The sequence below is a fragment of the Ornithorhynchus anatinus genome, chromosome 20, assembly GCF_004115215.2.
Source record: "Ornithorhynchus anatinus isolate Pmale09 chromosome 20, mOrnAna1.pri.v4, whole genome shotgun sequence".
Lineage (NCBI taxonomy): Eukaryota > Metazoa > Chordata > Mammalia > Monotremata > Ornithorhynchidae > Ornithorhynchus > Ornithorhynchus anatinus.
In genome coordinates, this window is record NC_041747.1 from 7,275,701 (window position 1) to 7,332,879 (window position 57,179).

At 47.8% G+C, this 57,179-nt stretch overlaps 2 protein-coding genes and 1 long non-coding RNA gene across 5 annotated transcripts; 2 read left to right on the forward strand and 1 right to left on the reverse strand.

Annotated features, from left to right (window-relative positions):
* Positions 1–2,773: 2,773 nt before the first annotated feature.
* ALG11 (ALG11 alpha-1,2-mannosyltransferase) lies at positions 2,774–10,963 on the reverse strand. Its single transcript, XM_039915011.1, has 4 exons — positions 10,905–10,963; positions 5,994–6,224; positions 4,101–5,041; positions 2,774–3,168 (listed from the first exon to the last, which is right to left on the reverse strand). Exons 1-4 carry the CDS (start codon positions 10,961–10,963, stop codon positions 2,897–2,899), a joined length of 1,503 nt encoding a protein of 500 aa, XP_039770945.1. The 3' UTR covers positions 2,774–2,896.
* Positions 10,964–11,298: 335 nt separating this feature from the next.
* ATP7B (ATPase copper transporting beta) lies at positions 11,299–55,252 on the forward strand. 3 transcript variants are annotated; one of them, XR_005661177.1, is made up of 25 exons: positions 11,299–11,474; positions 13,814–13,928; positions 27,142–28,372; positions 29,320–29,589; positions 31,315–31,478; positions 32,126–32,287; positions 33,558–33,634; positions 34,571–34,745; positions 35,613–35,846; positions 37,098–37,189; positions 38,308–38,435; positions 38,546–38,700; positions 40,209–40,343; positions 43,348–43,542; positions 44,097–44,279; positions 45,753–45,921; positions 46,236–46,382; positions 47,016–47,158; positions 48,070–48,273; positions 48,448–48,565; positions 49,112–49,214; positions 50,403–51,793; positions 53,567–53,662; positions 54,480–54,588; positions 55,213–55,252. XR_005661177.1 is itself a non-coding variant. In XM_029047915.2 (22 exons), exons 1-22 carry the CDS (start codon positions 11,416–11,418, stop codon positions 50,671–50,673), a joined length of 4,530 nt encoding a protein of 1,509 aa, XP_028903748.1. In that variant the 5' UTR covers positions 11,299–11,415; the 3' UTR covers positions 50,674–53,041. The 3 variants fall into 3 exon arrangements, 2 of the variants coding, with proteins under 2 accessions (XP_028903748.1, XP_039770862.1); XM_029047915.2 differs by lacking the exons at positions 53,567–53,662; positions 54,480–54,588; positions 55,213–55,252 and having other exon boundaries at positions 50,403–53,041; XM_039914928.1 differs by lacking the exons at positions 43,348–43,542; positions 53,567–53,662; positions 54,480–54,588; positions 55,213–55,252 and having other exon boundaries at positions 50,403–53,041.
* A 38-nt stretch (positions 55,253–55,290) lies between these two features.
* Positions 55,291–56,814, forward strand: LOC114805882. Its single transcript, XR_003753962.2, has 3 exons — positions 55,291–55,494; positions 56,197–56,321; positions 56,699–56,814. It is a non-coding gene; the product is annotated as an uncharacterized LOC114805882 (long non-coding RNA).
* The last annotated feature ends 365 nt before the right edge of the window (positions 56,815–57,179 follow it).

Here is a 57,179-nt window from a genome sequence, read left to right on the forward strand (position 1 = left end):
GAGATGGAGATATTCCCTGTGGGGATAAGCTGAAAAAATGAGTTTGAAAAAGTGGTTAATACAGTACCTGGCACATAGTAAGTGCTTAATAAATACCATTAATAAAAAAGGAAAGAAGTTGAGGTGGCCCATGATCCAAGTCCACAGTGGGAGGGAACGGGAGTGTGGCGAGAAGTGGGTAAAGCCGTGGGCATCACGGCAGAGAAAGGTCGGAGGAGAGTCGCTGGAGCCGGAAGTGACCGCCTAATAAGCTATGCATTCAAGTGCAGCAGGGCCACTTAATGAAGGAACAGGGAAGTAGCCAGGCCCCATTTGCTAATCCTTCTAGCCCACCTCGATCCCAGGTCCCCGTTCTCCTACTCCCACTCCCTCAGTGAACCCTCAAGTCACGCCAGCCGATCCCCAAAATCACCGTGTGTGTGCCACCCCATCTCCCACTCTGTGTTTCTGTTCTGTCCTGCTCCTCTGACGGTGAGACTGCTATTCCAGGACTTGTGCGATGGAAACTATAAGACGTTTGAAAAGTATATTTTGATCGTGTTCTGGAAAGTAACCAGGGACTAGACCTGAAATCAAGAATACTGTAGTAACCCAACTGGTTTAGAACAAGGTTCAAGGTATATTCAAATGGGCGTCTAATGTTTAACAACGGTTGGGAAGGCCCTTTCGTAAATAAATCTGTAACTGGCTCATAATATATTTTGATTTTTATTTTGATATTGGATCAGAAGAGTCTTTAGTAGCAGCTCTTATCAACATCTGTCATCATCAAGTTCATTAAGTATCCTCTGCACAGCACACTTTGAGAAAGTTACAGTAAGTATCACATTAGAGACTTAATTTTAGTCTTGGCATTCTGTACTGAGTACATTAAAAGGAAGTGTGATAATCAAATAGAGAAAGCGAGTTGATCTCCCTGCCGCCCTCATCTGCCACGGTCATCACTCATTCCAAAAACCTAAACCCAACTAACACCACTTCGCCTAAAGGGGTCAGGGTGAAGGGGCTTAAACCTAGCTTTTCAATCCCTTGCCCTATATCCTTTCAGCCTCTGGACTCTGAAATCGGTTTCCCAGAAAATCTGGGTCCTGGCCAGAGACAGGAGGGAATTATATAAAATCTACAGAAAGCATGGAGTCTGTTATGGTACTTGTTAAGCACTTACTATGTGCCAAGCACTGTCCTAACCACTGGGGTAGATTCAAGGTAGTCAGGTTGGACACAGTCCCTGCCCCTGGCTCACACTCTCAATCATTTTATAGATGAGGTAACTGAGGCCCAGAGAAGTGAATTGACTTGCCCAAGGTCCCACATCAGACATATGGCGGAACTGGCATTAGAAGCCATGACCTTCCGACTCCCAGGTCTGGGACTCTACCCACTAAGCCACACTGCTTCTGTCACTGGGTCCGTGTTCAGACCTTGGTGTCGGCAGGAACTGGCCTAATAGCTAGTCTTTGCTTGATTTTGTGAGTGGGTATCTGCACAGGTCCCGTCCGCTCTAGCTGAAGTTGGGACCCGATTCACAAAACATTACCTAAAATTTGCCTTGGTGGATTAACATAATTTAAACGCTGCCTGAATTGAATGCCGGTGTTTGAATAGCATCCATTAGATTGAGATTAAGTCCCCTTCGAAATGCTGCCACTTCCTTGACTGGACGTTTCGTCTAAGGCACGAACCCATACCAGGCGACTTCCCTTCCCAATAGCTGACGGTGTTGCTTCCCCGCACTGGCACACACAGACAGGCTGAGCCCAGTTACGCTGGCATGATGAATTATTTATTCTGTTTTTAAAGCCTAGCCCTACGCCCCGGGGCATACTTACACAATCAAGTGCACAGATATTCTGAAAAGACCGGCCTTCACGTCACAACATTATCTTTGGGATGTGCCCGTCTAAAATGATGGGTGGTTCTAGTGGTCCCAAGAGAGTAAGAAAGCTTTAACCCTGGAAGGGTGGGAGATGCCCGAGGCAGGGAGCCCTCTCGGAAAGCACCCTCCTTCTCTTTCCGGGAAACGTGGCACTCGGAAGGCTTGGAGGAGAACCGGGATATTTTAATTCCACTGAGGGTTCAGAGGAAAGGGAGTGGAGTAACCTTAGAAATTATAGTCCAAACAGATCCTGTTGTGGGCTAACAGACAGCTTCAAGTGCTCTCAGGAGCAGCTATAGAGTAGGATGTGGGGGGCTGCACATGAAAGTTGTTAGCTCATAACTTGACACCATGAGATGGCTTTTGGAGAAACAGGTTATTACAGGAATTTTGAGTGACACCAGCGCCTGCCTCATTATTATACAAACGTAACTGCTGCCAGTTTCATTATTTAGTTAGAGAATAAACCCTTCATGGAAGTTTGTTGTCACTTCAACAGTAAAGGTAGGATGGGACAGTCTCAAACACTGAATGGGATGTAGAATTTAAATACGAATGAATTTTCCAGAAATGAGCCTAAAGTCAATTATGCCTGGGCACTGGTCAAATAAGAGGCATCCAAACCCTTGCCCTCATTCTCTTAATAAATAAATAAATAAAAACTATGCTGATTTGTTCTTAGCACACCTGAACACTCGTCAGTCTCAAAATACGTACTCTTAGAGACTAGTGTCTGCCTCGGCTGCGGTTTTGCAGAGCAGCCGTAAAATTCCAAATCAAACACCAAGTTAGAAAACTGTGGCTTCCCATTCCAGGTGATTTGATAGAGAACACAATAGGTTTTCATGCAGTGATTCTTCCTTCTTCTAATCATCAAAATAAATACCCTTGCCAAGGTCCACAGAAAGAAAGGGTGACTTTATTATACCAAGGGAATCCCTGTCTAGAAAAAATATTTACAGGTGAAGGGATCTGACCACGATCTATAAAATACTATTAACTTACTGAGACCCATAGCATTCACTTAAATAACGGCTCCACGGATAAGAGGAATGTCACTTCGAATTCCTGATCCGAGAATCTGCTCACGGACTGGCGGGCATTTCTTCTGATCTGCAGCCTCTCTTCTGGAGACAGGGAAAGGATATGGGCGATTGTCTCGGCATAGCTCTCCTCGCTTTCCGCCAGAAATCCAGTGATGTTTCCTTCGTGAGGCACGACGATGTCCAGCTTTGGGCCGCCGGAATCGTGGGCCAGGATGACCGTTCCAGCCGCCATACATTCCACAACCCCTGGAGGGGAAAAGAACCCAGAGAGTCTTCAAGAAGGCATACTTAAATCCCCACACCGGCCCCCACATAGTCCCAGTAAATTCAACCCCCCCAAGATAAACACACATCCCAAAATGACATTTTGAAAACGTCGATCAGGTCATTTGCCCGATTAAAAGAGTACAGTTAAGGGCAAATAACGTGAGGAACCACTGGGAAACCAACTTCCCAGCGGAACGCTTTCTGGTTGGTAGCAGACGATTCAGTAGATTGTGAACTGGGTCAACCATGGGCCATCCTGCTGAAAGGATGTGCTCATTTAGTCTCGAATAGCCACAATGGTCCCTCTGTCGGGGAGGTGGGCGAGAAGGCGGCTGGGATGGGCCAAGATCCCTGGGCGGGAGTCAAGAGCGCAGTGTAGCTGCCTCAGTTGTCCCTGATGTCTTGGGATGGCCACTACCCCCTTTTGCCCATCTCCCGTGAGCAGAGGAGCGACCCAGGACAACTGTGGGTTGCCAAAGTAGCAGCCTGAAGCTCAGAAGTAGCTACAGAAGTTGACTTCTTCAACTGTGAATCAGTGCGGTCGGCTACGGTCGTGGGCCAGTGTAGGCTCCCCGTCCCCCTTCCGGTTCCCGGGATGGGGGTCGTTAGGCCCGTGCTCAGAGCAGTGGGGGCCACAAAGATAGACATCGGGTCGGCCGTCCTTAGGGAAATGGCTACCGAGACCAACCGGGTGCAGATAAATCACTGAGAGCAAGAGAGGCAACACTGAAACGAGTGAAATAAGTGCAGGAACGAGCTGCCTGCAAACGACGACGGGCATGAGAGTACAAAGTCTTTAGGCGAGTGAGGATGACCGAAATCTCAAATCCCATGGCAGACCAAAAGAACTGCTCCGGCCACCCGCCCAGCGACCCGGCCCCGAAAGGCCAGGGGAGGGGAGAGACACTCACCGATCCCAAAGTGCTCATTCCACATGGTGTGGAGCCCGATGGTTGCCTCCGCCAGGTAGCGCTTGAGCTCCTCGAATGGGATGTTGATTTTGAATTCCACGCTTTCCCCGACGCCCAGGTCTCGGCAGAGCTCCCGGAGGTGGCTGACCCGCTGCTCGTCCTCTTGGTTTCGGCACCCACCGATCAGGACCAGTTTAAGCGAAGGGAGCATCTTGGCCGCCTCCTTTCCCAGCAGTCTGGCGAAGGCTCGGATCTGTAGAGGGTGGTTCTTTTCCGGCCGGAACTGCCCGACGGAGACCAGCAGGTCCCCGGGGGCCGCCGCCGGCGGCTTCTTCTCGTGCAACGGGACGTCCAGGAAGGCCCGCACGTCGCAGGGCGGGTAGACGACGCTCGTGCGCGGGCCGGCCTTCCAGAGGGCCAGGATGTGGCTCAGCGTCCAGGAGGAGTTGACCATCACCACGTCCGCGCAGGAGCCCACCAGCCCATAGGCCAGGGCGAACGTGTAGTAGTAGAGGAGCTTGACTTTGCTGAGGACGGGGTTCTTGGTGATGAAGCTGGCGTTGTTGAAGGCGGCGGTCTGCTCCCTGACCACGGTCAGCATGTCCGTGCTGATGGTGGGGTAGTGGACGTAGCAGCCGACCCTGCAGCCGCCCAGGTACTTGAAGAGCGGGAGCGTGAAGGCGTAGCCCATGGAGTCGACGTATACGTCGGGGACGCAGGCCGCCAGGGCTTCCCAGCCCAGGAAGACGGACCCCAGGCTCTGGCCCAGCAGGGTGAAATGAGGGTACAGGGAGGCCTCCACCAGGTAACGCTTCCGCAGGAACACAAACTTCACCGGCAAGGCTAATCTCACGTTGAATCTCCTGAGGGCACCTTCCACCATCTGCTCTCCCGTTACGTCGTTATCCCCCGTATAAACTACGTAAAGGGCTTCCGGATACCTTGAGGGGATAGTGGGGAGAAATGGGTGATTTTTAAAAAATTTCACTGGTCTGCTTCAGAATCCTTTTTTTTCAAATGGTATTTGTTAAACCCTTACTACGTGCCAGGCACTGTTCTCAGCACTGGGGGAGATACAAGGTAATCAGGTGGGACACAGTCCATGTCCCACATGGAGCTCCTAATCTTCATCCCCATTTTACACAGGAGGTAACGGAGGCATAGAGAAGTGAAGTGACTTGCCCAGGGTCACACGCCGGCAGGGCGGCTAACGTCTACGCTGATGTGAAGGGCCTTTATTGAGTCGGATAATCCGCGGATCGGTTTGGCCCCAGAGCATCTTACGATAAGGGGTCGATAGATTCATTTTTAAGAAATCACAAAAGCGTTCATTTCACATTTAGAATTCCTTAGCCTGTAATAGAAATAAGTTACCAGAGGTGGGATATTAAAGGGATTTAAAGGGACAGTAAACATTTTGTGGGGAAGATTATTTTTCTTTAAACACCTGGCTGCCTATCTTGTACTTGGTGCCCTTAGGTGAGTAACGCGAGTCTTCGAAAAACCACTATCCACTGGCCAACCTTTCACTGGCGGTCTAGCTGGCCTAGAGGGAGGGGCTGACCTGGCTAGCAGGCTCCTTTCCACAAATTCACAGAGCAGTCACTTTGTTGAAGACATGCACCGTAATAGAGAAACTACTTTTTCTTACACGCATTAGCTTTTTCATATTCAACAGGACACCAGGAAGTGAAGGAAAACCCTATGCAAGGCAGACAACTATTCTAAGGGAGGGGAGAGAGAGAGAACAAACACCAATGAACCCAGGGTTGAGATGGAAATTCTAAGATGTGAGCAGGGGTCCCATGGTGAGCTGGGTTCAGAATGGGAATTTCAGAAAAACAGAACCAAGCATCAAAGAGAAGCTTTATCACTAGAAAGATGCATACCTACTTTTTCTGCAGGGCTCTTAAGGCACACCATAAGACTCTCTCCCCTCCACCGCCGGCATTGCAGTATGGATGAAAGAAGGCAACCACCGTCTGACTTTTCCCATTCTTTCCTGCAGCGAACGCTTTTTTCTTTTTTTGCAGCCACAGTCTGATTCCTAACAGGACAATGACCAAGCAGACACACAAAGCTCCACTTACAATCAGTCCTGGGAAAAGTAATGAACACAAAAATCTGAAACGGAAGAAGAGCAAGAGGTAAAATTTTAATGGTTTGCTTTTTTAAAATATGGTGAGGGAAAACAAAACAGCAAGTCATTTCCCCCCCTCACCCCCAAATGCAGAGTGCGAGCTCCTGGGTAGAGAGGAGATTGAAAGCCAGAGCTCCTGGGCTGTTTCTCAGTTCTTCATTCATTCAATAGTATTTATTGAGCCCTTACTATGTGCACGGCACCGTACTAAGCGCTTGGAATGTACAATTCGGCAACAGATAGAGACAATCCCTGCCCAATAATGGGTTCACAGTCTAAACGGGGATTATAGATTCCCTGTTCTAAGCGCTTGGCACACAGTAAGCGCTTAACAAATACCACAGTTATTATTCTTAAATTGAGGATGAAGACTGTGAGCCCCACGTGGGACAAGTTCTTCCTTTCAAGCATTTAGTACATGCAGGAAACGTCCAAAAGATACCACTGATGGATTCTTTCTGCTCTGCGACCTTGTGCCAGGCATCTCCACGCCTACCTCCAGGGCAGGAGAAACTGTCCTTTCAAGTGTCACTTGCTGGTTTGGTACTTCCCAAAGGCTTAGTACAGTACACTTTTGCACCCAGTTGGCGTTCAATAAATGTTAAATGGCGATTCTTTCCCCTTCACCGTCTTTGCCCCACCGCCCCTCCCGTTGCCCACTCAGGGCACGGTACTCGCTGGAGCCTCAAAGCGGCAGGCGCTGCCTCTTGCAGTGTTCCCAGCGGAGGCTCGGAGTTCAGGTAAAGGTGAAGAGGCATTTGGTCCTTTTTCATTAGGGAGAGATGAGGACATTCAGACGGAAGGAAACTGACCTGAACCTCGGGAAGGAAAATCGATCATTTAGTGTATCTGGCAAATCGTGAGCAGTAAGTGTTACCAGGAAAGATATCAGACGCAACCCTGGCGACCAAAGCTACAGTCACTGAGAAAGGAAGGCAGTGGAGAAAAGGCCCAAAAAGAATTTGGGCTGAATTGTAAGCTAAAAGCTTAACTAAACCAAATGAAACAGTGCTTGGCACATAGTAAGCGCTTAACAAATACCAACATTATTTTTAAAACAACAACAAAAAAAGCTGTCCCGGGTTTGGAGTGGAGAAATAAATGTTTATAGAGGCAGAGGCAGCCCAGTGGGAAGAGTCCGGCGATTGGAGGGAGACGGGGGAAGGTGACACAACCCCACAAAAAAAGGGGCTGAAAGGGAATGGACTGGGATTCGAGGAGCCTCCTCATCTCGGGAAGAAGCGCGGGTCTTTCCGGGAGCCAATCGCTCAAAGTACTAAGTGCTTGGGAAGCTTTAAAAATAAAAGTTTGTATTGTATTAGTTAAGCAGGTGTTCTTCCTTTCAAGCATTTAGTACAGTACTCCAGGTGCTGTAGTAAGGGCTGAGCGAACAATAATCATCTTCATCATGACTATTATGGTATTTGTTAAGTGTTTATTATGTGTCAAGCACTGTTCTAAGCACTGGGGTAGATTCGAGGTTATCGGTTGCCTCAAGTGAGGCTCACCGTCTTAATGCCCACTTTACAGATGGAGTAATTGAGGCACAGAGAAGTGACGTGACTTGACCAAGGTCACACAGCACACAGGTGGCGGCGGCGGCATTAGAACCCATGTCCTCCAACTCCCAAGCCCGTGCTCTCGCCACTAGGCCATGTAGATAATGATAATAATAATGGCATTTGTTAGGCGCTTGCTATGTGCAAAGCACTGTTCTAAGTGCTGGAGGGGATACAAACCTATCAGGTGGTCCCACATGGGGCTGACAGTCTTACTCCCCATTTTACAGATGAGGTCACTGAGGCTCAGAGAAGTGAGGTGCCTTGCCCAAAGTCACACAGCTGACAAGCGGCGGAGCCGAGATTAGAACCCATGACTTCCGACTCCCAAACCTATACTCTTGCCACTAGGCCCTGTAGATGATAATAATTCATTCAATAGTATTTATTGAGCGCTTACTATGTGCAGAGCACTGTACTAAGCGCTTGGAATGTACAAATCGGAAACAGAAATGATGACATTTACTAATAATGTTGGTATTTGTTAAGCACTTACTATGTGCAGAGCACTGTTCTAAGCACTGGGGTAGATACAGGGTAATCAGGTTGTCCCACGTGAGGCTCACAGTTAATCCCCATTTTACAGATGAGGTAACCGAGGCACAGAGAAGTGAAGTGGCTTGCCTACACACAGCTGACAAGTGGCAGAGCCAGGATTCGAACCCATGACCTCTGACTCCCAAGCCCGGACTCTTTCCACTGAGCCACGCTGCTTCGCATTCATTAGGCGCTTACTATGTGCGAGGCACTGTCCTAAGAGTTGGGGAGGGATGGACAGAAGCCGATCAGGTTGTCCCACATGGGGCTGACAAGTATCACTCCCCATTTTCCAGAGGAGGGAACTGAGGCCCAGAGAGGTGACTCGCCCAAGGTCACACAGCAGACAAGTGGCAGAGCGGGGATTAGAACCCACGATCCCCGACTCCCCAGGCCACATTGTTTCCACCGCGTGATGCCCAAGTCGGGTGCAGTCTTAATCCCCATTTTCAGTGTGGCTCAGTGGAAAGAGCCTGGGCTGGGGAGTCCGAGGTCACGGGTTTGAATCCTGACTCTGCCACTTGTCTGCTGTGTGACTGTGGGCAAGTCACTTCACTTCTCTGGGCCTCAGTTCCCTCATCTGTCAGATGGGGATGAAGTCCGTGAGCCCTACGTGGGACACCCTAATTAGCTTGTACTACCCCAGCGCTTAGAATAGTGCTTTGCACATAGTAAGCGCTTAACAAATGCCATCGTTATTATTCTTCTCTGGGCCTCAGTTCCCTCATCTGTCAGATGGGGATGAAGTCCGTGAGCCCTACGTGGGACACCCTAATTAGCTTGTACTACCCCAGTGCTTAGAATAGTGCTTTGCACATAGTAAGCGCTTAACAAATACCATCATCATTATTATTATTCTCTGGGCCTCAGTGACCTCACCTGTAAAATGGGGATGAAGTCTGTGAGCCCTACGTGGGACACCCTAATTAGCTTGTACTACCCCAGCGCTTAGAATAGTGCTTTGCACATAGTAAGCGCTTAACAAATGCCATCGTTATTATTCTTCTCTGGGCCTCAGTTCCCTCATCTGTAAAATGGGGATGAAGTCTGTGAGCCCTACGTGGGACAGCCTGATGACCCTGTATCACCCCCAGCGCTTAGAACAGTGCTTGGCACATGGTAAGCACTTAACAAATGCCTTCGTTATCGTTCTCTGGGCCTCAGTGACCTCATCTATCAAATGGGGATGAAGACGGGGAGCCTCAAGTGGGACAACCTGCTGACCCTGTCTCTCCCCCCAGTGCTTAACAAATACCAACATTATTATTCTCTGTGCCTCAGTGACCTCATCTGTCAAATGGGGATGAAGACGGGGAGCGTCCTGTGGGACAACCTGATGACCCTGTCTCTCCCCCAGCGCTTAACAAATACCAACATTATTATTCTCTGTGCCTCAGTGACCTCATCTGTCAAATGGGGATGAAGACGGGGAGCCGCAAGTGGGACAACCTGATGACCCTGTCTCTCCCCCTGCGCTTAACAAATACCAACATTATTATTCTCTGTGCCTCAGTGACCTCATCTGTCAAATGGGGATGAAGACGGGGAGCGTCCTGTGGGACAACCTGATGACCCTGTCTCTCCCCCAGCGCTTAGAGCAGTGCTCTGCACATAGGAAGCGCTTCACAAACACCAACGTTATGCTTATTTAGAGAAGCAGCGTGGCGCAGTGGAAAGAGCACGGGCTTTGGAATCAGGGCTCATGAGTTCGAATCCCAGCTCTGCCACTTGTCAGTTGTGTGACTGTGGGCAAGTCACTTAACTTCTCTGTGCCTCAGTTCCCTCATCTGTAAAATGGGGATTAAGACTGTGAGTCCCACGTGGGACAACCTGATTCCCCTATGTCTACCCCAGCGCTTGGAACAGTGCTCGGCACATAGTAAGCGCTTAACAAATACCAACATTATTATTATTATTATTTTCCCGATGAGGAAGGAGAGGCCCGGAGAAGTCAGCGTGGTTCAGTGGCAAGAGTCCGGGCTTGGGACTCAGGGGGTCGTGGGTTCTAATCCCGACTCCGCCCCCTGCCTGCTGTGTGACCTTGGGCAAATCACTTCACTTCTCCGGGCCTCAGTCCCCTCATCTGTCAAATGGGGATGAAGACTGTGAGCCCCACGTGGGACAACCTGATTCCCCTGTGTCTCCCCCAGCGCTTAGAACAGTGCTCGGCACAGAGTAAGCGCTTAACAAATACCAACTCTGTGTGTGTGTGTGTGTGTGTGTCTGTGACTTCACGTCTCTGGGCCTCGGTTCCCTCCTCTGGAAAAATGGGGAGTTAAAAAAACAAACCGTGAGCCCCGCGGGGGCCGACCTGATGACCCCGTATCCGCCCCAGCGCGGAGAACAGTGCTCGGCCCAGAGGAGGCGCTTAACAAATACCATCATTACGCAGTCAAGTGACGCGGCCAAGGTCACCCGGCAGAGAAGGGGCGGAATTAGAACTCAGGTCCTGCGGACTCGGAGGTGGCACGGCCGGGGGGGGGGGCAGCCGCGCTGGCAGAGTCGGCGTCCGGCCCGGGGGCCCGAGGGGGGTCCGCGGTCCCACCCATCCCGCGCCCGTCTCCTCACCGCACCAGCTGGGGCTGGGCCGGGCCCGGGACGTCCGCATCGGCCGCCGCCGCCGCCATTTTGCCCTCCCTTCCCCCTCCCTCCGCCCAGCCCTTCCTCCCCATTGGCCGGCGGCGTCCGAACCGACCAATGAGCGCTCGCCGAAGGGGCCCGGGGGGCGGGGCCTCGCCGGCCTCGCGCCTGTGGGCGGGGCCTCGCCGGCCTCGCGCCCGTGGGCGGGGCCCGCCCGGGTGTTCGCGAGGCGGGCGCCCTGATTGGTCGGCCGGCCGGCCGGCGCTGCGCCCTGATTGGCCGGCGCTCCCCCGGCTCTAGCACGGCGCGGCATGGTTCGGCTCGGCTCGGCTCGGCTCGGCCCGGCCCGAGGGCCGCCGCTGCAAACCGCTGCGTTTTCCAGGGCCAGAGTCCATTCCCGCCGCCGCCGCCGCCTCCCCTTCCCCCTTCCCCTCAGTGACACCCGCGAGGCGGCGGCGGCGGCGGCGGCGGCTCTTGGGTCCGGAGAGGCAGGAAAGCCATGTCCGGGGCTCGTTCGGACCTTTATTCCCTAGTCCCCGCGGGGCCCCCGGGCACCAGGTGAGTGTCTGCCCCGCTCCCGCGCCCTGCCGAGCCCCAGGGCTGCGGGGCCTCGACACCCCCCCGCCCCACCTCCTCCCCCAAACTCACCCGGCCCAACTCCTCCCAAAGACCTGGATTTGGGCTGCTCGGAGAACCCAAGTCCTCCCCAGAGCAGAGCTGGATTTTTTGGCTTCTCAGAGAGCCCACCTCCTCCCCCCAAATACACCCGGATTTTGGTTTCTCAGAGAACCAGTCCTCCCCAAAACAGAGCTGGATTTTTTGGCTTTTCAGAGAACCCAAGTTCTCCCAAAGATAGAGCTGGATTTTTGCTGCTCAGAGAACCCAAGTCCTCCCCAAAACAGAGCTGGATTTTGGTTTCTCAGAGAACTCAAGTCCTCCCCAAAACATAGCTGGATTTTGGCTTCTCAGAGAGCCCACCTCCTCCCCCAAATACACCCGGATTTGGGTTTCTCAGAGAACCCAAGTCCTCCCCAGAACAGAGCTGGGCTTTGGCTTCTCAGAGAACCTAAGTCTTCCCCCAAACAGAGCTGGATTTTTGCTTCTCAGAGAGCCCACCTCCTCCCCAAAATAGACCCGGATTTTGGCTTCTCAGAGAGCCCACCTCCTCCCCAAAATACACCTGGATTTTGGTTTCTCAGAGAACTCAAGTCCTCCCTAAAACAGAGCTGGATTTTGGCTTCTCAGAAAACCCAAGTCCTCCTAAAGATAGAGCTGGATTTTGGTTTCTCAGAGAACCCAAGGCCTCCCCAAAACAGAGCTGGATTTTGGCTTCTCAGAGAGCCCACCTCCCCCCCAAAATAGACCTGGATTTTGGCTTCTCAGAGAGCCCACCTCCTCCCCCAAATGCACCTGGATTCTGGTTTCTAAGAGAACTCAAGTCCTCCCCAAAACAGAGCTGGATTTTGGCTCCTCGGGGAGCCCACCGCCTCCCAAAAACAGACCCGGATTTTTGCTTCTCAGAGAACCCAAGTCCTCCCAAAGAGAGAGCTGGATTTTTGCTTTTCAGAGAACCCAAGTCCTCCCAAAGATAGAGCTGGATTTTTGTTTCTCAGAGAACCCAAGTCCTTCCCAAACAGAGCTGGATTTTGGCTTCTCAGAGAGCCCACCTCCTCCCATAACAGACCTGGATTTTTTCTCCTCAGAGAGGCCACCTCCTCCCAAAAACAGAGCCGGATTTTGGCTTCTTAAAGAACCTAAGTCCTCCCAAAAACAGACTGGATTTTTGCTCCTCAGAGAGCCCACCTCCTCCCCAAAACAGAGCTGGATTTTTGCTCCTCGGGGAGCCCACCGCCTCCCAAAAACAGACCTGGATTTTTGCTTCTCAGAGAACCCAAGTCCTCCCAAAGAGAGAGCTGGATTTTTGCTCCTCAGAGAGCCCACCTCCTCCCCAAAACAGACCTGGATTTTTGCTCCTCAGAGAGCCCACCTCCTCCCCAAAACAGACCTGGATTTTTTCCCCCTCAAAGAGCCAACCTCCTCACCAAAATCAGGCCTGGATCTCAGCTCCTCTTGAGAGCCCACCTCCACAAAACACAGCTGAATTTTTGCTCCTCAGAGAGCCCACCGCCTTCCAAAAACAGACCCAGATTTTTGCTCCTCAGAGAGGCCACTTCCTCCCCAAAACAGAGCTGGGTCTCTGCTCCTCAGAGTACCCAAGTCCTCCTAAAACCAGACTGGATTTTTGCTTCTCAGAGAGCCCCTCCCACCCCCCCAATCCTGCCTTCTCCCAGTAAAAGCTGAATCCCAGAGGGAAAAAGCAGGAATTCTTTAAAAGACTAACCTGCCTTCACCTCCCTTCTCCTTTTGTTGGCCAGAGCACCTTCCCAGTTTCTCCTTCTGTGCCCAAACAAAAAAGGGTCTAAATAATATATTTATATTAAGGTCTGTCTCCCCCTCTAGACTACAAAGTAGTGTGGGCAGGGAATGGGTCTGTTTATTGTTATATTGTACTCTCCCAAGCGATTAGATCAGTAATTTGCACACAGTGAGTACTCAGTAAATACGATTGAATTAAAAAAAAAAGTCGCGTTTCTGAAATCCTCATCCAAATCCTTGGTTTAAGTGTTTGGCTTCCCTTGTTTAAAAGGGAGAGAGGATTTGGGAATACTGAACGTGGTATTATTTAGGAGATTAATGGCCTCTGTGAAAGTTCTTCCCACACTTTTTGTGAGACTTTGAGCCCCATGAGAGACAAGGACTGTGTTCATGTCAGCAGACATCTTGTATCTGTACTGTGTTTAAAATACTACTACTATTTTTGCTATTCCCTGTGATTTTTAAAAGCCATAATTTAGGCCACTACAGGATCAACTGGGTGACCTTTGTGCCATTTCCAGTCTCTTTAGGGAGGAAACCTTGTCCCGCACAGGAATGCCTGGAAAAGAAAATAAACAGTTTGTCATCCAAGGAAGGAAAGGTGACCGATTCCAGGGCCATTCCCAACAGGGGAAAGTAAGTTTCATTGACTCTATTTTTCTTATCTTTCCACCTACTCAAATGGCAGGCTGAGGATCTGGGCCGGGCAGATCCAGAGGGGCTCCGTCAGGTCCTGTGTTTTGAGGGCCCTCTACTCTTTTCCTGTACCCCCTCCACATCCAGAGAAACCCCTCTCCCAAGATCAAATCCTTCCCCACAACTGATACAGTGGGTCTTCAATCCTTGGCTTCCATTGCTGAATCCCCGAGTGCAACCTCTCCCACTGAAAAGTGCTGTGAGCTTGTATCCCTAGTTCCAGCCCCGACCCTATCAGTACTCTGACCTCAAACCTGGCTGCATTCATTCATTCAGTTGTATGTATTGAGCGCTTACTGTGTGCAGAGCACTGTATAAAGCACTTGGGAGAGTACAATACAATATACAGACACATTCCCTGCCCACAACAAACTTACAGTATAAGGGGGCCAGGGGAGAGAGACTTTAATATAAATAAATGACAGATATGGACTTAAGTGCGGTGGGGCTGGAAGTGGGGAAGAATAAAGGGAGCAAGTCAGGGCGATGGAGAAGAGGAGCTCTAGATTGTAAGCTCCCTTTAGGCTCTAAGCTGGTTGTGGACTGGGAATGTATCTGCTTTATTGTTGTACTCTCCCAAGTACTTAGTACTGTGCTCTGAACATAGTAAGCGCTCAGTAAATTCAACTGAATGGTAGTCCCAGGCTCAACAGAAACAGGATCCGACCCTGTGCGATTTCTGTGGCCGGACAGTCCCTGGGTCGGAGAAACGTCTCAGGCCGCCCTTGGGTTTTGTGGCGGTAGACGGTGATGCCGCTTCTCAGGTGTATGTTAGAGTTACTGATACTGGGGTAAGAACTGGGGTTACAGAACAATGCATTTCTTCATTTTGTTAAATCCTAGGCCACATTTCTCTCAATGTCATTTAAGTGCTTACTATGTGCCAGGCACTGCATTAAGCACTAGGGTAGATACAAGATTCCGTGTCCCACATAGGTCTCATAGTCCTAATTCCCCAATTTAAAGATGAGGGAACTGAGGCCTGGAGAAGTGAATTAATAATAATTGTGATTTGTGTTAAGCGCTTACTGTGTGCCAAGCACTCTTCTAAGCACTGGGGTAGACACAAGGTAATCAGGTCGGACAGTTGCCCAAGGTTACACAGCAGACAAGTGGCGGAGCTGGCATTAGAACCCGGGTCCTTCTGATTTCCCACCCCATGCTGTATTCATTAGGTCACACTGCTCCCGACTCACAGTTAACACCCCTCTATCCCCATAAGGGAGCTGGAGCTGCCATTCATTTTCTCCTCTATTCCTCCCTCCATCCCCTCTAGCTCTTCTCCCCGGAGACAACACTTGGCCCCTGTCTCGCCTCTCTTCCCTTCTCCTCTCTGCATCTCTCGCTGGGTTCAGCTGAATTTTCCCCCACCTGGATTGTCAGGTGACTCGTTCAGTATTATGGAAGCTCCACATACGTCAACGTGCCCCGGGCCCTGGACCCTCTTAGGGACGGGGCCCTGGATCCGGCCTTCCTGGTTCAAAGCCCCGGGTTGGCCCACAGCGACAGCCAGGGCCCACATTTGGGTTGGCAAAGGGAAGGCTCGGCCCACGGGGAAATCTACTGCACCCATCAAGAATTTCTACCCATTAACCCCCACCCCCACCCTCCCACAGAAGTGCCATGGAGCACTCTTTACCATCTGCCGCGGAAAAGGCTGAATCCAGAAAAGGTGGAATGAGGAAGTGACCCCTCGCTTAAAAAATGCGTGGGCTCTTGTTGACATTTACTTCTGCAAGTGATTTCTCACCGTGGGAAACTCCTGGCCCAACGATCCCAGTCAGGCTTACAGCCTCATCGTGCAGTCAAGGTGTGGTAAAGTGTGGTAAGGTGTCATGGTCCGATAAAGGCTCCAGGAAACATTTTGATGACTTTGACAGTGGTCGAGATCCCGGAAAAGTTAACTGGCAGGGATTGTGTCTACCAATTCTTTTGTACTCTCCCACCTGCCTAGTACAGTGCTCTGCATCTAGTAAATGCTCAATACCTTGGATTCATCCATCGACTGAACTCTCTGCCTTGGGAGAAGGGAGGGGATGTTCACTTCAGGAAAACTCAGGAGACAGAAAAGATTGTCTTGTATCTTCCTCGATGCAGTAAGCATTTAATGAATGCCATAAATAAATAAAGGAGAAGGAGAAGATGTAGGGCGAGCTGGGGAAAAGTAGGTAGAGTAGCAATGACATTTGACCTTGAGCTCCTCTAGGCTTTAATTTGCTCAGGAGGTATCAAAAGGTTGTTTGTCCTCTTATCTATTGTTATATAGTCACTGATTTTCTTCCTATGTGGGTGGTATTAGTACCTTGTTGGTATCCCTTAGCAACGAGATATTCAGATTTTTGAATTCCGCATCTGACACACAGATCTTTTCCTTTACAGCTAGAGAGTAGACATCAAAGAGAGTGTGTGCCAAAGTACGTCCCATATCAATTCTTCTGCTTAAGCAAATATGAACTGTTGCAAGATACAGTCCTAAAAAGGGGCCTCAATCCCTGATTTTTGGTCAGACTCATGTTCTGTCCAAGTTAATTGAGAAAATGTACACAGAACGAAGGTCAGTGAGATAAATTGGGGGACGAAGGGGAGATTTACTTTTTATCAAAATGTAACCAATGTTGCAAATAGCGATTGTAGCCTGTCCTTCTCGAGATGAGAAAAGGGTGGATTTATGATCTCATAGTTTAGTATAATTACATTTAATTAAATTTACATCCATTTAATTACAAATAAATCAACCTTTAATGGCAAGACATATACATATTTTTAATCCCCAAATCCACTCTGAATTTTCTCCAAGTATTTCATATTTCACTTTAGCCATTCCCTCTGTCATTTTTTGACTTTCTTAAATAGTAATGAATGAGGCAACCTTCACCACACCTTTCCCATTTCTATATTCATCTCTGATCAGGCTGACTCTGAGAAGCTCACAACTGCTTCTCTAAGTGGGGGCCTTTTGAATAGCCTGGAGCAGTCAGAAGCAGATTGAAGGACCCGTTTGAACTCAGGATAGGAGCTAGGAGCTGGAGGGTTTTTTTTAAAGGTATTTTTCAGTGCTTACTATGTATCAATCACTGTACTAAGCGCCGAGGTAGAAACAAATGGGTTGGACACAGTCCATGTGCCACATGGGATTCAAAGTCATTCATTCATTCATTCAGTAGTATTTATTGAGAGTCTTAGTTCCCTTATCTGTAAAATGGGGATTGAGGCACAGAGAGGCGAAGCGACTTGCCCAGGATCACACAGCAGACAAGTGGCAGAGCTGGGATTAGAACCCAGGTCCTCCTGATTCCCAGGCATGTGTTCTATCCACCACACCTCCCTTCTTCTCCCACTTCCCACCCCCTTCTAAATCCTGCTCTGTTGTGTTTCCCAAACTCAGAATGAAAAACTGACATGTTTGATTGGTAGCACACTGGGAATCCCAGTGGGAAAATATACATATTTTATATATACATGTATAGCATATTATATACATGTATGTACATATATAGCATATGTATATATAAATAAAAAGATACTGCATCAACAGATATGCTGTACTTTAACTTTAGCAGGGGAATAATTCATCTGCACTAGTACACATTTATCTTTGATGGTTATTTAATATAAATTATAAATAAGTAAAGATGGCTTTATTTTACAAAGGAAGCTGCAAGCAAACTCACATTCATATGACTCTCATGTGGGCCCTTATTGTGTTAGCTGTGACTCTTGTTCCCCTTATGGGCTCCACTTTGTAGATAATGCTAATAAAAAAATATATTTGCTAAAGTGCTTATTATGTGTCAGAGCAATCAGCCACCATCAGGTCAGCCATAGCCCCTGCTGTCCCACTGTCTTAGCAGGAAGGAGAAACAGGTACTGAATCCTCATTTTGCAGGTGAGGAAATTTAGGCACAGAGAAATTCAGTGACTTGCCCAAGGTCACTCAGTAGACAAGTGGCAGAGCTGGGATTAGAGTCCCGGTCCTCTGACTGCCAGGCCCGGGGTTTTTCCCCACTTCCTCCCTTCTGTGACCTTGTCACGCTCAAAGCTGCTTCATCTCACTATTCATCTGGGGCTTAATAATAATAATTATAGTATTTGTTAAGCACTTACTATGTGCAGGGCACTGTTCTAAGTGCTGGTGTAGATACAGGGTAATCAGATTGTCCCAAGTGGGGCTCACATTTTTTAATCCCCATTTTTACAGATGAGGTAACTCAGTCCCAGGGAAATTAAGTGACTTGCCCCATCTCTTCCAAACTATGGAATCTATTTCCTCTAGTAGTCTTCACCACTGCCCTGTTCCATTCGCTTAGAGAGCAGAGAGGTGACTAAATTACTTTCAAATGTTATGCGAGAGACTCCCACACCTGTTATCGGTCAATTAGTGGTATTTATTGAACGATTGCTGTACTAAATGCTTGGGAGAATACAGTATAACAGAGTGGTAGACACATTCCCTGCCCACAAGGTGTTCCCAGTGTACAGGGGGAGATGAACATTAATTTAAATAAATGATTAGGGATATGTTCATAAGTGCTGTGTGACTGAAGTCAGGTGCCTCAAGGATACAGATCCAGATGTTTAGGTGAGGCAAAAGGGAGAAGGAGTTGGGGAAACGGGGGCTTAATCGGGGAAGGCCTCTGGGAGGAGATGTGACCTTAGTAAGGCTTTGAAGGTGAGAGTGGTGGTCTGGCATCTGTGGAGGGGGAGGGAGTTGCAGGTCCAACGGAGGACATAGGCAAAGGGTCAGCGACTAAATAGATAAGATCGAGATACAGTGAGCAAGCTGGTGCTAGAGGAGCATAGCATGCGGGCTGGGCTGTAGTTGGAGATCAGCGAGGTGAACTGGGAGGGGGTGAGCTGATTTGAGGGATTTTTGCCTTCTGTTCCCCTGGTGCATGGTCTTTGAGGAGACTGAGGGCATCTCTAAATGAGAAGGGAGGGCCAACCTCTCCCGGCTTCAGCACGCATTCCTCGGGGGATGGAGCAGGCTGCTGGCAAGGATGTGGAAAACCTTCAACGTGGTCTCCGCCCTTGAGGATGGTCCTTTTGTCCCTAGTGGCTCCCAGAAACACGAGCCACCCATCTGTCTGGGGCCCCCGGCTTCTCAGGTTGCTGCAGGATTGTTTAGGACCCCCCCAAGGGATTTTTTTAATTTCTTTCCCCAAGCCAAAAGGAAGCAGAGAGGCTAGAGGTTGGGCAAGAAGTAAATCAGACTAGCAGCAGTGGGTAAAAATGCAAATGAACACGCCACATCTGGGATGGAAGATAATCCTGTGGAAGCCTCCCCTGATTAGTCTCATTTCCCCACCCCCTTTCTCCCCGACTACATCATCCCAGCTCTGCCACCTGTCTGCTGTGTGAACTTGGGCAAGTCACTTCACTTCTCTGGGCCTCAGTTACCTCATCTGAAAAATGAGGATTGAGACTGTGAGCCCCACGTGGGACAGGGACTGTGTCCAACCCAATCTGCTTATATCCACCCCAGCGCTTAATACAGTGCCTGGCACATAGTTAAGCGCTTAACAAATACCATAATAATAAGAATTATTATCTATGCACTGAGGGGCAGGAAAGTTGTGACTTGCCCGTGGTTCCACAGCAAGCAAGTGTCAGAGCCAAGATTAGAACCCAGGTTTCCTGAGGGAAGGAGAGGAGGGAGATCCTTTCTGGAGAGCCAGGAGTGCTCTTTTTACTTCAGTTGACTGGACATGTAATAGGAACCCCCCAAAAAGTTCTGGTATTTTGGGATAGAACCAGGGCAGACCACCAGTCATCTATGCACCCAGTGTCAGGGATGCGTGTTGGGAGGGTTCAGTTCCCTCCATGGGGACAGTGGGGGTCGGGGGGGGACCCTCACAGATCTGAGCCAGATTCCCAGCTTGCTTATAAGACTCGGGAATTTTCAGTCAGGGTCCCAAAGACCCAAAATGGTGGCTTTCTGGCCTCTTGGCTTGGTGAAGTCTGGTCCTACCTAGTCCCTGCTCCCTGCCCCCAACTCTCAAGATGAAAAGTGAACCTCCGTGCTCCCCTCCCCTCTGATACCTTAGCAGAACAGTAAGGACCAGAAGCTCCACTTCCCTGGTACAGGAAGCCGCCCGGAATTCAGTAATGCCATGTATCGCTGCTTGGCCGTCAGCTCCCTGAGGGCAGGGGTTGTGTCTGGGACAATCCATTAATCAGTGGTATTTATGGAGCTTTTACTCTGTGCAGAGCACTGTAGGAAGAGCTGGGAAAAGTACAATACGTTAGAGTCGGTAGACACGATTCTATCATTCGTATCTGTTGAGCACTTACTGTGTGCAGAGCACTGTACTAAGCCGTCTTCAGCTCCCTTCTGCGTTACCCTGACTTGCTGTCTTATTCACCACACCGCTCCCAGCCCCACAGCACTGAAGAACATCTCTGTAATTTATTTATATTAATATCTGTCTCCCCCTCTGGACCGTAAGCTAGTTGTGGGGAGGGCATTTATCTGTTATTCTCTCCCAAGCACTTAGTACAGTGTTCTGCACACAGTAAGTGCTCAATAAGTACCATTTGATTTGATCGGTACATACCAGAAAGCTGATGGCATTAGAGATCCAGTGGTCATGCACCCTTTTTTCCCCTCAGGAAGCACAGGGATGGTGTCGGGTTCTAGTGAAAGCCCTCTAGACGGTGAGCTCGTTGTGGGCAGGGGTTGTCACTGTTTATCATTGTATCGGTACAGCGCTTAATAAATGTGATTGAATGAATTGAATGAAAGATTGAACAGTAGAACAGGGTGCTTAAAATTTGACTTTCTTAAACCTTCTTAGAAATGCAAGTCATGATGCTTAGGAAATCGCCCAGGGGCGGGTGATCAAACCAGTGCAGTTAATCCAGAGAGAGCTCATAATTTAGCCAGAAAAGGAAGTGAGTGATTTGTCCTGTTACTGGGCTGGATTTCCAGGAGTTGCAAATATGTACATGACCAGGGAGGAGATCATGGTCGCCTGGGGGTGGGGTACAGAGGTATGTGAATTATATGCTGAGCTCTTGTACACACAGTCAAGTCTCACAAGGCTGGGGAAGACTGCTGCTTTTGAGGACCATGCGCAAAGATTAGTACAGAATGCGGTGTGATGAGCGGAAGGCGTGCCAATCCGTGGGAAGAGTTTACAGAGTGCAAGTGTGTGGAGACAAATGCAAATATATACAGCCTGCCTGAGCTATAAGGCACACCGTAAACACTGGGGACTTAACTCTGGTCTGGCAGCGTGGCGTGATTGGAGAGGAAGGATTTGTCAGGCTGCTCTAGATAAATTAGGAGGCAGCAAGATTTATACTTGCTGGTGTAAAGAGAGACCTTTGTAGACATTTTCATCAAACAAATACCTCTTGTGTCTGGAGAAGAGGAGTTTATGTTCAGGGGGGCGGGTAGCTGGAAATCAGCTATGGAGAAAGCTGAGGCCGAGATGGTTGCCCGTGATCGGGTATCCGTGGCAACCTCAAATGACCCAGGTGTCACCCTGGTCTCGATTCACCGGAGACCGTCTCTGAGCAGTGGGTCGCCACCACCAGACCCCTCTCAGGCCTCCAAGTCATCGTCTCCCGGGAACACAGACCGCTTCCCGCCGAATGCTGGGAACGGAGCCCCGGGAATCAAGTGCCAACAGGTGAGGGGGCCGGAAGCGGAATTCCAAACCCAGGGGCTGCTGGAAAAGGATCTTCCCTTTGGCATTTAGGGGTTAGAGGGTCAGCCATTTGGGTGGGCTAAAGTCACAGAAGGGGCCTTTCATTCATTCTGTCGTATTTATTGAGCTTGAAACAGAGATGGGGGGAAGAGAACACCCGGAGATCGTTGGCGATTCCCTCTGGAGCAATGCGTGCTGCTCACCGTTGGAGACTTCTAACATATTTTAGAGTTTTGCAGGGTGTATTCTGTTAGCAGTCCAAACTAGGATTGTATTCATTACTATCTTATTGCTTGTAATAACTGTTGAGGGGCAGAGACTCGGAAGCCAAGTTTGTGAGGAGGACTCCCTAAGTTATGTCATAAGAGAAGTTTACCATTCTTGAATACGTTTGCTTTTGGGTCAGTGTCAAGGAAGCAAATTTATTTACCGGGAAAGACCCTAGGTATTTTGTCCTGGGCTGCCAGGATATAATTAGACACCACTACCTTTCTTAAGAAATCAAATTAAAAATCCTTGTTAGCACAAATCAGGGAGGAAACCTTGCCTTTTCATCTCAAAAAGTCATCCGGCCACGTTTAAGGACGGCAAATGTATTGGTGTTTTTTTCCAAGTTGCTGTTCTTTTGGTCAGTCATTCTCAGCATGGCGGTTTTTACTTGTTTTGTTGGTGGAGGAGAAATAATCCTGTTGTTTCCCTGGCTGTTGGGGGGAAAAATGATCACTTGAATAGCTAAGCTGGACCTGAGAGAAATTCTTGAAATTCAAGTAGCATGGGTTGTTTTTGTCTCTGGGTTTTGCATACATCCAAGTTATAGATTGGCAGAGAGTAAAACCCCATAGCCAACGGATATCTGAGTGGCTCCGAATCAAAACGAGAAGCCTTTAACTTGGACTGGAGAATTGGCGCTATCTCCCTGCTCCCTGGAGCAGGTTTGAAAACCCCACTTCAGCTCCCGGCATTTTTAGTTTCAGGCATCTATACAACAGAGAACAGAGACTTTTCGAGAGAAAGAGAGTGAGAGAATATGTTGCCCCCTGTGTGTTTCACTCAACAATTCTGAGAGAAAATAGCTTCCTGCTTACAACCTGGAGTTGCTTAAAAATAGACAACCGGCACCTCTTTTTTTATGCTATTTGTTAAGCGCTTACTGTGTGTTAAGCACTCTTCCTAGTGCTGGGGTTGATACACATTTATCAGGTTGGACACATACCCTGACCCACATGGGGCTCACAGCGTCACACTCTGAGGGACAAGAGTGTTTTGGTTTTTCATTTTTTTTTTACTCCTATTAGATGTGATGGGAGATAGGTGATTTAGTAGGGGATTTTTTCCTTCAGAGAGGTGACTTTGGGAAGGAACATTTTTGGGAAATCCATTTTTTTTCTAATAGAACTATTATCTATGTGAAGTTTCCAAGTGGTGTATGCTGACAGATTGCTAAAAGAAAAATCTGGTTGTATTTTTAAAAAAAGTGATATAAATAATGGTATTTTGTAAGCGCAGGGGTCAGGATAATCAGATCAGATGCAGTCTCTGTCCACACAGTCTCTGTCCCACATGGACAGAGGGAGGGAGATTATCCCCATTCTAGAGATAAAGAAATGGAAGCCCAGAGAAGTCAAGCAACTGGCCCAAGGTCACACAGCATGCAGATGACCAAGTCAGGACCAGAACCCTGGTCATCTAGTAGAATTGAAGTGACCAGTCCATCATTAGGGAGGTTGGATCCATGCAAATACCCGATTCGAGGTAGTAAAAACCGCAACAGAAATTCAAATTGAGTTGTGTCCTGATGCCCCAGTACTCACTAGGGAGCTTGGGAATGTGATGGTACAATGAGGATTTTTCTGTGAGGCAATTTAACTCCTCAAAGGGTTAGTCCAGGGCTCTGCACAGAGCAAACACTCACGAAATCCTGTTGATTGATTCCAGGGCCTTGTTGCACCACTTCATACACTGGAATATTGTAGAACTGCCTAGTGCTCTGGAATATCTGATCTTTCCCACAGAGAAGAATCAATCAATCCGTCAATCAATCAGTGGTATTTATTGACCATCTACTGTGTGCAGAGTACTGTACTAAGTGCTTGGGAGAGTACAGTACAACAGAGTTTTCAGAGCTTTGGGGTTTTTTTTAATGCATTTGTTAAGCGCCCACTACTGCCAGCCACTGTACTAAGCCCTGGGTAGATACAAATGAATCAGTCTTAATCCCCATTTTACAGATGAGGTCACTGAGACGCAGGGAAGTGAAATGACTTGCCCAAGGTCACACAACAAGTGGCACAGAGCTGGGATTAGAACCCAGGTCCTTCTGACTCCCAGGCCCGGCTCTATCCACTAGGCTTCTTGAAGTCGGTAGACAAGTTCCCTGCTCTGAGTGTTCACAGTTTATTCAAAGTCAGTTTATGCCCAAAGTCCCCCTTCTACTTATATAACTTTGTAGGACTGGTGTGATTTGGAGGGTCCCTGAAATCACTTCAGAGCAAATAATGGGGAACAGAATGAATGGAAAAGGAAATGGCCTTAACTCGCATTAGGAAGGGGGCAGGTAAGGCATGGAAAATAGAGAACTTCCTGACTGCAGGGATCCTGAGACACTTGAGGATGTGAAATAATAATGATAATTATTAATAATAATGATGGTATTCTTTAAGCATTTACTATGTGTCGAGCCCTGTACTGAGTGCCAGGGTAGTTAGAAGAGAATCAGGTCAGGCACAATTCCCTTTCCCGCGTGAGGCAACAGTCTAAGGGAAGGGAGAAAGGGTATTTAACTCCCGTTTTTCATGGGGAAAAGAGAGCCAAGCACAGAGAAGTGCCCGGCTCGCCCAAGGTCAGAGCAGGCAAGTGACGGAGCTGGGATTAGAACACAGGACTCCCGAGTCCCAGCCTTGTGCCCTCTCCGCTACCTCATACTGCTGGGAGAGGGTTCGAAGAAGAGACGGCAGTCTGTCTGGGGTAGCTTCATCCAGGCCTGCCATCAGACAGGATAAACAGAGATCGTCGGCACCATCCATCCAAGGGATATCAGCTTCTCGTTTTTAAGAAGCCAGTAAGGGGGTGTTATGTTGTTTCATTGGGTTCTGGAAACAGCATTTAAATTGAATGGATTAATAGCAGAGTGAAGTTCTTTACCGTAAGGTCACAGTTTAAACTTTAGGGAGCTAACAGCGATATTGGACACCAACTCAAGCCCAGATTTTTCAACTGTATGAGGTTTCCTGTTGGATCTGGAAAACAGAGTCCCAGGTATCTAGTCCTGCTGATTTAACTGATGACTCTTTGTTGGACTATGCAGATTATTCCTAGGAATTGACTATTGGTTGCAAGGCTGACAGAGATCAGCTCTTCTTGGAAGAATCTGTTCTCTCGGCGGGGACTTTAATGGATTCTATCAGAGAGGTGAACCTGGCAACATCTTCGAACCAGGAAGAGCTGCTCCGGATTGATATATTTTTGGATGAGATATTGGTTACGGTAAACTGAAGCCGAATGACGACAGTTTTTTGAAACGTTCAGGAGTGAGGGTAGTCGTTTTATAAGAAAGTCGTTCTTATAGTATGTCAAGATTGTCATGTTGCAAAGTATTATCTATTAAGTCGGAGGCCTTCGTCACCAGTTAGCACGTTTGTGGATCAATTCCTGTGTGGCATTTGTAAGAAAAGGATAGGAAATTGAGTCTGTGCAGACCAGATCATTTTTACATCTGTGTTTGTGTATTTTACATTTGATACTTGCCAAACACTTGACCGTTAATATTTTGAGGTAAAAAACCCACTCCTGAAAGGTTGTGGTGATCATCCCCCCATTTTACGGATGAGGAAAATGAGGAATAAAGACCCACCGAGACTTTGCAGAACGACATGGCCGGGGGGAGCAGAGATAGGACTGGAATTCAAGAGTTCCTTGAGTGACAGTTCTTCTCTAGGTAACAGTCAATCAATTAGTGTTTGAGTGTATACTTTGTGTAGAGCACTGTACTAAGCACTTGGCAGGTTGCGGGAGGGACTGCAGTAGAGCTAGAAAACAGGATGCCTGCCCTCCAAGATCTTACAGTCTACTTGTATATGGCCCTTCCCAAATTGACAGTGGAGCTTTTTAATATTGTGTCCGATGTTTTCAGAGATCTGTGTCTTGGGCCACTTGCCCTAGAAACCTGCCCCATCTGAAAAGAGATCTGTGTACATTGTTTCCCTGCAAGGAAACTACCCAGACAGGGCAGAGACATAGAACAGACCAAGGATTATAATCCAGTCTTCCCTTTCTCAGCATAATTCATCCTGTTTGTTTGAGAAGGGCAAGATTTGATGGCTGCCCTTACTTCCTGTTGTCCTTCTCCAAGGTGACCCAGATGGGGAAGTTCCACCTTTTTGGACTTCTGCCCACCATTCATTCATTCAGTTGTATTTATTGAGCGCTTACTGTGTGCAGAGCACTATACTAGTACCATTCAACTGACCTAAAGCCCCTTGCCTTGAGACAGGGTGAAGACACAGAACCCCTTCATCCACGGCCTTGTGCAGGTCAGCGCACAAAGTAGGTACTTAGTGAACAACGATGAGGGCAGAGGCAGTGGCGTGTACTGCTCTGGCTTCTGCTGAATTAGAGGAGGAGGAAAAGTCCTCTGATAAATCATTGGTGTTTATAGAGTACTTATCGTGTGCAGAGCACTGTGCTAAGCGCTTGGAAGAATACAATATAACCAAAGCGGTAGGCACTTTTGTTGCCTGCAGTGAGTTCCCAGTATTAGAGGACTATAAAGTCTCCAGCTACAGCATCCGGCGCAGTGGGATGAGCTTCCCGGATCTGGGAAAGGAGTTTCCAGGCAGTCAGATACTCATTTGTTTTTACCCGTAGCTCCCTAACTCTCTGAATGTCATGGGACTACCTGAGGTGATTTTAGTGAGCAAAATAAAGTATGTTGCGGTGTTCGGGCTTTTTTGGTTGCTTTTCTAATGGTATTCATAGAGCGCTTGCTATGTACCAGGCACTGTACTAAGCACTCGGGTAGATATAAGATAATGAGGTTGGACACCCATCCCCGCCCCCCCATAGGGCTCACTGTCCTAATCCCCATTTTACAGATTCATTCATTCAGTCATATTTATTGAGCACTTACTATGTGCTGAACACTCTACTAAGTGCTTGGAAAGTACAATTCGGCAACAGAGACAACCCCTACCCAGCAACGGATGTTTTCTGTTCCCTTTGCAGTGTGAAATGAGATCATATAACTATACCTCTCTGTGGTGATTATTCTATTAGTCAAAGTATTTATGTCCATCTCCTCCTGTAGCATAAGCTCCATGAGGGTGAAACCTGTCACCTTTTGCTTCTGCACATCTTAAGCGTCTAGTACAGTTGACTATACCCAGTGGGCACTCAGTAAATACTACTTGTGCACCGGGCAGCCAAGAATCTCCAGAAGTACTCGGTATTGCTGTTAGAGAACTCTAAAGATTCAGGTGCCTTAATGTCATTTCTTTCCTTTGTAGGCCCTGCCTAAAGTTTCCTTCCCGGCTCGTGTACCAAAGCAGAGTTTTGCCTTTGATAACGTTGGCTATGAAGAGAGTCTGGATGAATTGCTCCCTCGGGCAAGCACCGGGGTGATCAACATTTTAGGGATGACCTGCCAGTCGTGCGTTGAGGCAATTGAGGGCAAGATTTCGACCCTGAAAGGCGTCATGAGCATAAGAGTCTCCCTCGAGAAGGGCAATGCGGTTGTTGAGTACGAACAGTCGACGGTCAGCCTAGAAGAAATTTGCCTAGAGATCGGGGGCATGGGTTTTGAGGCCAACACGACCAAAGAAAAGGCTGCCTCGGCTTCCAGGAGATCGGCCCATGCCAGTGAAGCACTGGTCAAGCTCCGTGTGGAGGGCATGACTTGCCAATCTTGTGTCAACAGCATCGAAGGGAAGATCGGAAAACTCCAGGGCGTCCTGAGGATCAGAGTGTCCCTCGCCAGCCGGGAAGCCGTCATCGCTTACCAGCCATACCTGATTCAGCCGGAGTATCTCAGGGACTCCATAGATGACATGGGGTTTGAAGCCGCCATTAAGAGCAAGATGGCCCCGTTAGCCATCGACTCGATCGACCTGAGCCGCTTACAGAGTCCCGGCCTGAAGAAAACCCCAGCGTCAGCCAGCCTCAACTCTGGGGATGCACCGGTATCGGCAGGCGAGACAGGGACGGTGGCCACCGTGAGCCTGGGAGTCGAAGGGATGCACTGCAAGTCCTGCGTCTTCAACATAGAAGGAAATATAGCAGACCTCCCAGGAGTGCACAGTATCCGAGTGTCCCTGGAGGACCAGAGCGCGCGGGTTGAGTATGACCCGACGTCTGTCTCCCCGGTGTCCTTACGGCGGGCCATCGAGGCCCTGCCTCCTGGGAACTTCAGGGTCTCCCTCCCTAACGGAGTGGGAGAAGGCGGGACGGAGCGCTCGGCTTGCAGGGGGACAGCGGGGCTCCGTTTGCCTCGCTGCCCCCCAGGATCCCGAGTGCGGGCGTCAACCAGGAGCACCGCCGTGATCAACATAGAAGGGATGACCTGTGGCTCCTGCGTGCAGGCCATAGAGACCTCGCTAGCCCAGAGAGAAGGGGTGCATAATGTCTCCGTCTCTTTAGCCAAAGGCTCCGGCACCATTGACTACAATCCCGGGACGACGAGCCCGGAAGAACTCCGAGAGGCTATAGAAGATATGGGGTTCGAGGCATCCGTCGTCACAGGTAGGTGTTTGATCGAACGGATGGAAGCCTATGGTGTCCGCTCTCAATAATGAGGATATTTGTTAAGCGCTTATTATGGGTCGAGCACGATACTAAACGTGTTGCTTGATGATGAGGTCGGCCGCCGTCTCTGGGCTCACGGTCTAACAGGGAGGGAGAACAGGTGTCGAATACCCATTTTACAGAAGAGGGAACTGAGTCACAGAGAAGTTAAATGGCTCACCCAAGGTCACACAGTGGGTGAGGGGCGGACCCGGGATCAGAACCCAGGTCTCCTGACTCCCAGACCCGTGTACGTGCCACTAGGACACACGGCTTCTGAAATCCCATCTCTTCCAAGAGGCTCTCCCTGATCATTCTGTCATTGAACAGGTATATAAAGGGCATACAAATACTTGGGAACACCTAAATACAACAGAGCCTCTCAAATACATTAAGATTTTAAAAACATAGAGGACCATGGACTTCTTGATTAAACATGAGCTTGGGAGTCAGAGGACCTGAGTTCTTATCCCAGTTCCACCACTTGTCTGCTGTGTGACCTTGGGAATGTCACTTCACTCCTCTGTGCAACAGCTACCTCATCTGTAAAATGGGGATTAAGACCGCGAGCCCCATGTGGGATATGGACTGTGTCCAAACTGATTGGCTCATATCCACTCCAGCGCTTAGTACTGTGCCTGGCACATAGTAAGCACTTAATGGATTTCGTAAAAAAAAAAAAATGTGTGGGGGGCGGAGAGGAAGTCACAATCTCTCCCAGGGTCTCTAATAAACCTTAAGTTCAAGACAGAACCCCTGTAAAGGATACAAAATGCAAGATCCCAATCTTGCTACCCGACCAGGGTAGATGATGATAATATCGTCAGCTTCTGTCCGGACTGAGCAGACAGGACGGAGCCTGTGATTTCTCCGTTAGGAATGGTAACCCTGGTGTTTCGTCATAGGATCTATTGCCAGCAGCCACGTTGGAACACTTGGTGCGAAGGATCCAGCGACCCCGCCTGGGGCGGAGTCACGTCCCCTGCGGAAGGAAGCAACCCGTGCCCGGAGGCAGTGTGAAGGCACCAGCCGGGAGAGCTCTGTGACGAAATCTCAGTCGGGCTCACCGCCACCTCCCCGAACCCCGGCCTCTGAGAAGTGTTTCTTACGGATCACGGGCATGACTTGTGCCTCCTGTGTGTCCAATATAGAACGGAATCTGCAAAAGGAAGACGGTGAGGGATTCAAAGCGACGAATGAGGCTTTCGATCCATTCTGTATCCTGCCTCCACCCCCCCGCCACCCACCCCGGCACTCTTGTGACCAAGGGGATCACGGCTAATTGTAATCCAATAATAGCCCTGGGCAGGGGGAAGGTTGTATGTCACCCTGCCCAGCTACTTGGTAGAAGCTTTCGTTGAGTTCATTATAAATGCTTGTCAGTCAAACAAGGGAATTTATTGACCACCTACTATGTGCAGAGCACTCTACTACTCTACTCTACTACTCGCCTGAGAAAGTACAACACGGTTAGTAGATGTGATCCCTGCCCACAAGAAGCTTACAGTCTACAAGTGAGAAGCAGCGTGGCTCAGTGGAAAGAGCACGGGCTTTGGAGTCAGGGCTCATGAGTTCGAATCCCAGCTCTGCCACTTGTCGGCTGTGTGACTGTGGGCAAGTCACTTAACTTCTCTGTGCCTCAGTTCCCTCATCTGTAAAATGGGGATTAAGACTGTGAGCCCCACGTGGGACAACCTGATTCCCCTATGTCTACCCCAGCGCTTAGAACAGTGCTCGGCACATAGTAAGCGCTTAACAAATACCAACATTATTACAAGTGAGCAGCATGGCCTTTCTTGAGCAATTGATTCTCTGGGTGTACTTCCTCTCTTGGCTGGCTAACGTGTTGTTTTTTGTGTATACCTGGCCTGACAAAAAGAGCCCGGGGATCAGGAGACCCAGACTCTAGTCACAGCTCTGCCACCGATATGCTCTCTGATCTTGGGCATATCACTTCACTTTTCTGTGCCTCCGTTTCCACATCTGTAAAATGGGGATGATACCAGCTGTCCCTCTTAACCGTGAGCCTTGTGAGGTACAAAATGATGTCCGATCGGATTGCCTCATTTCTACCCCAATACTGAGCCAGGTGCTTGCCACATAAGAAGCACTTATTAAATCTCAAGAAAAATGGGAAGAGCACATACGTGCCTGTGATTCAGGAAACTTGGGTTCCAATCCTGGCTACACCACTTACCTGCTTTTCAACCTTGGGCAAGTCACTGTCACATAACATCTCTGTTTCTTAGTTTTCTCAAGTGTAAATATGGGGATAAGATAGTTGTTCTCTCTCCCCCATAAGATTGAGAGACCCCTGTGGAACAGGCAGTCTCCAATCTATCTTGAGCCTATTTGGTTGCTTAGTATGGTTCTTGGCGTACAGTTACCCTTAACAGATGCCATTAACACTATTATTATCATCATTATTATTGAATCTGGGAAAAATAAAATTCTGTAACTTGCTAAGGGAATGCTACAGAAGCAAGCTTCACCTATCTGCCCGGATTAAGGCTTCTCTTCTGTTGCCCATCCCGTGACTTCCTTTTCTCTGCACCTCGTCTGTCTTCTGCCCTGCAATTGTTTCTTTCCTTCCAGATCACTCTGCTCTTCAGAATTTCCTACTCTTTGGTCTCCTGACCCCTTTCTTCCTCCTGCCTTAATCCTGCTCTTTGGATCCTCAAAGGTATTTGGTATTTGTGGGAAGCAATAGCAGCAAGTGTGTGCAAAAATACCCTTCTGCTGTTGGTGCATGTGCATAGTTCTCATCAAGGTCAGTAGGCGCTCTGTGGGGCAACCCATCAAACCCAGGGTCCCTCTGTGGGATTTAAAAATGTTATTTACCTTGTCAATGAAGAGGGCATGTCCCTTTTGTCCTCATAGCTCCATCTCTGTGGTTGTAGGTGTGCTTTCAGTCTTGGTGGCACTAATGGCAGGAAAGGCCGAGGTTAAGTATAATCCAAAAAGCATCGAGCCACTGGAGATAGCTCAACTGATCCAGAATTTGGGCTTTGAAGCTACAGTCATGGAAGATTACACCAGCTCCGATGGCAATATAGAGCTCATTGTGAGTACCACCCTTTAGAACCCGGTTTGGTTGAGAAGCTGTGCTCTTGTTCCCTGACTGAAATGGACAGCCAGGATAGATGGCACCATATTGAATAAGTGTATTTTTTATTTGGGAAGTTGCTAGTGGAGACCTGGGCATTTTGAAGTAGGATGAACACTCATGACCATATCATCCAAGGAACTGGACTCGAAACCCGTTCTCCCTCCTCCTTAGATGTGTCCTAGTGGATAGAGTCCAGGCCTGGAAGTCAGAAGGACCTGGGTTCTAATTCCGACTCTGCCATTTGTCTGCCATGTGACCTGGGGCAAATCACTTCACTTATCTGGGCTTCAGTTACCTCATCTGTAAATTGGGGATTAAGACTGAGAGCCCCATGGGGGTCATAGACCATGTTCAACCTGATTAGCTTATATCTACATCAGCGCTTAGTACAGTGCTTGGTATATAGTAAGCATTTAACAAGTACCATAAAAAACAAACAAACCATGAAGCAGAGAGTGAAGAAAGCCCACCAATGGTCTCCAAGCTAGTCCCACAGTTGAGATCAAGAACCAGGTTGGTGTAAAAACCTGGCTCGGTTCAGGGTGAGCTCCGCCACCTGCACCACATCATAACGATTTACTCTTTGCCGTTCTGTCCTACAGGTGACAGGGATGACCTGTGCTTCGTGCGTTCACAACATTGAATCCAAGCTGACCAAAACGAATGGCATCTTCTATGCCTCTGTGGCCCTCGCCACCAGCAAGGCTCACATCAAGTTCGATCCTGAAATTGTTGGTCCTCGAGATATTATAAAAATTATTGAGGTAAGTTGGTTTTCAAAAGAGTACGCGACTGAATTCAACTTTGTCCAGTGAATGTTCTCCCTTCTGCCATGAGCCCTGAACAGCACACAGTAAGCAATGAACAAGTAATATTACTCTTATTACAATCACTACAAGGACTGGGTCCAGTCTGGTTATCTTGAGCCTGCCCCTGTTTTTAGTACAGTGCTTCACGCGTAGTAAGCACTTAACAAATATGACAATTATTATTATGAATGCAAAGAAAAGGATGCAGCCTAACAACAGATCGGTCCCTTTTACAGAATGGAACAAGACATATCGGGTCTTAGTATGTCTAACTCATCTTTTCACTTGACTCTAATGGACATCGATTTGGGTTAACACAGCAAAAGTAGAATTCCCTTGTCGTGTCACCTCATACTAGATATATTTCTTTTAAAGTGTTAGTAGCCTAGGGAAGTAGTGCAGATGCATCACAGTAGGTGCTCAATCAATATGATTGCCAAAGAGATTGAGGTACAGTGAGCAAGTTGGCATTAGAGGAGCCAAGTCTGTGGGCTGTGGTAGGAAATCAGTGAGGTGAGGTAGGCAGGAGCCAGCTGGATGAGGGCTTTAAAGCCAATGGTGAGGAGTTTCTGTTTGTTGAGGAGGTAGACAGGTAACTACTGGAGGTTCTCGAGGAGTGGGGAAATATGGACTGAAGTGAAATTGTTGAAGGTCTTCGGTTGAAATCTCAGTGGCCGTGTGACCCATCAGGGTCTAGCTAAGAGCAGTAATTTAGATTTACCGGCTATGGAGATGAAGTGATTACCTTGCTAGTTCTTTCTGCCTCAGTGACCAGAGAGGATTGTCACAGCTTTAGGGATGCCCTGACCATGGCTGATGAATTTCATAAGCCCAAATATATAGGGAACATTAAACAAATAATTCTGGAATATATCCCCTCTAGACGGTAAGCTCGTTGTGGGCGGGGAGCCTATCTGCCAACTCCGTTGTATCGTGCCCTCCCAAGCGCTTAATACAGTGCTTTGCACGTAGTTAGCACTCAGTAAATGGAACTGATAATGATATGTCTGTGTATGAGCCCATGATCATTGAATGTGTCTGCGTGTGTTTTGGTTTTTTTGGTAAGAGAGGAAGGTAAAAGAACATTGGAAAGAAGAAGAGAAACTAAATTTAGATTACTTTTTGAATTTTGGAGTGCCTCACATAGCAAGATGGAGAAAAAGCTTTCTCCCAACTGATTTGCTAACCTGGTAAATGTGCTTTTTTTTTTTTTTTAAATAACAAGGGGATTGGCTTCCATGCTTCCCTGGCCCAGAGAGACCCAAGTGCTCATCATTTAGATCACAAGATGGAAATAAGGCAGTAAGTAAAGTAACGGTTCTCTACCCAGGCAGTGGCCAAATTTATCGTCAGAATTCATTAGTGGGATTTGCCCAACTGTTGTTGCTCTTTGTTTCCCCTTCCAGCGGTGTCAGTGACTCTCTTAATGTTAATGCTCTTGGGGTTCAGAGGAGAAGGATCGAAGGACCAGCTCCTTTTCTTTAGATCAATCAATTCTGTTTATTGAGCGTTCGGGTCTAGCAGCTTGTTTGAAGGGAGTTGGGAAATGTGCGGTCAGTTAATCTGGTTAGTAGAGAGGGAGGAGCTCATCAATTCAGCAGTGTTGTTAGGAATAATAATGATAGTAGTATTTCTTAAGCATTAATTATGTATCGAGCGCTGTACTAAGCACTGGGGTAGATACAAGACACTCAGGTGGGACACAGTCACTGCCTCTCATTGGTCTCACAGTCTAAGAAGGAGGGAGAACAGGTGTTGAATTTTACAGATGAGGAAACTGAGCCACAGAGAAGTTAAATGACTTGCCCAGGTCACACAGCAGGCAAGTGACAGAGTTGGGATTAGAATCCAGGACCTTTGACTACCAGGTTCGTGCTCTCTGCACTAGAACACACTGCCTTCCAGCCCAAAGTGGCGTGTGATCCTGGCATAACACCCAGAGATGTGGTGGCCTGTTGGAAAGATTCTGGATCTGGAAGCCGGGCGGCCAGCTCTGCCACTGACGTACTGTGTGACCGTGAACGAATCACGTAACCTCTCTGTGCCTCAGGTTCATCTGTGCAATGGGGACAAGCTACCCGTTCTCTTTGTCACTTAGACTGTGAGCCTTGGGTGGAACAGGATCTGTGTTGAGCAGCAGTTAGTGCAGTGCTTAATCCCCAATAGGGACATAGTAATACCATAGTTATATTATTGTTACTATTATTATTATTATTATCTGCTTCTGTTGTTATGTAGGTGGAAGAAATCTTTCTTGTGCAGCCTGGTGTTTGGAATCCCTGTGTTATGCTTAATGATATATATGCTAATACCCAGCAACCAGCCTCATGAGTCAATGGTGTTGGAATACAACATCATTCCGGGACTGTCCATTTTAAATCTTGTCTTCTTTATCCTGTGTACTTTTGTCCAGGTATGTATGAGGGAGAAATGCAGCACTCTTCTCTTTGCTCACTGCCAGGGGAGTTTAATTTGGGCCCTGACAGTGTACAGTGTTCAATACAGTGCTATGCCCACAGTAAGTGCTCAGTATATACGATTAATTGATCGACTGGGTTGATTCTGCAACGCTGGAGAGTATGCCTATTTATAAAGAGTCCCAGAGATGAAATTTTAACTAATCTCCCCCTAAACTGTAAGCTCCTTGGGACTTGCCCAAGCCATTAATCAGTCAATCGCCGGTATTCATTGAGCTCTTATTGTGTGCACAGCAGTGTGCTAAGCACTTGGAGGAGTACAGTACCACAGGGTTGGTAGTCACAATCCCCGCCCTTGAGCCTTTCCACTAGGCTGTGCTTTCTACCCGCTGTCTCAGTTTACATTTTGGCAAATTTGCACTGTCACCACCATGCAAAACTAAGACTCCATTTACCCGCTGAAGCCACCCTCCAGTTATTTCGAAAACAATGGAGTCGGACCCTCTACATGTGTGTGCTTAACCAGAAGGTCAAACAATAGACAGGGAGTGTGTCTATAACTGTTGTACTCTCGCCGGCACTTTATACACTTAATTGCATCCATTGAGCGCTCAGTAAATGCCCCGATAGATGGTTGCCTGTTTCAAAGTTTCATGACTGTTACTGAAAAGAAATCAATGCCTTTTGAATTTTGGAGTTAAGGTATATGCAATTATTTGAAAGCCTAGTCAGTCAGTATCTTGTGGGAGGTAACTGTTGCCCAAAAATGTTACTGTAAGAGCTTTGCCTCCTGCCAATTGGCAGTCCTAATGGATCGACTCCCCTTGCTCTCCCCCCCATCCCCCACATTCTTCTCTTGACAGTTCCTTGGCGGATGGTATTTCTACGTCCAAGCCTACAAGTCTCTGAAACACAAAACCGCCAACATGGATGTGCTGATCGTGTTGGCCACCAGCATTGCCTACGTTTACTCTCTTGTGATCTTGGTGGTGGCCATTGTTGAAAAAGCGGAGCAGAGTCCAGTGACCTTCTTTGACACTCCCCCAATGCTCTTTGTCTTTATTGCCCTGGGGAGATGGCTGGAACACGTGGCGAAGGTAACCTGCCTTCTTGGGATGGGCCTTAAGCTGTAACTGTAATTCCTGTAATGACTTGGCTTGGAATTGAAAAATTGGTGTTTCGTTATGAGTTAATCCTGCCAGATCTCCTTCTTGGGAGGGGTGGAGGAAGGCACTGCAGGGTCAGGGGGGGGAATCCGAACTATAATCACGTGAGAAGCAGAATGGCGTAGCGGATAGAGCATGGGCCTGGGAACCATAAGGTCTTGGGTTCTATTCCCGGCTTTGCTACTTGCCTGCTGTGTAACTTTGGGCACGTCTTAACTTCTCTGGGCCTGTTGCCTCTTCTGTAAAATGGGGATTAAGATTGTGAGTCCCATGTGGGACAGGGACCGTATCTAACCTGATTAAGTCATCTCTACCCCAGCACTTAGAACAGTGCTTGACACATAATAAAAGCTTAAAAAATACCATCATTTTTATTATTATTAAAGGAGAAAGGCTAAACTAGGTCAGACTAGTGATCCTCCCAGCCTCTGACAAAGTTGTGCCTTTGAAAAGGACACTAAACGATACTTGGAAGAATGGGGCGGGGGCTAGTCGTCCATCTCGGTGGCCATTCTCATGACACCATCCCTTGCCTATGACCTCGCCCTGCACCTGTTATCGTGAAGTGCATCTTGCTCCCAGAAGGCATTTTTCCCATAAGATGCATTGGATTTTCAATAACTTGCCACTTGAGAAATATTAAGCCAACCTTGCAAATTAGTACACGCCCGGGACTGGAAGAAATAAGACTGAACCTTCAAGGAAACCAGCTGTGGGCCAGAAAAATTTTGAGTCTGCTAGATGACTGAAGGAAGGCTGTCGAATGGTTAGCGGAAACAGCAGTGCAGGTTTGGGGAGTGCCACTTTCCCAAAGAGCAGTCAAAGGACTGGGGAGTTTTAGGGAGGAGTGGAAGGTGGCGCCTAGGGTGGAAGTTATCAAAACTTCACCCCATTTTAACACAAAAATAGAAAATTCCATCCTCGTTTCTTTCCTCCACCAGTCCAGGGTGCTAGTGTTTACTGCCAGAAAGCACTTCAGTGCTAAGACAGCAGTTAGTGTGGAAAGGGCTGATGAGAAATGTTTGGGGTTTGGATTTCCTTGCAAGGCAGGAACAAACAGCGGTCATCACTCTGCGAATAGAAGACTGTCATTGCCTCCCCATGTCTCTCAGAACTCTAGAGCCTTTAGCTGGGGTTCAAAGAGTTGCACTTGTCTGTTATCTTTTTTCTCATCCATCTCAGAGTAAAACATCAGAAGCTCTCGCCAAACTCATGTCTCTCCAAGCTACAGAAGCTACCGTGGTGACATTCGGTGCTGACAACTTAATCATCAGGTGAGTATTTTTTTATTAGAGACTTTTTGCACGGGCTGGAATTTAGATGTCCTGGAACATTGTGACTGGCAGGAAAGTAAAGTTATTCCTTTGAAAAAAGTGGGCCAGATTATCTTACCCCCACACATATCCAGCTTTTTCCCGGGGATGTCACGGTTCACAGTGCTGGAGCGTTTGCCTCAGACTCTGGGTGAGATCGGAGATTCTCTGGTTGCACCTGGGTTTCGGACCGCTGGGAGTTTCTGTAGGAAATCACGTGAGCTCCTCTTCCCGGTTTTCCAAAGGCAGTGGCAAAGGTGGGCACCTCTGGGTGGAAAAGGTGATTTCGGGATAGCAGTATATAGGGGTAGTGAGGGTTAAACCCTGGAACAGATAGCTGAGGGAAATGACCAGATCACCTCCACTGACCGTTCATAATGATGCCCCCAGAAAGACTTGTGTATGGCATGATTGGATACAGGACAGTCCTGCACTGGGACAAGAGGATGTGGATTATGTTCCTGTCTATATATATCTTGATTTCCCCTTGACCCCATGTTAGTCGCATAGGTAGGCTAGGGTAGGGAATTGGAGGTGGGGTCCAACACCATTCACCCAAAATCACACCGATATGTGAAACAATCTCCACCGATGAAGACGTTCCCACCCTTTCCATCCTTCAAATAGATTAAGCTATTGTTGAGCTAAGCGGGGTGTGCAACACAAGCAGGTTTTGACTGCCAAAGTATTTTGTTGGCTTGACTAAATTGTGATTTTGGTGAAGGAGGAGAAGAATGTGTAAACAGTGGGTCTTAATGGAAAGAGCACAAGTCCGAGAGCACCTGTGTTCGAATCCCAGCTCCGACACTTGCCTGCCGTGTGTGCTTTTAATTTCTCTGGGCTTTGGTTTCCTCATCTGTAAAATGGGGATGAAATTCCTCTTCTACCTCCTACTTAGACTCTGAGCCCCTCCTGTGATTATCTCCTGTCAACCTCAGTGCTTTGTCCAGGGTGTGGCTCTTAGTTAGAATTTAACAAATACTGTTGCTATGATTGTTATTATTATTACTGTTATTAATATTAAAAAGGAAGGGGAGCTGAGGGCCTGCGCCACCACATTTGTGACTCTGGTGTTTCAGGGAGGAGCAGGTGCCCATGGAGCTGGTTCAGCGGGGAGACGTAATCAAGGTGGTCCCCGGGGGGAAGTTCCCCGTGGATGGGAAAGTCCTGGAAGGCCACACTATGGTGGACGAGTCCCTCATCACAGGTGAGCTAGCGCCGAACTCCATGGCTAGCGCCATCACACCATTTGTCGGAAGATGAGATGCTCACGGTGACCCAGAGATGATGTCTCTTCCCCTTCTCCCCTCCCTCTAGGCGAGGCTATGCCAGTCACTAAAAAACCAGGGAGCACAGTGATTGCCGGTTCCATAAATGCCCATGGATCCGTGCTGATCAATGCCACGCACGTTGGGTCTGACACCACCCTGGCCCAAATTGTGAAATTGGTAGAAGAAGCTCAGATGTCAAAGGTAAAGAATCTGTCCGTGGTATTTATTGAGCATCTGCTGCATATTGGGCGCTGTACCGAGCACTTGGGAGAGTACAAGAGAGTTGGTAGGCACGATCCCTGCCCAGAAGGAGCGTCTAGTGTAGAGGGGGAGAGGGACATTAATAAAAAAAAAAAAATTAGAGATACGAACCTAAGTGCTGTGGGGCTGAGAATGGGGTGACTATCAAGTGAGTAAAGGGTACAGATTCAGTGGGATAAGTGAACAGAGAGAGGTTGTGGGAAAAAGGGGTCAACGGTGAGATAGAAGAGATTGAAGCACAGTGAGCAAGCTGGCACTACAGGAGTGAAACACGTGGGCTGGCCCGTAGTAGGAAATCAGCGAGGTAGAGTATAGGGGCGAGCTGATTGAATGCTTTAAAGCCAATGGTAAGGAGCTTCTATCTGATGCGGAGTTGTGGATGGGCAACCCCTGGAGGTTTTTGAGGACTGGAGATATGTGGACTGAACTTATTTTTAGGAAAATGATCCGGGCAGCAGGGTGAACTGCAAATTTGTGAAGCATTCCATATTTTTTATGTGTATATATCTATAATTTTATTTATTTTATATTGATGTTATTTATGGCTGTTTACTTGTTTTGAAGTCTCTCTCCCCCCTTCTAGACTGTGAGTCCGTTGTGGGTAGGGATTGTCTCGCTTTGTTGCTGAATTATATTTTCCAAGCGCTTAGTACAGTGCTCTGCACACAGTAACGCTCAATAAATATGATTGAATGGATGAATGACTGTTGAGGGAGGGACAGGAGGCAGGGAGGTCAGCAAGGAGGCTGATGCAGTCATCAGGGCAGGACAGGATAAATGCTTGGGTCAGCACAGTACAGTTTGGATGGAGGGCCAAGGGCAGATTTTTAGTAGTGTTGCGAAGGTAGGTTTTGGTGACAGATTGAATATGTGGTCGAACGAGAGAAATGAGTTGAGGATAATGGTGAAGTTACAGGCTTGTGAGATAGAGAGGGTGATGGTACTGTCTTTAGTGATGAGGAAGGCAGGGAGAGGACAGGGTTCGGGTGGGAAGATGAGTTCGGTTTTGGACATGTGTAGTCAGAAGATATTCAGGTAAAGATGTCCTGAAGACTGGTGGAAATGCAAGACAGCAGAGAAGAAGAGAAGTCGGGGTTAGAGAGGGAAATTCACCAATCATCTGCGTAGAGTTGGTAGTTGAAGCCATGGGAGCAAATGAATTCTCCAAGGGAGTAGGTGTAGATGGAAAATAAATAGAAGCAGTTCCAATGTCAAAAGTAAGGAATCCAAAGAATTTTGCAAATGCCCTGCTTTAACTCCATGGTGTTTTCACTAAGACGTAGAATTAAGATCTGCAAAGATATTTTACAGGTTAATAAGCAACATTTACACTGAGTATAATGTATTTATACTGAGGAGGAAAATTAAGGTTTTGTATGGAGACACTTGGGTTTGGGGCTTCTTGGTCTAAAATTCTCAATATGGGATGTTTTTGTTTTTTTTACTAGGCTCCCATTCAACAACTAGCTGACAGATTTAGTGGCTATTTCGTCCCTTTTATCATCATCATTTCAACCGTGACATTGGTGGTTTGGATTATAATCGGCTTCGTCAACTTTGATGTTGTTCAGAAGTACTTTCCCGTAAGTAGAGCCTTACTCATTCTTTCTGTTCAATTTGGCAACTTTAGTTACCTGTCTCTTCTAATGAATCCATATTTGCTCATTTCATATTTTTGTCTGCACAAATCTTCACCCAGGAAAATCAGAAAACCAGGCCTTCTATCCTGCCGCTTCTGGTGACCATTCATTCATGAAAAATGGTCCTTTAATTCCTGTAGAAAATATTTTCCCTGAAACAAATTGTTTTGTGGCTGTTTTCCTATTGATTGAGGAAACCCCCATGAGGTAGGTGTTGTTCAGAGGAAGCCCACAGCACATTTCCTGCTATTGTCACCCTGCTCTTTCTCGGCTATACGAACAGCGAACGGCTGAGCTGTCTTCACGGGTTCTGTCTCTGTGGAATGAATGATTGCATGCCCAGTGGTCGCTTCAGCTAGACCTGTATCCACATGGATGCAAACTCATCATCTTTATTGTCCCCTTTAGAAAAGGAGAGCCATAGCAGCGTAGCCTAATGGAGATAACGTGGACCTGAGTCCTATTTCCGATTCTTGTCACATATCTGCTGTGTGACCTTGGGCAAGTCAAGTAACTTTCCTGTGCCTCAGTTATCTCATCTGATAAATGGGAATTACATCCTACTCCCTTCTACTTAGACTTTGAGCCCCACATGAGACAAGGACTGTGTCCAACCTGATTAACTTGTATCTTCCTTAGTGTTTAAAATGGCACGTAGTATGTGCTTAACAAGTGCCAAAATAGCTGTAATTATAGTGCTTGCTCTCTAACTCGCTCAGTTTGTTTTTCTCTATATACCTACATATGTGCATAGACAGATATGTGTCCCCCAGCAAATCTGTACTGATCCCATTTTACTGTTGGGCTGAGATTTTTAGCCTCTTTTATCATTTCTTCTTTCTGTTCTTTGGCTTTTGTTTAGATTTCTAGTCCAGGCCTGTCTCTTGCTTAAGATCAGTTAGTGTGAGAACTTTTGGATGTAGGATGGCAGAAACATCTTTGATAACGTGTGACCATCACTCTAGTTCTAGAAGTGACGGAGACTTGTAGCTCAAAGATCAAGCCCTGGTTATTGAGCCTGGGAGAGCTGCATCTCTGGAATACTAATTGTCCTAATATGGGAGGAGATGAGATTGCAGTGGTGTGTGAAACTGGGAAAAAATGTGTTTAATGAGGAAAAATTGGAATGGCTTTTTGGTGTTCCTTGCCCTCCCATCTTACATTTGGAATTTTTTTTTAACTGCAATATCGAGGAGGACGCTGATGGAATGAGGTACTGTCAGTCTTTTAAGATGCTATTAGTTTACTTTGTGGTGTCTTTCAGGAGTCTGTAAAATCCTAGCAGATTGGGGAGGATTTCTGCTGGAGAAGCATTTTGTGGGATTTTGGCCTCAAATTGCTAAATTTTAATTTTTAAGATTCCCAGATGCTGATTCCTCTTTCTAAGAAGGATAAATGATGGTGTTTGTTAACCACTTACTTTGTACCAGGCATTATACGAAGCACTGGGGTGGATACAAGCAAATTGAGTTGGGCACAATCCCTGCCCCGCCTGGGGCTCACAGTCTCAATACCCATTTTACAGATGAGACAACTGAGGCACAGAGTAGTGAAGTGACTTGCCCCCGGTCACACAGCAGACAAGGAAAGAGCACGGTCTTTGGAGTCAGGGCTCATGAGTTCGAATCCCAGCTCTGCCACTTGTCAGCTGTGTGACTGTGGGCAAGTCACTTAACTTCTCTGTGCCTCAGTTCCCTCATCTGTAAAATGGGGATTAAGACTGTGAGCCCCACGTGGGACAACCTGATTCCCCTGTGTCTACCCCAGCGCTTAGAACAGTGCTCTGCACATAGTAAGCGCTTAACAAATACCAACATTATTAAGGGGCAGAGCCGGGATTAGAACCCATGACCTTGTGACTCCCCGGCCCTTGCTCTATCCACTATGAGGTGCTACTTCTCTAAATGTCAAGGATCTGAGTTCTAATCCCACATCTGCCACTTGTCTGACGTGGGACCTTGGACAAGTCACGTCACTTCTCTGTGCCTCAGTTGCCTCATCTGTAAAATGGGGATTGAGACTGTGAGCCCCATGTGGGACATGGACTGTGTCCAACCTGATTACCTCGTGTCTACCCCAGTGCTTAGAACGGTGCCTGGCGCATAGTAAGTGCTTAACAAATACCATTTCAAAAAGCCAAAAGACTCCCTCCCCTTTACATTGGGCAGACCACCACTTTCCCCATCTCCAAAGGCCTACTAAAATCACATCTCCTCCAGGAAGCCTTCACTATCTAGTCTCTCATCTCTCTCACCCCCTTTCTCCCGCCACATCTAAGTACCTAAGTCCTATCTAAGTATTCAGTGCATCCCCTCCCCACCCCCCAGTACTTATGTACACATCTTAAAACTCTTTTGCTTCCCTCTGCCTGTAATTTAATTTACTATTTAGCTCCCCAGGTAGATTGGAAGCTTCTTGGGGGCAGGAATTGGGTTTTTTTAATTTTATTGTACTCTCCTAAGCTCCTAGTACAATGCTCTGCTCAGTTTCGGCTCTCAATAAATAGCATCGATTAAAACAAATTCACAGAATGTAGGGAGCGGAGAATATTGTGGTACCTTGGAAACAGAAAATATGTTTTTTTGTTAGAGCATGAGAGGTAGGCGTGCCGCTTGGTAACCCTGTGAATCGGTCTTCTAGCACTCCTTTGAATGCTAAGTCAAGCAAATCGCAAGACTTCCTGTAATATAATGCTGGTACTGATAGTGGATTTCATTTTGAAAAATACATATAGGACTTTTTGTTTCCAAAATGCTTTCATTAATTTTCTCCATCCCATAGCTAGGAGGATAATCAGGATGAGCACAATATGATAAATAGGAAAACCGAGGTGCAGAGCAGCAGAATGGCTCCTCTCCAAAGCCCCCCAGGCCTTGACAGAGCATCCCGGTCATTTCACATTTCTTGCCCGACTCTCAGACTGTCCTTCTCTTCTTCTTCCCGGCAGAAATACAATAAACACATCTCACAAAACGAAGTGGTGATCCGCTTCGCCTTCCAGACCTCCATCACGGTTCTGTGCATAGCATGCCCCTGCTCTCTGGGCTTAGCTACTCCAACAGCAGTCATGGTGGGCACAGGCGTGGCTGCTCAGAATGGCATCCTCATCAAAGGAGGGAAACCTCTGGAGATGGCTCACAAGGTGAGGCCCTCACCCCCCAACCCCCGCCTGGAGAACTTACAAAATGTGGCACCGGGCCTACCCTCTGTCCGTCCGCCCATCCATCCATCCATCCGTCCATCCATCCATCCATCCGTCCCAGTATGTTGTCTATGTCCGCGAGAACAAAGGCTGTGTGGAGAGTAAATGTCTTCAAGAATCTGTGTGGCAGGGAATAATGATGATGATGGTATTTGTTAAGCGTTTATTATGTGCCAAGCTCTGTTCTAAGCACTTGGGGTAGATACAAGGTAATCAGGTTGTCCCACGTGGGGCGCACAGTCTTCATCCCCGTTTTACAGATGAGGTAACTGAGGCCCAGAGAAGTTAAGTGACTTGCCTAAAGTCGTACAGCTGACAGGTGGCGGTGCCGGGATTAGAACCCACAACCTCTGACTCCCAAGTCTGTGCTCTTTACACTAAGCCATGCTGCTTCTCTGCCCTGGTAACATCTCCTATCTTGTCTCTCTAATGACTTCTCATGAGTTGTCTGTTGTGGTGACCACCGCCCTTCCGATGTGGTTCCTTCCCTCCAGATAAAGACAGTGATGTTCGACAAAACGGGCACCATTACCTACGGGGTCCCCAAAGTGCTGAGAATCCTGCTGCTGCTGGACCCAGCCATCCTACCCTTGAAGAAGGTCCTGGCGGTTGTGGGCACTGCCGAAGCCAGCAGTGAGCACCCCTTAGGCCTGGCAGTCACTAAATACTGTAAAGAGGTATGGAGATTTTTCAAAATGCTTTGATCAATCAATCGATCCTATTTATTGAGCACTTACTGTGTGCAGAGCACTGTCCTAAGTGCCTGGGAGAGTACAATATAGCAGAGATGGTAGACGTGTTCCCCGCCCTCAGGGAGCTTGTTGCCTAAAAGGGGAGGCAGGCATTAATATAAATAAAAAATTACGGATCTGTACGGAAGTGCTCTCATCAAGTTAGAGATGTGAATTAGCTTTCTGCCCGTACAACTGGTCGGGGGGCTTCAAGGGGAGACGGTGGAGTCTGAAGATAAAGGTGAACATTTAGGTGATACAGCCTCTCAACCGTTAACTCAATCCCACCCCAACCATCCAATAATAATAATGATAATTGCAGTATTTTTTACTCTGCCAGCTCTGTGCGAAGTGCTGAGGAAGATCAAAACAAACAGATCAGACACAGTCCCTGTCCCAATTGGAGCTCTCGATCTAAAGCGGAAGGAGAACAGATATTTCTTCGCCATTTTACAGGTGAGGAGACTGAAGCACAAAGCTATGAAGTGATTTTGACTTGGACAAGGCCACACAGAGGCAAGTGATGGAGCTGGGATTAGGACGCAGATCTGAGGATTTAGGAGAGAAGCGGTGGGACCTAGTGGGTAGAGCACAGACCTGGGAGTCAGAAGGACCTGGGTTCTAATCCCAGCTCTGTCTTGCCTGCTGTGTGACTTTGGGAAAGTCACTTCACTTCTCTGTGTCTCAGTTACCTCATCTGTAAAATGAGGATTAAGACTGTGAGGCAGGGGCTGTGTCCAACCTGATTAGCTTGGATCCACCCCTACCCCAGTGCTTAGTACAGTCCCTGGCTCATAGTAACAATATCATTAACATGCCCTCCCTTCCTTTACCACCCTCCTCCAAAAAAAACCACAACTTCTTGACTCTGTCGTAGGCTCTTTCCGCTGGCTACCTTTCTCCCTGGCACTCTTTAATGCAAATCTTCATTCCTGGCTTCCATCTCATCCCAGTTCACCCAGCTGGGAGGTGCTACCCACCAGAGTTCTTTGCCGTCGACGGAAAGTGCCCAGGGCGTTCCACTTGTCTCGAGAGTCTTGAACCCAAACACATATGCAGTCAGGGCATGCAAGTCATGCAGCATTTCACCAACTAAAAATGGGTCAGTGACACCACACGGTAAGGTGTCTCTTGTATTATAACGTGCATTCACAATGCTGTCTAGGACCAAAGGGGGCCCGTATAAGCCAGCTAATCTCATGGCACACTTAGTAAACTCAGCGTGTCTTCCTGATACTTCCTACAGCCCAGCGCAGCGTGAAGGTGAAAGAACCCTGCCTCTCGGTTCCTGTAACCTGTTGCCTCTCAGCCTGCCTTTTGGCCCCCTCGATCTCTGTGAGAGGGGAGGGTCATCTCTGAGTGCCTCTCTCTGCCTTTCTCTCACTCTCTCTCATCCTTCTTCCCTCCCTCCCCCCTCAGGAACTGGGAACAGAAACCCTAGGATACTGTACAGATTTCCAAGCTGTGCCCGGCTGTGGAATCGGCTGTAAAGTCAGCGACGTTGAAGCCATCCTAGCCCAGAGCAAACATCTTCCCAGCGAACCGAAGAGTCACCTGAACGGAGCTGGCAGTCATCCCACTGAAAAAGGTTCCGCCGACCATCATCTCTGTTCTGGGATAAGTCAATAAGCAGGGACCTCTTTGGGTTAGAGCCAAGCCCCAGAGGCTGAGCAACCGGGCTGGGTATTCCCACTGGTATTTCCTCCTTTTCCTTAAGACCAGAGGGTACGTTGGTAGGTGTAATGAACGCTCTTCGCTTCTTCAGTCCCACTGCCACTTTCCAATTACCCATAGTGCCGGGAGCCGGGGTCCGCGTGCCTACACAAAACCTTCAGAATCCAACAGCCACTTAGTAGAATTCATTAGTTTTCCGTTTCATGGGCCCGCCTCACTATTGGACAGATGCAGCTCCCTCCCAGACCTGCTCAGTGCTGATTGGAAACCGGGAATGGATGAGACGCAACGGCCTGCACATCTCCAGTGACGTTAATGATGCGATGGTAGACCATGAGATGAAAGGACAGACAGCCATCTTGGTGGCTATCGATGGTAACTAGTTCCTTGAGCCATTTAGTGCTTAGTACAGTGCTCTGCACGCCACAGGCACTCGAGACGCAGCGGCCGTTCTGTCGTGACTCTGGAGAACCGCTCTGTCAAGCTTTTGGCCCTGGGTGAATCTCCTTTTTCCCCTCTTTCTCTTGACTTCAAGGTGCTCCTCCCTTCATTCTCCGTCTTGCCTTGAAACAGTCACGTCTGACTGCCTTCTTACTCTGTCTACTGTCTTTGCCCGTAAGGCAAGCCTTCTCCCAGTCCCTTTGGTTTTATCAGTCAATCGGTGGTATCTATTGAGCACTTATCGTGTGCAGAGCACTGTACTGAGCGCTTGGGAGGGTATAGTACAACAGAGTTGGAAGACACGTTCCCTGCCCACTATGAGCTTCCGCTCCCTCTCCTAACTGCATGGCTTCTATGAGGCCGATCCAGTCACATGTCAAATCAGTCTTGGCATGTGTACACACATGTACACATGCACATGCTCTGTCGTCTGGTCCTGTCCCTCCCATACTCATCCTGGTCATCGCTCTGTGCAGTCCTTCTCTGCCCCCCAACAATGCCAGGACCTCAAAGTGCACTAGAGGAGCAGTTTCCCCTTGACGCCATCCTTTGCTGCCTTCTCCGTAGGCGTGCTCAGTGGCATGATCGCCATCGCGGACGGTGTCAAACAGGAGGCGGCCCTGGCCGTCCACACCCTGAAAACCATGGGAGTGGACGTGGTTCTCATCACCGGAGACAACAGGAAAACCGCAAAGGCCATCGCCACTCAGGTAGGGAAGATTCTTCTTCTTCGACTCCGTTCAAGCGGGCGGTTCTCCACGGGCCGCAACATTTGGCCGACAGGCTCGACTAATTATAGTAATAATCGCCGTGGGATTAGTATTGGTTGAGCGCTCGCTACGTGCCAAGCACTGTGCTGAGCACTGGGGTGGATATAATACAATCAGGTCAGGCACGGCCTCTGTCCCAAGTGAATCTCACCATCTAAAGGGGAGTGAGAACGGGAATTGAATACCCATTTTCTAGACGAGGAAACTGAAGCTCAGAAGAATTAGGCCACTTGCCCAAGATGTCACAGCAGGGAAATGGCAGAGCGGGGATTAGAACCACGGTCTCCTGATTACCAGTCCTGTACTCTTTCTACAGTATAACTTACTTTTTCCCAACCTCTTCCCTTTTGTGTTCCCTTCAGACCCAGATATGGGCTTCCTGTTCCAACCGTGCTGGGGCCAGGCTGCGGGTGGTCATAGGTAGCCACTTGGAGGGGTAGAATCATGGCACTCTCAGTGCTAGGAGGGCAGAAGCATTGGTGAGGCAAGAGGGGCTCAGCGAGGGCGCTTCCGGGGCAGGGCCTAGCTCTCATTCCAGATTCCACCCTCCGGCGGTTGCTGTTGTCTAGCTGGGGAATGTAAGAACAGGGCACACGGAGGTCATGCCTCGGGCACCCACAGTCGACACAGCTCTGTCGTGTGTACATTTTTGGTGACCCCTGCCTGGCTCCTCACCGTCGCCACTCTAAGACGGAGGTGGAACCGGAGAAGATGAGTTTCTGATATTTCTTCCGGTCTGACCCGTGATGTTCGTTCCCTCCCTGGGGTGGAGGAGGACTAACAGATCCCCTAGACCGATATCGTGCGCCTCCCTTCCCTGTGCTAGCGTGGGTTTGCGTCTTTCACGCCAGGTGGGCATCAACAAAGTCTTCGCGGAGGTTCTGCCGTCTCACAAGGTGGCCAAGGTTCAGGAGCTCCAGAACGAAGGGAAAAGAGTGGCCATGGTGGGAGATGGGGTCAACGACTCTCCGGCGTTGGCCAGGGCCGACGTCGGCATCGCCATCGGAACGGGCACCGACGTGGCCATCGAAGCGGCCGACGTGGTCCTCATCAGAGTGAGCACTGCCGGGATCTCTCCTCTCGCCTTTTCCGCTGCCCTTAAGGGTCGGGGGTGGAGGCGGGGAGGGGCACACTGCTTTTGCTCAGTGCTTCGTACGGTGCTCTGCACACAGTAAGTGCTCAACAGATAAAATTGAATGAATGAATGACCTTGGGCTCCTATCTTGCAGAGCGATCTACTAGACGTGGTGGCCAGCATTCATCTGTCAAAGAGGACCGTCAGGAGGATTCGGATCAATCTGATCCTGGCCTTGATTTATAACCTGGTCGGGATACCAATTGCCGCAGGTAGGTAGCCGTCGGTGTGTTGCAGAGCCGCTCGCTGCTTTCATGCCCGGCTCAGCTCCTGGGGCTAGGTAAGAACTAGCTAGAAGGTGTCCTATATTCGGCATGTTTTGGGATATAGCTTTTTGGGAGCAATAATAATAATAATGGTGGTCGTCGTTAAACTTTTACTATGTGCCGAACGCTCTACTAAACACTGGGGTAGATACAAGCTAATTAGATAGGACCCAGTCCCTGTCCCACATGAGGCTCACAGTCTATGTCAGAATGAGAACGGGTATTGAATTGCCATTGGACAGATGAGGAAACCACGGCCCAGAGAATTGAAGTGACTTGCTCAAGGTCCCACAACAGACAAGTGGGAGGCTCAGGTCAGGGCGGGTGAGTATCCAAGTGCTTAGGTGTTGTGGAAATGCCAAAGTATTTTGGGGGAAAGAGAGAGTATGGAGCTGAGCGATTAATCAGGGAAGGCTTCCTGGAGGAGAGGTGGTTTCAGATGGATCTCTGGCTCTCTGACGGGACAGGTCAATGCTTTTTCTTCTTGGACAGGCGTGTTCATGCCCGTAGGCATCGTGCTGCAGCCATGGATGGGTTCTGCGGCCATGGCAGCTTCCTCGGTGTCTGTGGTTCTCTCTTCGTTGCAGCTGAAGTGGTAAGTGGGACCCGAGAGGGGACCTGGATCTGGCAGTTCATTTCAGAGGCTTATTCAGGGGCCCTGGTTCAACCGCTCGACTCCTTCCTCCTCCATCACTGTCGTGCTAACTGCTAGCTTTCTCTCTCCCGGTGGAAATGGTCAGGAAGGTATTTTGTTAACAGATACCTCTTCACCGCCTGTATGGAAAAGCAGATGTGCCGGCATTGTAAGCGACGTTGTGTTATTTTCAGTCCTGTCACCTAAACCTTAGGAACATCTCCCAAAACCAAATGTGTCTGTGCTTGTTCTTCTTATTTATTGTCATCCGGTGACCCTTGTATTCTTCACACCTAAGGGTCGCCTGTGGATTTTTCTGATGTTTTATTCATAAGTAGAAGACGTGTTCCTTGCTCTTAAGGAACAGGGCATGTGATTAATATTTACAATAATAAATAAGAGGTCTATCTTTACTCACCTTCAGCACTCAGATATATTATGTTTATTCGGTTTTACATTCAATTAGCAATCATTGGCATTGATTGAACACTTATTGTGTACAGAATCCTGTCCTGAGAGCTTGAAGGAGTACAGTACAGGAGAGTCGGTAAAAAACAGTCCCTGCCCACAAGGAGTTTAGGGTCTAGGGGGAGAAACCAAGTACAGCTGGGGAAATGGCAGAGTATAAGAATATATACATTCTGATTCCTGTATTTGTAAATATTTACAGCTATTAGAGTGTAAGCTCCTTGTGGACAGGGTTGCTTTATGCTTCTGTTTTATTTTCCCAAGGCCTGGTCCAGTGAATCAAACTTAGTGGGAGCTCAAGAAATATCATTACTACATGAAGCAAAGTAAATGTATACTCGATTTTTGTAGGTCATTTTAAAGACATTAACCTCTTTTTTTCAATGCCAGATGATGGCATTGTGAATCCTTTGAATTTAGTCACTTTTTCCTTCAGGATTGGGGGTTTGGGTTTTTTAATCAATCAACTGTATTTAATGGGTGCTTACTCTGTGCAGAGCACTGTACTAACTTGACAGAGTTGGTAGGCTCGTTCCCTGCCCACAACGAGCGTACAGTCTAGATGCTGCCAGTCTGCTGGCAGCCCTGTTTAGCGATTTTCATCACTAAAAACGGGCACTGGGCCCTGATAGCCTAGGAAACCCCAGATCTCCCTCTGAATTCCTTATTCTCCTTTTATAGCTACAAGAAGCCAGGTGTGGAAAAGTACGAAGCCCAGGCCCAGGGCCGCCTGAAGCCTCTGACCCCATCCCAAATCAGTGTCCACATCGGGATGGACGATCACCGCCGAGATTCTCCCAGAGGCCCCTGGGACCGGATGAGCTATGTCAGCCAAGTGTCGCTGTCTTCCCTGACCTCGGACCGGCTGTCCCGGCACAGCGCCCTGACGGAGGACGAGGGGGACAAGTGGTCCCTGCTCCAGAGCGACAGAGACGAGGAGCAGTACATCTAAGGGACTGCGACCCTCCGGGGAGCTCTCCAAAGGCAGGCCCGGAGCCCGACTCTCCTCACCTGCAGAAATTCCCGGGAGAGAACGGCCATCCACTCCTTCTTGTGGGCTACCACCCCCGTCGCCTCAGTCCACTCAAGCTGGGTGAACTGAGGATTGCTCAGGACTCGGGTTGGTTCCAATGGCTTTGGCTTTGCCCTGGGGTATCGGCACTCTTTGCTGTTGGCCCCTGGGATGTGGCCACGGGAAGGGAACCCAGGCAGGCGGTGCTGGTCCAGGAAGCTTCAGGGTGAGGACGCATGTCTTCGGTCTGGGCCTCTTTACCAACTTCTGCCTTTTTCTGAGAGCTATTCTTCTATTCTTCCTTTAGAAATGGAGAGAATAGCCTGGGCTCATAGTTTGTCCAGGACTGGATGGTGTGGTGGAAAAAATACAGTTATCAGGAAAGCCACACTGAGATCTGGAACCTATCTGAGCACATCCTTAAGATGAACGACATCTCTGTGAACGCTTCAAATAAGGTTGCCGTCTGTCATTGACTGGGAGCCTTTTTTTTTGGTTTTTTGTTTTTCACTTTTAAGACCACAGTTTACCTCAAAGTGCTGCTATTTTTCTCCAGGAGCACAAAGCGCCTCCAGTTTTCCAAGGCTTTCTCTGTGTTATTGAGTTCTCATTGTGATATGGTGCCTTGTTCTTCATTTCCCCCTCTGTAATCCTTAGGCTTTTCACTCATTTGCTTTGTGCTTTTTCAGCATGACCAGGCTTCCTGAAATTGTTCCCTCATATGCCTGCTGGCCCACCATCTTTGTTTCTTAAGCAGTCTCCGTGATGCTTGCTGCTGCTTCTCATTGTGGAGTAAAATATTGTGGAGTAGAGAGTCAATTAGCAGTGCCCTAGATTCCAAGTCTTGGCTCCCTGAAACTGATGGTCCCTGAAAACTGGTAACCTAGCATCTCCAGGAGATTGTCATAGCATCATTTGAGGATGCGTGAAGTTGATATCTAAAAATGGAGAAACTACAGGAAGCTTGTCTGTGCAAACAGTGGCCCATAGAGGAGCAAGTCAGCCTCCTTTATAATCTGACTCACGAGCCCTCTCTGAAGGAAAACTGGACCACAGCGAGGTGAGGAAAAATCCTTTTCTGAAGAGTTCATCCCATTCACACCCTTGCAGATGGAAACATTAAGTCATCCTCGTGATAAGTATTCATTATGGGTCTACCGTGCTTGGAGCACTGTGCTGGGCCCTTGGGAGCAGCCACTGAAAATAGGTTTGGCATTTGTCCCTGAGGTGCTTACGGTCGATTGAGTTATATTTTAGTAATTATTAGGTGTCCAAGCCCCAGCACCTCGGACCGCAGCTTTTCATTGTGAATACTGGGGCAGAGAGGGGCCCTGATTTTTGTCTGTGAGGGAGGGCTGGGAGAGGAGAGGCTCAAAAGACCTGCCATGTCCGAAAGCTACCTTTTGGCTTCTTTTCCATCCAGATTGGAAACTTCTGGGCTTTATCAGAGACCCGATTGAGTGAGGGGAGGAGTTCAGTTCAGAAAGCTGTAGGGGGCCATTAACCAACAGCATGCGAATGGCTGGAAGCAAGATACCTAAAAGGACCAGGCAAAGTGTTCCGTTGATAGATGGTCATACATACATAGTCACGGGTGAAAAAAGGAATCTGGCTTGAAAGGATGAAATGGTAAGGTCAGTAAAACTGGAGCTCCTTGAGGGTAGGATCTGTGTCTCTTACACAATCAAACTTTCCGACTGCTTAATATGGTGCTCTGGCCAGAATAGGCAGTCGGTTAGTATTTATGACTGATGGATAGATTGATGTGGGAGATTGAGGTTTTTGAACTCTGACAAGCCTGGTGTGGTGAGCTCCCGGTAACTCCTAAGGGTCAGAAGAATTACATTTTAAAATAATTTTTGCAACTCTTCATGCTAAGCAGCTTAAGTCGCTCCAGCTTTGAAGAGGATTTGGTCAGTATAAAATGTCACTGTAGTGTTATCCTGGAAAAAGAGTTTACTCATTAGCCAAACTGATATTATAAAGTCATCTCCAAAATTCCAGTTTGTGTTGGCTTGGTTTCCACCTTCTCTCCTCACACCTGGATCTCTGAATTCTCCTAGCTGTCAGCCCTCATCTGTGAATTCTTCTCTCTTTCGCAGTTCAATCCTTTGGCAAAATATAATGATAAAGATTTTTAAAAATTGTTTTTGTAAACTCACCATGTTTGTGTGCACCTTCAATTGCAAAAAAAAATCACCTCTTAAATATGTAATAGTTTAGTAGCTTGGGGGAATGCTAAAACGTTTGCTAAAAAAAAACCTTTATGAAACCTCAAAATAAAGTTCCTCATTATTCTTTACCGTAATGTTTTGGTTTTCCCTCCTGGTGAAAAGTGACATATTGTAACATACAGAATATCCAACTGTAGGAATGAGTTTCCAGAGGTTATCTTTGTGGGGGCTTAGTCTCCTAGCTTCACCATTTTTCCACACTCACCTTCTCTGTGAGCTGGTTTTGTTTTGCTAAGTCCCTTAGGGGGAGAAAAGACCCAAGTAAATTTCCCTATGATTGGAGGAATTTAGGAGATTTAGAAGCATACTATTTTTTGGTTCTTTCCTGTTCTTTCATCTCGGGATTGTGGTTACATTTTAAACAACTCCTCTACGTTGAAGTTTCACGTTCAACCTAAGGTCCTCTAAGCCTTTGAAATTTGTTTTTAGCTGCATTCATGTAAAATCAGTTTTACATAGGGAATGACTGGATCTCTCTTAGGTGGGCAATTTATTTTTCTTCTTGAAGTATCCCGTTGTCCTTAATAAACTCTATTATTTGCTGCTTCTACCTCTCCCCATGTACCATTAACCTGTAAATCCAATTTTATCCTCCACAGGACTGCTCAGGAAAATTTGAAAAGGGAATAATAGGATCAGCACCTGACACTAGATACAATGTTGGGCTAGGGTCCAGAGTGAAACGCAAAGCATGAGTAAGTTGTTTGATTTTTTCCAGTAGAGAATTTACCATCCAAATATTTACATGAGCCCCTTCCGCTAGCTTATGAAACGTGTATTTCTCAATGATGCCATATTTTTCCACATCCGTTGCTAAGATCTGAGGAAAAAGTTATGCAGAATTCTGCTAATTGGTTTATCTATATGAAAATGCACTCGGTGGAGGTGGATATTACTATTTTGCTGGGGAAAAGCAAATACCAAAAAAGTGTTCCAGGATTGCATTCAGGAAGGAAGATCCTTAACAGAATTGCTTTAAAATGAAAGGGAAATATAAAATCCCAAATTTGGAGTTCTGCTTGAGTGGTGTTTCATTTCAGGTTAACCGTATCTGGCTGTTTGCACCCCTTAGGCAATATTATGAAGCCAGAAGAAATCTCTAAACTGTTCTCGCTTCTTGCTCTCAGCTTGGGTGGTGACACGGACACCGTCCTTTGGGTCAGTTCCAAGGGGAGATGTCTCTGTGACGATCATATCCTTTGTGTGAAGACAATGACAGAGGTTGAAATTACAGGATAGAATATGAGAATGGTAAATAATGCTGAAATACCAGCATTTACTTCCCCCTTTTGAAGAAGGTGAAAAAACAGCTACGTATACTGAGCTGGGAAATCATTCAGTGGCTGAAATAAAGCAAGAGTTGGGAGGAACCCAACATTCTTAACCTGAACAATAAGGTGATCGGGCTTCCCAGATGGGATGGAGGGAGCCACCATTTCAGACAGTCTTTTCTTCAGACCCTTCTACCTCCCTAGGTCACCATCATTTATCAAACACCTGCTCTGTTCTCAGGACTGCTCTAGGCTCTTGGGTGACAGGCAGTAGAAGCGAAAGATGCAGTCTGTGCCCTCGACAAGCTTTCAGTCGAGTGAGGGAGATGACATAAATTGTCAAGTAAACAGTAAGTAAAAGCTAATGGCTGTAGTAGCCATTGCTGTGGTTTCTGAATCACAAGATGAAATTCTGCCCCTCTCCCCAAAGCTCCTACTTATTTTTGTTTTTATTTTGGCTGTTATGCATTTGTCGTCATCTCTTATGCTGTCTTAATGTTTCATCGCTCCTGATATGTCTGGGTCCCATTCCCCCCACATATCTCTATATTCATAGATGGTGAGCCCCACGGGGGCTATAGATACTACAGTAATTATTTTGATTATGGGTTTTAAACCCAGCTCCTCCACTTGTCTGTTTTGTGACCTTGGGCAGGTCACTTCACTTTTCTGGGCCTCAGTTACCTCATCTGTAAAATGGGGGTTGAGACTGTGAGCCCCACGTGGGACAGGGACTGTGCCCAACCCTATTTGCCTGTATCCACCCCAGCGCTTAATACAGTTCCCGGCATAGAGTAAGTGCTTAACAAATACCACAGTTACCTTGCATGGAGGGAAGATGAATAATAATAATAATAATGTTGGTATTTGTTAAGCGCTTACTATGTGCCGAGCACTGTTCTAAGCGCTGGGGTAGACATAGGGGAATCAGGTTGTCCCACGTGGGGCTCACAGTCTTAATCCCCATTTTACAGATGAGGGAACTGAGGCACGGAGAAGTTAAGTGACTTGCCCACAGTCACACAGCCGACAAGTGGCAGAGCTGGGATTCGAACTCATGAGCCCTGACTCCAAAGCCCGTGCTCTTTCCACTGAGCCAAGATGAGGAGCTGGGGAGAGGAAAGCCCAGGTTGAGAGCAGCCCGGTTGTCCAGACGCTGCTGAGAGTCGTGGGCCCACGAGGGGAGAACTGGAAACTGAGGAAGATAAGGAGGTGCTGAAGGCCTTCTTCCTCTTTCTTCATTCTAACAATCCAAGGTAACGTCAAATGTGCCACGCTATCACCGTAGCCCTGCTTGGCTTCCTAGCAGCGGTAGGAGCCGCTGAAAGCGGAGCACTTGGGAAAGTAAAATACAACTAATGGTAGACGTGATCCCTTAGCCCCAAGGGGCTTACAGTCTACAGGGAGAGACGGGCTTTAAAATAGATTAGGGAGAGGGAAAATAGAGTATTTAGTTTCAATAATGTGACTCCCCTAAACATCCACCAGATGTCTCCCCTTCCAAAATAGCCCACCAGGCTGCAGCTGATGGCCCTTTCATTTGGGAATTAATCCATAGTATTTATTGAGTGCTTACCGTGGACAGAGCACTGTACTAAATGCTTGGGAGAGGACAACGTAACAGACTTAGCAGATATGTTCCCTGCCCACAACAAGCTAATGGCGAAAACACTGTAGAGTAGGGGAAAATAAGACCGTCGTGTATGCCAGATTTATCAGTGCACTTATGGTATTGATGCCTTTTTTTTTTTAAACAGGCCTTCAGTACGTGAGATTTCAGAACACTTTTGAAACTCGCCTTGCGCTATGAATAGTGCTTCATCAAGAGAATTTGACAGTCGAATGTCTCTTGATCACCACTTAGTCATTTGGGATTGTTATCTTTTTGACAAGTTTAGATATTGAAATGTCAGATTAAACGAGATTGCCTTCTCCAGTTGTTTAACTCCCTTTCCCAGAGACTGGAAGCCCAGTGCTCAGGTTCATTTAGGACTGAGCCCTGCCCACTCGTCAGATAGCTGCCTGTCCTCGTCTTAAAACTTGCGCTGCCTTCGAAATGTTCACCAAGGCTACTGCTCTCCAGGTAAGAGGACTTTCCCCAGCCCCCTGAGTAACCCATTCCGGTGTTTCCGTGGACCTTTACCATCTTACCGTCCAGTACCCAGATAAGACTTTCAAAGGTTTTTGCTCTGGAGGGACAGAAGAGCATTCTGGGATCCTTTCCATTGAAGATTGCCTGACATCTAGTCCCATAAAGTCACAGGATGAGTTCATCCACATCAATAACTCCATCCTACATACGGGAAAGTATCAACCCCACTATTCCTGGTCCTCAGATTTTGAAATATGCTCAACTAGCAGATAGATGAATACTTAGGAGTCTCCAGTAGAAGTTCCTAAAGCATTAACTTTTTGTGATTAATATGGAGACGTCTTCCTCTGCTGGTTCTAATTGTTCAGGTACCAGAGCAGTGAGGAATCAACCTACTGAAGTCAAACAGTATTTCTGTGGCTGCTTCAGACCATCTCTGCTCGGTGTCACTGACAAGGCCTGTGAAGATCTCCCCATCCCTGTTACCTGGGTAAGCTATATTTTAAAATGATGTTTTAACTCTCCCTGCTCTTCCTCCATCCCTCCTTTCGCCGTTGGCCCCCACGTTTTCCCTGTGCTCCTGCTCTCCCGCGCCACCCCCCCCCCCCAACACATAAACACCTAGAACCCTACTTTAGACACCTTTTTTTGAAAACGTGTCCAAGGTTAGGAGCTTGGCACAAAACGGGTAAGGGTGCGGGGGAGCCAGGGAAAGAAAAGTGAAAGTGGGAACCAGTATGAATGGCAGGATGGGAGCAGGGCAGAGAAACTAAGAAGGAAGACCATCTCTGATGTCTACTTGGGTGAAAGGGAGATTGCCACTGAACTTGCCAGGGCTACTAGAGCAGA

Bases quoted from the DNA above. Each gene is read 5' to 3' on its own strand.
- ALG11 (XM_039915011.1), bottom strand. From the start codon at position 10,963: ATGGCGGCGGCGGCGGCCGATGCGGACGTCCCGGGCCCGGCCCAGCCC. The intron at 6,225-10,904 runs GTGAGGAGACGG...CTTCCGTTTCAG, and splicing joins GCCCAGCCCCAGCTGGTGCG to ATTTTTGTGTTCATTACTTT. The intron at 3,169-4,100 runs GTGAGTGTCTCT...TTTCCCCTCCAG, and splicing joins GAATGAGCACTTTGGGATCG to GGGTTGTGGAATGTATGGCG.
- ATP7B (XM_029047915.2), top strand. From the start codon at position 11,416: ATGTCCGGGGCTCGTTCGGACCTTTATTCCCTAGTCCCCGCGGGGCCC. The intron at 43,543-44,096 runs GTGAGGCCCTCA...CCTTCCCTCCAG, and splicing joins CTCTGGAGATGGCTCACAAG to ATAAAGACAGTGATGTTCGA. The intron at 45,922-46,235 runs GTTCCGCCGACC...ACTATTGGACAG, and splicing joins CAGTCATCCCACTGAAAAAG to ATGCAGCTCCCTCCCAGACC.